Below are 72,089 nucleotides of genomic sequence, written 5' to 3' on the forward strand. Positions count from 1 at the left end.
GGTAACTATTTTGCAGGTGCCATCATCAAAACCAACGAGTGTTTTTATAGATTACATTGTGATCTAACATTGGAAATTTAATGGATTCATGGAAATGAATCTTTCCAATTATTGGGGCTGGAAGCCTAGAATAAGAAAAGCCCCAATCTCTATTATGGACTGTAATGGGATAAAGATCGATTCACCAAATCTACAATTTCTACCAAATATAAAAACACAAATCTAAAATAAGCCATTTTCAAATCCAAATCACATGCCAAATACAACAGTTGAATTACAGAGGCAAATGCAAAAATCTAAAATAATCCATTTTCAACATAGCAAAAAATCTATTCTGCCATACCACAGAAATCCAAATTTATTATTAGGGCTCATTCCACACTAATTCCTAAAATGCAAAGAATGGAGCCTTTTGAATGGTTTTGTGCTATGTTAGAGAACTTCCAATATACAGGCATAAAGAAGGATAAACCCAAAAGGAAAAAGGCTTGTTGTGTTTGCACTTCTGCTCATGATATACAATATTAGAGAAGGGTTGGGAGGAGACAGCTAATTCCTAATATCTCTGATAACATTGAAATGCCCAATTTGACCAAACATTTTCTTAAAATAGATATCAGTCCAAATTTCATGCAGAACAGCTCTATGGAAATGGATGGTTACCTACCCAAAAAAAACAGCTCTATGGAAATGGATACTCAAATCCTCAATCTTTCTTAAGATGGTGCCTTTTATATACTATTTCAAGAATACAGTCAAAATCCCAAACCTAAGTAGAAAATTAAGAAGAACCAATTACTCTTACCTTTCCACAACTCGGGAGTTCAACTAATAAAACTCAACAGAATTACCAAAGATAGATAATAAATCTCAAAACCCAAAAAAAAACCTGTCCTTGTTTCTAGCTTTCCTTATATTAACACTTCCAATAGTCAGAAATCAAGAACCAACCATGCAATGTAAAACCATAAAATTCCAAAATCCCTAAAACCGTAGAGACTATTGGATTGATGAGTGGCCTAAATCAATAGAACCAGCCCATCTATATCAATCCTTTTTTCGCAAATTAATATTTACTGAAAATTCCTAATTTCGTATCTTCTTGAAGACTGTTGGAGATTATGTCTATAGGAATTTTCTGATAATATTAATTTCTACAAATCTAATAATAAGAATAATAACCAAAATTAGTCAAAATAAATTAATCAAGAAAAGGGTAAAAATAGTTTTTGGGATTGAGGTACGCGGGAAATCACGCTCTCCTTAGAGAAGATTCAACAATCCATTGGGTCTCTTCCGTGCAGGGATTGATCCCTCGAACTCGTCACCTGTATTCAAAAAATAATAAAATATATAAGGTGAAAAATGAAACAAATGATGTAGGGTTTTTTTCCAAGGATGAAGATGGTCTTTTTCAAGGAAGAATACTTTTCCAAGGATGAAGATGGGCCCACATTATTTGGATGATTTTTTGGTAGTGTTTGGATTCGGGTATGGGCTCACATTATTTGGATGATCCAAAGCGTTCATTTGATGGGTCCTGACATAGATAGGGTGTGCCCAAAAAATCAGCTCCATCGGATCATTCTAACCCTTCAATCTATGGACGAACCTTCAGCTGAGGGGGCAAACCTTAAACAAATTGAAACTACATGGGTGTATTTGTCACGTTTTAAACTATAGGGCTGGAAGTGGATGTGTCAGAAACTAGAGGGGGTGTAAATGTAATTATCCCTAAAAAATAAGTACGTATGTGGCAACTTATAGTTCATCAAGAAAAATTGCCACCAATACTAAATAAATTGGTCCTTATTTGCAAATTAGGGTGTGTTCGGCAACCATTCTTTGGATGGTCTCTCATTTTTTACTTTTTTCTTCCAATTTCTCCATATCCTCGCAAAATGATGCAGAAGAACGAGTTTTTGTTAGAAAAGTGATGTGCAAATCTGTAATTTAGGATTCGAGAATACATTATAACAAATTAACCTCACAACTTGAAGACAAAGATCAATAATACTATTTTCTGCAATAATAATCTGTAAAGAAAAAAAGAAATCGTTAGATCACTTATCGAGTTGAGGCACGAAGAATCTTCGCTGTCCTTAAGGCAAATCTCGCCCCCACTATGACGAATCAACGGTGCAGATGGGCGTCTCGGCGTATGCCTCCAGGATACAACAACTCTCGCTCCAGAGGTGTGCACTCACGCAGCCCGGATGCCTAAGAACTCGCTTATATTTGCCAAAAGCCTTGAGCAGAAAACCAGAGAGAAAAACAGAGAAGAGAAAGAGCAGAAGAAGAATCCGTGAAGGATATCTTTCTGTTTTCTATAAAACCGATTTATATAGAAAGGTAATCGACACGTTAGGGTGAAACGTCGCACTCTTTTAGTGCGTGAGAGACGTTTTCCAAACGGTCACTAAACCACGATTAAGGAATCTCAAACGGTAAAAAAAGAGTTAAAACAAAAATAAATAAATTCTTGACCGTTAAAAGGAAAAATAAATAAATAAAAAGAAAAGCCTTAAGTCCACGCACGCGGCCAGCCGAGCCGCGGCGGGCCGGGCACCGCGCGTGTGTGGTAAGATCAAAAGCCCACCGGACCCAAGTGGGCGATCCGTGCGCGTAGGATCCCCATGACCTCTTGCTTATTCACAAGGTTAAAAGAGTGAAAGTATATATATGGCCACTCTCATCCTCTCACACTTCCCATCTAGGACTAAAGTTTTCTCATGACTTTAGTCTTTTTGGAGGGAAGCCCAAAAGCATACATATAAAGACTAAAAACACCCCATTGTAAGTTTGAATTACAAAAAGACTTTTTTCACATAAAAAGTCAACAGTTTTCACCCTTGTTTGTCTATCAGAGCAATTTTCATTCTCCTGTTTTTGCATATTTCATCGTCGCGCATCCACGAGAATGATAAAATTGTCCAAAGCCGCCCTTAATTTATTTGCAAATGGGACATTGAGGCAGAAAGCCATTAACCATATATGAGCACCCATTGGTTACTACATGTAAAACCTGTGCTTGTTTGCAAAGTTAATTATTATAAGTAAATCTTATTTACAAATAGAACACTATTGCCAGTTTGGAAGCCAATAATTTTTGTAGATATAAAATTATTTATAACTACTTTGCATATAGAATTTTATGCCCACAAGATTTTGAAAAAAAAGGGCTGCCCCGTGCACAAGTCTCCCGCCATTGCGGGGTCTGAGGAGGGTTAGATGCACGAAAATATTTTGAAGTGCCTAAATATGCCCTATATCATTTCTAAAACTATTATAACTAGGGAAAATTCTCAAAAAAATATGATTTCTATCTGAAATTCTCAAAAAAGGGTTAAGTTGGCTAATTTCTCAAAAGGGGGTGAAACGCATCCCAATGAGTGTTTTTGGACAAAAACGCCCTTGTGTTGGTTTTCCCTCCAAGAAAGTAAGCAACAAATCCCAATGCATTTCATCTAACATTTTGACCTTTTTACCTTCTTCTTCCCCATGCCAAAATCAAACTTCATTGTCTTTGTAAAAAATCCAAACTAAATTCCATTGCAGAGGGGTGAAACTCTCCTCTCCTAAAATGTAGATTTTATTGGATCTTTTATTTTTCTTTGGCTATCAAACCTAAGCTTCTCAAGTAGGTCATTTGTGATACATTTGCATAGGTTTAACATGTTCCTTACAATGCTATGGTGTATTGTCATCATCTTGTTTATTTGTTATGGATTTGTTAGACATTTGTTATTGTCATCATCTTCTTTACAATGCTATGGTGTATTGTTTAGATGGCCAAATACTTGGATGTATGGTGTATTGTCACTCGGATGTTATGGTGGTTCATAGTTTAGATGGCCTAATACTTGTGAGAATGACTGTATTTATAGGGTTTTAAACACTCACAAGCACTCATTATACATAGGAACCACTAATTATACTTAGGAACCACTAATTATACCTAGGAACCACTATTTACCATTATGTAGTGGTTCCAAGGTATAAATAGTGGTTCCAGAGTAAAAATATTGCTTCACACAATCTAATAGTGCTTGATTGGGTGTCAATGTTGCAATAAATTTATGAACAATGGATCAAAAAGTTTTCTAAATACTCGGATGTTATGGTGGTTCATAGTTTAGAAGGCCTAATACTTTTGAGAATGACTGTATTTATAGGGTTTTAAACACTCAAAATCACTCATTATACCTAGGAACCACTAATTATACTTAGGAACCACTAATTATACCTAGGAACCACTATTTACCATTATGTAGTGGTTCCAAGTTATAAATAGTGGTTCCAGAGTAGAAATATTGTTTCACACAATCTAATAGTGCTTCATTGGGTGTCGATGTTGTAATGAATTTATGAACAATAGGTTAAATAGTTTTCTAAACACTCGGATGTTATTGTGGTTCATAGTTTAGATGGCCTAGTACTTGTGAGAATGACTGAATTTATAAGTTTTAAACACTCAGAAGTACTCATTATACCTAGGAACCATTAATTATACTTAGGAACCACTAATTATCATTATGTAGTGGTTCCAAGATATAAATAGTGGTTCCAGTGTAGAAATATTGCTTCACACAATCTAATAGTACTTCATTGAGTGTCAATGTTGCAATGAATTTATGAACAGTGGGTTAAATAGTTTTCTGTACACTCGGATGTTATGGTGGTTCATAGTTTAGATTGCCTAATACCTGTGAGAATGACTGTATTTATAGGGTTTTAAACACTCATAAGCACTCATTATATCGAGGAACCACTAATTAAACTTATGAACCACTAATTATACCTAAGAACCACTATTTACCATTATGTAGTGGTTCCAAACTATAAATAGTGGTTCCATAGTAGAAATATTCCTTCATACAATCTAATAGTACTTCATTGGGTGTCAATGTTGCAATGAATTTATGAATACCTGTATGATGGAATGGTGGAAAGGTCGACCTTTTCACATGTTTTACACCTGTCTGGCGGAATGGTGGAAAGGTCGACCTATAATTGGTCTTCCTACCTGTTTGGTCAAATGGTGAGAAGGTCGACCTATCAAGGCAAATTCCTACATGTTTATACATATGCTATACCTGCAGGTCGACCTATTACGGAAAATTCGCACCTGTTTGCGAAGAACGTAAAAAGGTCGACCTTCAGTTGTGACCCGTACAATATTATTTGCATTGTATTTCATTAGATCACCCTGTGGAAATGATTTTTTAGGCACAACCTATTTGCATTGTGGCTCATCTAATGGACGGTTTGGATCATCTTATGGTGTGACCCGTGCAATACTTTTTTGAAAAATACTGGAGTATATGGGTTTACACCATATAAAAACTCTTTCTCATGAAGAAACAATATAGATCTTCCCTATCACTAAGTCAAAAGCCAAAAGTACTTATGTAATTGAACACAATTTGGAGAAGGGCAGTGAAAAATTCACCTAGTATTTTTCAAATGGACTATACAACCTACAGCATAGGATGATCCAAACCGCCCAATTGATGGGCCACAACATAAATAGGTTCTGCCTCAAAAATTATTTCCATAGATGATCCCAACCATCCAATCTATAGAAGTTTCCATAATCTAAGTCCCTCTTTCGATCGGATGGTTAGAATCATCCTATGGAAATGATTGTTGGGGCACAACCAATTAATGTTGTGGCCCATCACTTGGGCGGTTTGGATCATCCTATGGTATGGGCTGTATAGTCTATTTTAAAAAGAATGGGCTGAAATCATCCTAGAAGGGGGTTGTACAATGGAGTTTTACCAAAGGCAAGACTTTCAACACTTGGCATGGGGAAGAAGAATCTAAAAAAGGTGAATAAGGTTTGTGAAATGCATTGAGATCCGTTTCTCAAAAAGGTAGAGGGAAAAGCAACTCAAGGGCATTCTTGTCTTTAAACATGCCTTGGGATGCGTTTCACCCCTTTTTGAGAATTTAGTCAACTCAACCCTTTTTTGAAATTTTCAGTTAAAAATCACAGTTTTTTTGAGAATTTTCCCTTATAACTATTATTTGAAAATAAGCCTTTTGCAATTTATTGGCAAATGATGTCAGCAGGACCACGTTTTAATAATTGCACAAACCCAGCTTGTCTTTTCTTTTTTAATTGGCTTGAAGAGCTTTTTGGGAACTTTAACAGCTCTTTAAAAAATAAAAGACAAGAAAGGTTAGTGCAAATATGAAAACATGGTTGTGCTGATATAATTTCCCTGTATAAGGGATATGCTAGGCAATTTTGTGGAAAGCCATTTAGCAGCTCACATTTTCAAGAGAGAATAGCCACCTCACATGAATTAAATGAATTACGGGTGCAACTCAATACTTGGGAATTCAGGTTGAGCTTTTACCTTAAAATCAGGTCGGGTCAGGTTGATTCCTATTCTTTTTTTTAGCAAAAGCTCAACCCGACCCGACCCCAGTTGTGTTGACTTTTTATGCAAAAGTCTTTTTGTAATTCAATCTTACAAAGGGGTGCTTTTAGTCTTTTACATTGGCTTTGCTTTTTGCTTTAGGGCTTCTCACTCAAAGTTAGAGCTTCCCTCCAAAAGGACTAAAGCCATGAGAAAACTTTAGTCCTAGATGGGAAGTGTGAGAGGGTGAGAGTGGCCATATATATACTTTCACTCTCTTAGTCTTGTGAATGAGAAAGAGGTCATGAGAATCCTATGCGCACGGATCACCCACTTGGGTCCGGTGGGCTTTTGGTATTACCACACACGCGCGCCGCCCGGCCCGGCCCGGCCCGGCTCGGCCGGCCGCGCGCGTGGGCCCAAAGCCTTTTTATTTTCTTTTATTTCTTTTCTTTTTCTTTAATCATTATTTAATACTTTTTACCGTTTGAGATTCCTTAAATCTTGGTTTTGTGACCGTTTGGGAAACGTTTCTCACGCACTAAAAGAGTGCGACGTTTCATCCCAACGTGTCTCTTATTTTTCTATAAAAACGGTTTTACAGAGTTAGAAAGATACACAGAACAGATTCTTCTTCTGCTATCTTCTCTTTGGTTTTCCTTCTGGTTTTCCCCAACCTTTCTGATCAAGGCTTTTGGCACATATAAGCAAGTTGTTAGGCATCCGGGCTGCGTGAGTGCACACCCCTGGAGCGAGAGTTGTTGTATCCTGGAGGCATACGCCGTGACGCCCATCTGCACCGTTGATTCGTCATAGTGGGGGCGAGATTTGCCTTAAGGACAGCGAAGATTCTTCGTGCCTCAACTCGATAAGTGATCTAACGATTTGTTCTTCCTTTACAGTTTATTATTGCAGAAAATTGTTACTGTTGAAATCTGCTTTTGGAGTTACCAGATTAATTTCGTATAAGGTATTATCTCATCCTAAATTACAGATTTGCACATCAATTTTTATAACAATCTTAAGGCAAATCTTTACGATCTGTGATCTGTAATTTGGGATTCCGATTATTGGAAATTAATCATCATGACTTCCCAAACCGAAAGACCGGAAAAATTTGATGGATCGGATTTCGGTAGATGGCAAGAAAAGATGCGATTCTTTCTGACCTTTCTGAACCTAGATTATATCTTGAATGCTCCTGAACCATCACCTGATGAGGAAGAACCTGCAAGAACCCATCTCTCTGAGAAAAGGAAAAGAGACAATTATCTCTGTAAAGGCCATATACTGAGTTGTCTCAGTAATCAGTTGTTCGATGTATTTTTCAGAATTGAGTCTGCCAAAGAGTTGTGGGAAACTCTAGAGCAGAAATACCTGGTTGAAGCCGCGGGTTCTAAGAAACTTCTTATTGGAAAATATTTCCGATATCAGATGATAGATGGAAAATCTATTATGGATCAAGTAAATGAGATCCAGTTGATTGTTTCTGATATTCTTGCTAGAGGTATTAAAATAGAAGAACAGCTCCAAATTGGTGCAATCATTGAAAAATTACCACCTTCATGGGAGAAATTCCAAGACACCCTTCTGCATGACAGAAATGATTTTTCTCTTCAAGATCTATTTGTATATCTTCGAACTGAACCGTTTCAGAAAACAGAAATCAATGGCCTATGAGTTTAACTCTAAGGCAAATCTCACTGAATCTTCATCTGGAAAGAAAATCTATTATAAACCTGGGTCTGGATCTGGAAAAGGAAATTTCAAGAAAAATAATAAGGACTTCAAGAAAAAGAAAGGTAACTGCTTTGTGTGTGGGAAAGCAGGTCACTATGCTAAAAACTGTCGCAAAAACGACAAGAAGAAAAACCCTCAAGGAAATAATGCGCCTCAGGCAAATATGGTTGAAGATCAATATCTGTCGGCTGTAGTATCTGAAGTGAACCTGGTTAGCAACGTGAAGGACTGGTGGGTGGACACTGGTGCCACCAGACACATCTGTAGTGACAGAAGTGTATTTTCTTCCTACGAGCTTGTAGGGGATGGAGAGCAGCTTTTCATGGGAAACTCGTCATCATCTGCTGTGGCGGGTAAAGGAACAGTCCTATTGAAGCTTACATCTGGAAAAGTTCTGAAGCTCTGTGATGTCCTTCACGTACCAGATATAAGAAATAATCTGGTGTCTGGGTCACTTCTGATCAAGAAAGGTTTTAAACTAGTTTTCGAGGCTGATAAATTTGTCATTACTAAGAATGGTGAATTTGTGGGGAAGGGTTATTCCAGTGAGGGTTTATTCAAACTGAATGTATCTGAGAACATTATGAATAAAGCATCTTCTTCTTCTGCTTATATTATTGATTCTTCTTGTTTATGGCATGGTAGGCTAGGTCATGTTAACTATGCATCTTTAAAGAAAATGATGACCATAGGTCTAATTCCTAAAAGTGATCTAATAGTAGATAAATGCGAAATTTGTGTGCAATCAAAGTACTCTAAGAAGCCTTTTCATAGAGTAGAAGAAAGAAAATCAGAACTTCTTAGTTTAATTCATAGTGATGTATTTGACTTAAACAATGTTTTAACTAGAGGAGGAAAAAGGTATTTTATTACATTTATAGATGATTTCTCTAGATTTTGTACTGTTTATCTTATTAGATATAAAGATGAATCATTTGATAAATTCATTTCATTCAAATCTGAAGTAGAGAATCAGTTAGAAAAGAAGATCAAAATCCTAAGATCTGATAGAGGAGGTGAGTACACCTCTAATGATTTTAGTGCTTTTTGTGAATCTCATGGCATAATTCATCAAGTAACTGCACCTTACTCTCCACAACAAAATGGAGTTGCTGAACGTAAAAACAGAACTTTATTGAACATGGTAAACTCTATGTTAGGGAGTTCAGGTTTACCTCAGAACCTATGGGGAGAGGCTCTTCTCTCTGCTTGTTATATTCTAAACAAAATTCCATTTAAAGATTCTGACAAAACTCCTTACGAGTTATGGAAGAATAGAAAACCGCATTTTAAATACCTTAAAGTGTGGGGGTGCTTAGCTAAAGTTAGGATTCCAGATCCTAAAAGTTCTAAGTTAGGTCCTAAGACTGTTGATTGTGCATTCATTGGATATGCACAAAACAGTAGTGCATATAGGTTCTTAATCTATAGATCAGATCATGTTGATATGCATCCTAACACCATAATTGAATCCAGAGATGCTGAATTCTTTGAAACCATATTCCCTTATAAAACTAGTCTAAGTGAGAACACACTAAAAAGACCCAATGAATCTATAGAAAAAGAGCATCAAGTGTCTGAGGAATCTGTAGAGCCTAAAAGAAGTAAAAGGGCAAGAGTAGAGAAAAACTTTGGTCCAGAGTTCATTGCCTATCTTCTAGAAGGAGATCCAAAGACATATAAAGAGGCAATGTCACTTCCAGATTCTTCATTCTGGAAAGAAGCTGTCAAGAGTGAAATAGACTCTATTTTGAGTAATGGGACATGGATCTTGACAGATCTGCCTCCTGGTTGTAAACCTATTGGTTGCAAGTGGATCTTTAGAAAGAAATTAAAAACTGATGGAACTATAGATAAGTTCAAAGCTAGACTAGTAGCTAAAGGGTTTAAGCAAAAAGAAGGAATGGACTTTTTTGACACTTACTCACCTGTAACCAGGATAACCACTATTAGAATCCTTATTGCCATAGCTGCAATCTATAACCTTGAAATCCATCAAATGGATGTCAAAACAGCCTTTCTGAATGGTGAATTAGATGAAGAGATTTATATGGATCAACCTGAAGGCTTTGTAATCCAAGGCCAAGAGCAAAATGTATGCAAACTTATAAAATCTCTATATGGTTTAAAACAAGCACCAAAGCAATGGCATGAGAAGTTTGATAGTGTGATGCTATCAAATTGATACATAATAAATGAATCAGATAAATGTGTTTATAGCAAATTTAGTGGGGATAGTGGTGTTATTGTTTGTCTGTATGTAGATGATATGTTGATCATCGGAACAGACATAAGTGTAATTAAAGTCACTAAGAAATTTTTATCAAATAATTTTGATATGAAAGATCTGGGAAAGGCAGATGTAATCCTGGGTATCAAAATAAATAGAAACCCAGAAGAAATAATTTTAACTCAGTCTCATTATGTAGAAAAAATATTAAGGAGGTTTAATCAATTTGATTGTAAACCTGTGGCTACCCCATATGATTCTAGTATAAGATTATGTAAGAATAAAGGGAGTGGAGTAGATCCACTTGAATACTCTAGAGTTATAGGGAGTCTAATGTATTTGATGAACTGCACTAGGCCAGACATAGCCTATGCAGTGGGTAGACTCAGTAGCTATACCAGTAATCCTGATAGTGATCACTGGGAAGCACTAATTAGAGTATTGAAATATCTTAAAGGAACCATAAACTATGGTTTGCATTTTTCTAAATATCCTGTTGTACTAGAGGGGTATAGCGATGCCAATTGGGTATCTGGATTTGAGACCAAATCTAGGAGTGGATATGTCTTCACTCTAGGAAGTGCAGCGGTTTCTTGGAAGTCTACCAAGCAAACTTGTATAGCCAGATCCACTATGGAGTCTGAGTTTATTGCTTTAGAGAAAGCAAGTGAGGAAGCCGAATGGCTTAGAAACCTTCTGTCTGATATTCCACTTTGGAATAAGCCAGTACCAGGTATTACAATCCACTGTGATTGTCAAGCTGCTATTGGAAGAGCAGGTAATAATGTATATAATGGAAAATCCCGACACATTCGTCGGAGGCATAACTCCATAAGACAGTTGTTGAAGAATGGAGTGATAACCATAGATTTTGTAAGATCAATTGATAATATATCAGATTGTCTTACAAAAGGACTAAATAAAAATTTAGTCATAAGCACATCGAGGGGGATGGGGCTGAAGCCCACTGTTTAGATCACCTATAACAGGAACCCAACCTATCTGACTGGAGATCCCAAGAAGTAGGTTCAATGGGAAAAACAAGTTATTTGAGTGATCTGTTTTGCACCAAGTTGTATGTGAATTAAGTTCACTAAGCCTATCCCTATGGTGTGGGTGAAACCTGTAACGGTAAGAGGATGAGTTGTAGGACTCTTAATGTTATCTATAGCTGACTAGCTGTCATGCTGATTGTCAGTGGGGTGCGTAGTTACAGGGCACTCCTGATAGATACACCTATATGAGTGTGGAAGTGTGGCCGCTTCCTATGAGAATTGGGCTAAATTCTCTAGAGCTCTCATGAAATCAGGATATAGCACATGGCCGAAAAGTGCAACACCGTATGAACTTGCTTATGCCTTCTATGTTGTGTGTGTGGTATGTTGTTTCAGTTTATTACTAAAAGTGCTTGGTTCAAGACGTATATTCACCAAGTACTTGATAAACTCGATATACCTGCACTAAGTAAAGGTTCAAGTCCAAAAGACACCTCTACTGATGCATAACACATCTTGCCTTGATCAAATCTATTTACATTTATGATTTATTTCTTGTAATTTTGAATTAGTGGGGGATTGTTGACTTTTTATGCAAAAGTCTTTTTGTAATTCAATCTTACAAAGGGGTGCTTTTAGTCTTTTACATTGGCTTTGCTTTTTGCTTTAGGGCTTCTCACTCAAAGTTAGAGCTTCCCTCCAAAAGGACTAAAGCCATGAGAAAACTTTAGTCCTAGATGGGAAGTGTGAGAGGGTGAGAGTGGCCATATATATACTTTCACTCTCTTAGTCTTGTGAATGAGAAAGAGGTCATGAGAATCCTACGCGCACGGATCACCCACTTGGGTCCGGTGGGCTTTTGGTATTACCACACACGCGCGCCGCCCGGCCCGGCGCGGCTCGGCCGGCCGCGCGCGTGGGCCCAAAGCCTTTTTATTTTCTTTTATTTCTTTTCTTTTTCTTTAATCATTATTTAATACTTTTTACCGTTTGAGATTCCTTAAATCTTGGTTTTGTGACCGTTTGGGAAACGTCTCTCACGCACTAAAAGAGTGCGACGTTTCATCCCAACGTGTCTCTTATTTTTCTATAAAAACGGTTTTACAGAGTTAGAAAGATACACAGAACGGATTCTTCTTCTGCTATCTTCTCCCTGGTTTTCCTTCTGGTTTTTCCCAACCTTTCTGATCAAGGCTTTTGGCACATATAAGCAAGTTGTTAGGCATCCGGGCTGCGTGAGTGCACACCCCTGGAGCGAGAGTTGTTGTATCCTGGAGGCATACGCCGTGACGCCCATCTGCACCGTTGATTCGTCATAGTGGGGGCGAGATTTGCCTTAAGGACAGCGAAGATTCTTCGTGCCTCAACTCGATAAGTGATCTAACGATTTGTTCTTCCTTTACAGTTTATTATTGCAGAAAATTGTTACTGTTGAAATCTGCTTTTGGAGTTACCAGATTAATTTCGTATAAGGTATTATCTCATCCTAAATTACAGATTTGCACATCAATTTTTATAACAAGTTGCACCCCTAAAATGAATAAGACAAAATCTACTAAGTGGTGGTTGCTCTCTCCTGATCAAGTGAGTCGTGAAATGGCTTTCTGCAAAATTGCTTAGCATGGCCCATATCTATCTATCTATCTCTAAGATGAGAAATTATATGGTGTACGGCCTTTACAACCCAAGGCCTTGGTAGGGTGGGCGTACCACCCTTCATATTTGTTCCAACGACAGCTTCTCAAAAGTCTTTACACCATATTAAAACTCATATCATATATACTAAGCATGTTTCTTTCCATTGTCATTAGCTTTTTTTACTAAAAAGTTTTTATTGGAAATTATTTTCAAACGAGATACGATTTTGACCCCACCACCACCACCAACCCCGACCCCTCACTCTCTCCCTCTCCATATAAATTAGAGGGTTGCTGGCAAAACGAGAACCCCGTTTGGGTAAAAAAAAAAAAAAAAAAAAAAAAAAAGGGCAAGAAGACAAAGAAGGGGCACTAATCCCCAGAAAAGCCAAAAATCAATTTGAAAATGAGAAACTCGTGCATTAGGGTGGGCCCACAATCTTGCACTAATGTTTAATTTTGATGCGGTGGAGCCCACCATCTCCACCTAAATCATTCATAGGGAAGGCCCACCATTTCACACATTATTATTTTTTGGGGTGGGGACACCATTTCAAATCTCATGTTTTGATGGGCTGGTCCCACCATCTCCAGCAAAACCCATGCATAGGGTGGGGCCCTCTATTTTGCACTACTCATCTTTTGATGGGTGGGGCCCTCTATTTTGTACCTCATCTTTTGATAGGTGGGGCCCATATACTACTTCAAGCCTAATAAAATAAGTACAAGGGAGCATTATTCTCTGGGGAGCTTCTCATGTAAGAATTGCATGAGAAAGTTTTTATTGGGCCCACCTATAGAGCATCTACATGATTAGAACACTTCACCTAGGCACATAGCTATGCCTATCAAAGGACCCAGACAATCCAGCGGATCCTTTGGATCTCGCTCTAAATAGATGAGACATTGTCAGATGATTTGGGCCCGTTGGGGTGTCCCATGTGAGACATAGACACAGCCTTTAATTAATTAGATGGGACCAAACAGTCAAAAAAGTCCAACAGAGTGTCCTAGATCTTAAAATATATTTTATAGCAAAAACATCTCCTTCATATTTTTTTACCTACAGCCTAAACATGAGGGGTATTTTCAGTATATAGCATCTAACATAGCAAAATTAAAAATTTGCAATTCATGAATTTAAATCTCTCTCTCTCTCTCTCCAAATCACCACAGTTCATTGTCCACCTTCTTCATTGAAATCATATAGTAATAGTAAAACACACACTATTCTCTTTATAGGGGACTGAAACACATGCACATACAAAAAAAATCAAACTTTGTGGAAAATTTTAGTTCTGTAAAATAATGGTAGAACACAGGACACTCAAACGGACACTAATTGTTGATGGGACTGTGACATGGACACAAAGGTAAGATCCAACTCCGACTGAATGAGACCCAACCTAGTTAGGATTTGAATGGCCATAGGTGGATCGGATTCAATTTGGTTTAGTTTACAGCTCGACGCATAGCTTTAAAATATTTCCAATTGGACAATCTTAGGCTTCCTTGGATGCCACCAAAACTGGCCCTCATTTGCAAATAATATTATTTTAAGTTGATCTTACTCTAAAATGGAGCATTAAGGTCTTCTTAGGAGCCATTACTATAGCATCTCTAAAATTATCTTAATATTATTTACAAATAATTAAATTCAACTTTATAGGCATTTGCAATATAAGATTACACGTGAATAACTTTAGAGGTACTAAAGAGGAGTTCCTTAAACCACTCAATTAGTGGGACATATGAACAAACTTAGGGCACGTTTCACTACGATGAATTTTTTTTTTCATGATAAATCGGTGTTTCCAAGTGGAGATGAGGGTGAAGTGGCTAAAAATAAGGAAACTAAATACAAGAAACTAGTCTTTGGTGATGAGAAGTTGCAAAAAAATTGATTTTTTTGGTAGAGTTTTTTGTTTCATGGATGTTAGACCCTGTTAGGGGTAAAATCGGTATACACGGTACCGACCCTCAAAAATCATCCTCCACTATTCGGCCAGGTCAAGTCAACCACCACAAGCAACACTTGTTAACGAGTCATACCAAGATCCTCACAACATCTTTCCTTCATTCGGTATCGAACCTCGAGGGAAGCCAGACATAATCACGGGAATCTCGCCATTAGTCGATCAATCCAGGCAACCGTTACACATACGACGCTATAATCAAATTCAAAATGTCCCACCCAAGATCTCCACCCGGAATCATAGGGAATCATATCTCCACGATCTTATCCTCCATCCAACTCACCCCACGTGGGCTTAAATCAAAGGCTTGATTAATATCTTCAAGATCGTGGGTCTCCTCCCCTATAAATAGGGGTCCACGCACTCAAACAAAGGCAATTCGAAATCAATTCGCCTCCTCCTACTCTATTCTGGTCTAGTAACTTCTCTTGGCCCTCCCCACCATTCATCGTCCATTGTCTGTTATTGCCTATTTCTGACTTGAGTGTCGAAGTGGCTGCCCGTAGCCCACAACTCCGGGCCCGCTAACACTTTATCTGTGAGCACAGGATTACAGGTTCTGCCAGGCTAGTACGTGCAGTCAGATTTTGGGCAGCATCAGCCCTTCTCAGTACTTGGAGATGCTAGTTTCTTGATTTTAAGCCACTTCACCCGCCCAATCCCTCTCACACCACTTGGAGGCACCAGTATATCATTTAAAAAAATTCATGGTAGCCAAACATGCTTAAGGTTCTGTTCACTTCTTTTCCCTGGAAAGGAAATGATTTCATTTTCCTTTCCTTTCCAGGTGACATGGCAAAAGGAAAAGGAATCCAGGGAAACTGTCAAGGAAAAGGTTTCGTTTTCCTTGGAAAGCCTCTTTCCGATATATTTAATCGGAAACGAAATCTTGAGTAATAGGGAAAAAGTCAATTTCCAAGTATTTTCAGCTTTTAAAAAAGAAATTCCACATCTGATAATATTTTCCTCCGGAAAAGAAGTGAACACAGAAATTCTGTCTCGTCAGGGAAAAAAAAGGATGTTTTCCAGGAAAAAGAAGTGAACAGAGCCTAAAGGAAAACTGATTCACATTGCCCCCTAAACAACTCTAATCAAATGGTTAGTATATAAGCTGTACTCTTAGGGTACAACTGACATTTCAAGGCCTGGAATTAGAGAAGAGGAGGATTTCCATTCAGGATGAACAACTTGAACTATATAATCTAACTAGACTTGGCATTCCTCAATAGTGGGGTGTAACTATCAAAAGAAGGGTTAGGATTGTGTTGGGTATTTTTAGAGCAGGACCCTGATGAATGGTTAGATTGGTGTTTGAGTGGATCATTGAGTCATTCAATCTCTAATTAGAGTTGGAATTGATTTTCTGATACCGAGTCAATCAAAACTCCTTTGACTCACTCGAAATTGTCATTGGCTCTACTAAGTAACTCATTTTTACCTTGGCCTAGTATCCGAGCCAGAGTTCTGAAATGCAGGTTAAGATCATTGAACAAGTGGATGGGCCCCAGCTGCAAAACGCTATGGCCAGCTGCATTTCCCTGCGTACCATGGGATCGATAATACTACCAGGTAAGCCTGAAATTTTTGCAGAAGGAAATTGAGCAGGATTCAAATAGTTCAATCCAATGCCATGCTAAGGTTACATCGATCTGGTGAATTTACAAAACAGAGATCTCAGCACATGGGTCTTTGATTTTTTGAGCGAATTTCCATGGACATAGATACGAAAGTAAAATTGAATTGAAAAGTCCATATTAAGTGAAAGGAGAAAGAAGACAGTAAAAGGGATGAACATTTTCTCCTCGAAGGGTATTTTCTATAAATAAGCTAGTCCCAAATCTCAACACTTGGAATTCATTTCTCAAAAGCCGTTTTCAAATAACAAGTTCAAAAGAAAAACAATGTTAAATTTCTTCTTTTCCTTTTGAACTTTGAAAATCCATTGTTAGTCTAAAAGAAAAAGCAAGAAAAAAAATGAAGATAGAGAGCGAGAGAGAAGGAGAGGGTTTATAGTGTTGATTTGAACTAGTGTTTAAAAACACGGATGTGACGCAGAACACGGCCCAGAAAAATTCATGTCGGCTCGGCACGGACACCTCCAAGAATCGGATGAAGCGGTCATAACTCAGGAGAGTCAATGGAGTTTTTATTGACTTTGTAGTGTAAAAGCAGGTTGTGATGTGGTGCAACACGGAACGCGGCCGAGAAAAATCCTTATAGACTCGGGTCAACAAGTTTTTAAACACTGATTTGAACAGAGTAGTCAAATCCGGTCCGACTGGGCAGCAGATCCGGGTGAGCAGTCCAACGTTTGGGGAAGTTGACCTTTTCGAAAGATTAAAAGACCAATCAAATCCAGTCGTTAGTTCCTCTTCACATTCAGCAATCTCTACTTTTTCCTAATTTTAACCAGCCCAAACCCAACGGCCAAATGTTCAAACCAGAAAAAATGTATAAAAAAAAGAAGAAGGAAAACATTGGGAATTCCACTGCATTCAATCTCTCAAAAAGGACGACTAGATTCCATTTTTCTAAAGAACTGAGTGGATATTAAAAAAAAGGACTATACAAAGATAACAGAATCCTCTGAACTTACATTTGGGGTTCCTTAAAACCATCTCTTTTTCTCTTTACTAATTCTCAGAAACTGTAATATACACACTTCACCACCCAAATAACACCTCTTTCTCTATCTCTCTCCTACAAAGAAGCATAATACTCTCCATAGAAGTCTACAATTCCGGCCTCCGCGCAGAGCCTTTCATTGAAAGCCTCTCTCATCTCTTCAGGAATAAAAGGAGTTCTACAAAGAGGGCACGTTTTCTGATCATGATCCATCCAACGGTCGAGACAGCTCCGATGAAATATGTGCCTACAATTCGTCAACCGTCGGATCTCTTCTCCCCCTTCAAACTCATAAAGACAGACCGCGCAACTTTCCGGCGTGTCGTCCTCGCCTGAGCTCAGTTCCTCAAACCTGACCACCGGTAAGATCTCTCTAATAAGCATAGCAGATACGGAATGGGATTCCGGCCTGTGGTCTGACCTGTCCGGCCATACAATGTCGGAATCGAGAAAATCTCCAAGACCCAGAGATCTAAAAAGTATGTATATGAGTTTTCTAACAAAACCCAGAAGAGAAAATAAGTGTAAAAGGAGTCTAGGAAGGAATTGCTCGGAATAGAAGACGGGAAAGCCCATAACGATTGGAATTTCGGCTTAAAGGTTTTGCTGTATTTGGGTTGTTATAAAGGGTTGGGGCTATATGAATGCCCCCATGTTTTTGGGAAACTACGGGGAAAAAAGAAGGTAATCATTTTAAACGTTTGAATAGAGGCTTGGATAAACTTGAATAGTCATTGACCATTCTTTTGAAAATTAATGAGAGTTTTATCTAGTTTGGTGGTCCACTTCACTTGCTTAATTCAGGTTGTCCTTGTCTTAACTACCACTACCACCAGATGGGACCAAGCCATCTTGTTTTTTTCCTGGACCGGTTGGTATTGAGGAGGATGGATGTGGGTCCACTGATGCAGGTGTGTCTCGCTATGTCATGAAGATCGACGGTCAAGATTGTCTTTTTTTTTATTGGATACTCTACCGTAATCTTGAGATTGATCGACGATCTGGATCGCCTGATTGCTGATTCGAAGTCCCGGGTAGTCTGATAAAGGGTCAGACAATCTTGACTGTTGATCTTCATGACCTGATAGTCTGATAGTCTCAAAGAGAGGTTCGGACTGTGCTCCATTCAGAGCGGGACCCTTTAATTGACTGATCAAGATTAGCTGCACGCATGTAGGGTAAGTAGGGTAACCTAATTAAATTAGCAAGTAAAGGAGTAAAATTTTGGATTGAGTTTGTCTTTGGAAAGAGGCTCACATAGAACGCCATGTGACGAACCATGAGTCTTTGATTGCCCTTGTAAACTCTATTTTCACATGGCTCTGCCTAAACACTATTTTCACATGGCTCTGCCTAACCCAATTTGTTCTTTCTCACCATTTGGAAGGATTGTGATTGCTACTTCCATCCTATGATTAATAAAATAAATAGGATTTCCATCACCCATCCTGTCAATTATGCAACACCAAGTGATATCTTTCTACTTTGTTGAAGAGGTGGGCCCATGATCTAAAGATTGATTTGGGTGTCTTTCATCACTAAGACACCAGAACCAAACCCATGTGCCACACAAGTTGTTTCGCTAAAAATCAACTTTTTCTACCAGTGGGTAAACTACACATGTGTCCTCTTCTAAATCGTGTATCTAACCTCTCTCATTATAAATATGTTTTTGGGGTTAGATACAAGGGAACAAGGTTGGTGGATGCTCTGACTACATTGTCACTGAGAAAATCCAAAGACCCAACGAACCAAAAGACCCTTTTCTCCCTTCCCCATTGAGCCCACATCAGATTGAAGAAATGGGAAGAGATTTGGTGTGCAATTTAAGAGATTTTACAAGTAACGAAGACTAAAGTAGAGCCTGCAGAAATGATATAATAATTAAAGATGAGTGGGGGAGGAGCTTTGCTTTTTTTCAAAGGATATCTATCCAATCTTCACCCAAATAGAGAGTTGAGATAGGCCCATACACAAAACAAGAAAATGGGTGTCGGTGGGTGGAGCCCTGGCCAAGAGGCCGCGAGGGATGTGGTGGCACCTACTGCCTATGGGCCAAGACATGGAGGCCCACAGGGGAGGCCTCGAGATAGAGTGTGTCCCCCGACATTAAGTCGCGGAGCTTGCAGACCTTTGTTTGTCACTTCCTCTGTCTCGGAGTCGGCAAGGAGAGAATAGGATAAAGAGTAAGGTGGATCAAGGACTTTTGGTGAGAAGGTTTTTCTCAGCCGTACACGTGGAATGTGAAGAGTGATCGTGATCGTTGATCTTTTTTGGTAGGTAAGCTAAGGTTTGACAGGACCCCTACCGGTTTATATTAGATAAAGAGAAAATGATACATTCATGGGTGCAAAACACCATCCTTGACTCAGAACATATTAGATAGAGATCCAAAATCTCGGGATAGACAAAAGCAAAACACTAAACCTAAGAGATCAAATTTCTCAATACTGTTGAGTTACATAATCGGCTAGCTTAATGGGAGCATGTTGGGATCATTTGGAGCTTCTTAGCCACAACGGTGGTAGTTGGTGCTTGTCAAGATATCCTTGGTGAAGAAGTTCAATCGGTGCTTTGAAGATGGATATGAGTTGAAGGGTTAGTGGACTCGGCATTGAGTTGCTAAATCAATCAAACTACAAGATATGGAGAACATGTATGAAGACTTATCTTGTGAGAGAAGATTTATGGGAGGTTGTTTGTGGCAATGCCGTTGTAGCTCCGGAAGATTCACAAGAAAATGCAGATGTATTGAAGGCGTGGAGGATGAAGAATGCTAAGGCCGAATTTCTTTTGAAGCGGTCTACTTCGCATGACTTGTTTGAGCACATCACTGGGTGTAAATCGACAAGTGAGATTTGGACTACTTTTGATGGATTGCTCAAAATGATGTTGAGGTTGCAAAGCTAAAGGATGAGCTTTCTATTCGTTTTGAGATGAAGGACTTGGGAGAGCTAAGTCACTTTCTTAGCTTGGAGGTGAAAACTTTGAAAGATGGAGTGCTAGTTTCTCAAAAAGGCTATGCGGAGAAATTAGTTGGAAGATTTGGGATGAATCAAAGTAAAAGATCTTCTACTCTTCTTGATCACAACATAAAGATAAGGCGGGGAGAAGGCAAGCTTCTTCCGGATGCACGGCCATACCGTGCTCTTGTGGGTAGTCTCATCTACTTGACTATCACAAGACCCGATATTTCTTTTTCCGTTGGGCTTGTTAGTCGCTATATGTAAGCGCCACAGAAACCACACTTGGATGCGGCAAAGAGAATTTTGAAGTATGTGAATTCTACCATTGACTTTGGGTTGCTTTACAAGAAAGAGGTTTATTTTGTGTTGAATGAATTTACCGATACCGACTATGGAGGGGACTTGGATGATCGAAGATCTACTTCCGGTTATGTGTTTTTGTATGGATCGGCGGGTGTTTCTTGGTGTAGCAATAAACAAGATTCGGTTTCTCTTTCAACAACTGAGGTGGAATATAAGGCCGCCGCTCTTGCATCTCAAGAATGTGTTTGGTTGCGGTGGTTGATTGGAGATGTTCATTTACCTATTCACAAGGCGACGACTATTCTTGGTGACAACCAAAGTGCACTCAAACTTGCCACAAATTAGGTTTGTCATGCAAAAACAAAGCATATTGAGATCGAGCATCATTTCATTCGTGAAAAGGTGTTAGATGGTACAATTGGTGTAGCGGAAGTGAGGAGCAAAGAGAACATTGTCAATATCTTTACTAAGTCACTTTCCAAAGGACCATTTGAGCTACTTCGGGATAAGCTTGGAGTAGTTTCCAAAAATCACTTTAAGGGGGAGTGTTAAATTTTAAAGTGTATTTTTTAGGTAGCTTTATTTTATTTTTATTGTGAGTGTTGTAGTGAGGGCAAATATGTACTTTTGTGTCCATGGGCATGTTGGTCTTTTTGCCTAGCTTGCACATGTGTGAACCACACATGTTTGTTCCATCTTTTCCCACTACGGACCTATTTCAAATTCAAATTTTTACTTGGAACTCTAGACCCACTACTTCCCTAAGCATTTAAGGCACCACTTTCTCATACCCACTACCACTTACCTAAGCTATCTTCTCTTTACTTTCCTTGACCGAGCCTAATTCTCATTAACTTCATTTTGGTAGAGATTCTCCACAACCTAGACCTCCATTGAAGCTCTCTTGTGTGCAAGCTTTCCTCTTGAAGTTTTATTCTTTTTATTGTTGTTTATCTTGTAGTGTTGTTCTTTCTATCATATATTGAAGCACATCTCTTTTGGGCATTGTTATTCTTCTACTTGGTTGTTCATCTTGGGCTAGTGTAAACTTTGGTTTCACTATTTGAGAAGAGGATTTTCCGGTGTTGTGAAATCCGTCTTTTTCTATAGATCCTGTGAGCTACCAATTGGATTTGCTATAGATCAATGATTGTCATTACCAAACAATCTTAACCTTCTGATTAAGGGTTTTTTACACTACAAGAGGTTGGACCGGGGAAGAAAAGTGGGAGAATATAGCTTTTGACTGGAGTAATGGTTGCTATTTTGATCAATGGATCCAATCACGAGGTAGAGGTGAGGCCCGTTAATAATGAATGGTCTTTGGCAAAAGTGACTTGTTCAAAGCGATTTTCAATTATGAAATGACTTTCTCCTTGAAAAGTATTTCCAGAAAGTCCCTACACAATACACTCGAATTATTTTTTCCTGACAAAATACCCTTCAATCTCTTCTAAAATTATATTTTCTTTGCCTAAAAAAAACTAGCCTTTGCTTCTTCTCACATAAAAAACAACAGCGGCTTTCATAGGGAAATAAGCCGAAAAAATTGGGATTTTTCAAGGGGGAAGAAATTTATTGTTGATGTAGATCTTTCTCCTTTTCTTCTAATAAAATCTCATCATTTCAAAGAAAAAAGAAAAAAAGATCAAGCTTTTAGAGATACTCAAAGGTCCTTTTGGCAAAGAAAAAAAAATTGTATCTAATGTATTTCAACACAAGTGACATTTAGCTAAATCATGATTCTTGATGACTAATCTAAATATTTTACATATTAGGGCTTCAATTAGTTCTAATGGGCAATTAAATTCCAGATTGATCTAATGGGTAGGATCACACATTTGTGACCATTTCATGTGCGGGCCCAACAAATCACCTAAACTCCACATGGTTTTTGGGCTGGCTATGGTTATTACATGGGTGGACCCAACAAATCAGTGGTTGGAATCCTTGAATGAATTCATAAAACTCGTAAATAATGTATAAGATTGAAAATTTTGAGCATTGGGTTTGCTGAATGAATTATGGTAGGGGAACAAGTTTTATGACCAGCACGAGCAAATCATTTATTGCCACGACAATGGAAAAGGGCTGCAACCACTTCCATCAGTTTTAAATTAAACAGGAAACTCATCAAAGAGGGGATTGTTTTGGTACATGTTGCACACTTTGGTAGTTGGATTCCTATACCATTTTCCTTCCTAAAATTCTTAAAATACAAAATAGAAGCACTTGGATTGGCAGTATAGACAAGAGAGGATCACATGGATTGCTACATCATTTTCTTTGCTAAAATTCTTAAAACACAAAATATAAGCACTTGGATTGCTGTTGGAAATTCTTTTTACAGAAGGGGTTTTGGTTACGGTTTCGACTTTGGGAAAGTTTTGGCTTTGTTGCAGTTCCACGCGAAAGCAAAGATTAAACATCGGAAATGTGAGAGATGTAGATGGGCTTATAAGGACTTGGGCACCCTCCCCTTCAAGTCTAGTTTTTAAGGGTGAGTTCTACCTGGCCCCAACAGGTTTCATGTAGATGGGCTTAGAAGGACTTTGTCCGGTTTCCTTTTAGGTACTATTCCCGGTTTCTCTAGCATTAATCAAAGAATAAATAAAGGGTTGGTATACAAACATTTCATCTTAGTATACAAAGAATTTAATTATCTGTTTCTTCTTGGTAAAATGAGTCTAAAACAAATTTTACCTCCCTCTCTCTCTCTCTCTCTCTCTCTCTCTCTCTCTCTCTCGCTCTCACTCCTCCCTTCGAAACTATAAAATTGTAATTTTTTTATTTATGACATAGGGTATCCCCACCCAATTTTTAGGAAGGGACTATTCCCTACAAATGCGCGCAATCACCCATAAACCATGTGCATCGGGCAAGCTTGGGGGATTCGAACTCTCGTCACTAGAGAGCATGCCCATGACTTTAAGCCAAAGAGCCACACCCGTACGGTTCTAAAATTGTAATCTTCACTTCCAAAGTGGGTTGCTACCCTTTTTGACCGGGAGGTTTGGCAGGTGTACTTTAAAAGCCACCACCCATCATATCTCTTTTGTAACCCAACTAATCTCCCTTCATTTTTTATGTATAACATGTTCCTTCATCTCTCTTTTGTAACCCAACTAATCTCCTTTCATTTTCGATGTAACATGTTTCCTTCACATTCATTTTCTGTTGTATACATCAATCTAAAGCTTCCCATCCCCACCATAATATGCCACTCTATCTCATTGATGTAATTCTCCCACACACACTCAAATCTCAATCTTCTTTGTCTATTCTAGTCTACTAACTTCTTTTCCTCGTAGTCTTGGTAGAATCCAAGATTAGAGTCGTTGGACCCCACCACTTCCTTCTAATTATTAGTGGGCATGATTTCCCAGTCACAACTTCATGAGATGATAACAAGACATTACCCGGCATGGCTATGTACTATGGATCAGCTGCCCATGTGAGTATGTCGCTTCTCTCTCTCTCTCTCTCTAGGTAGCTTAACTACAACAAAGTTGGGTTTTACCGGCGGTCAAAACCGTTAGCAAAAATATTACCATATGTTAATAGAGGTTATATCAGCGGTTTACAGTTGATCATAGCTTCACCGCTTAATAATGTGGCATCGTTAAAGCCTCTATTGATGTCCGCCAGCAAAGGTTTGCCTTTTTACCGACGATTTTAATAGCCAAACTCACCATGTAGAGGCGATCAGCTGTGCTCATAGCCACCTTTTTAATATCTTTATCGCCGGTAAACAAAAAGGGTAGCCCAGTGCACGTGCACAAGGCTTCCGCCATTGCGGGGTCTGTGAAGGGTTAGACGTACGCAGGCTTACCCCTAAAAATAAAAATATAATATTTTTAAAAAACTTAGACCTATTTATTTTAAAAAAAATTAATTTCGAACAAACTCAGTACGTAAGAGCTGTAAACTTGTAAAAACGAAAAAAATCCAAAACAAGCATGAAAACTAAGGAACTGCATTTTTCATTGAATAAACTTTTGACCTACATCTACCTACATGCAGCCAAATCAAATTAAATGCACCAAATGAGTAATCTAGAAATCAGTCATGAAAAAATAAAGTTCCACAAACTAGATTCATGTTAGGACAAGTGCTGACCCTGTAATGAAAGCGAACTGGAAAAAAACATGACCATTTCCTTCATGATCCATACATGTGCATTCATTACAACTGTTAGGCAAGCAAAAGATCCCACATCCGAATGGTGAATGTATGTGGACAGGCTTATAAGGACTAGGGCACCCTCCCTTTAACTGCTTACCTCTTAAGGGTGAGTTCTACCTGGGTCCCTACAACAACAAAGTTCCACTTGGCCCCAACAACTACGAAGCGAATTTCCTGGGTTTTTGAATCCCCAAATGTTTAGTACTTAATTTTCTACACTTGATAACAATACAAGAGAAGCTAATTTGAAATTTATGTTGAAGAGAAGAAAAAAAAAAAAAATTTATCCAAATGTGTAAAAGCATTTCTTGAAGAGGGAAAAAAGAAAGGAAACAAGCTTAAAATATCTACAGTAGCTTTAGGAGGGAGGAGAAGGAATTGGAGAACCAACAGATTTAATTTGGGAGGAACACTGTCCAAACATCAAAGAAATTTTTCTCCAATCTGTATTCTTATTCTCACAAAAGTCACTCAATGAAAGAGAAGCTTCAAGGAAGTGCATGGAAAAAGGAGCTGTGTTGAGACTCCTTGGTATAGAATAGTCTTAGCAATCAACCAAAATATTTCATAAGAATCGTCCACCTCCTGATGCATAGCAGATTAAACATGCCATGTAGCTGGAACTGATACAGGAATAGCATAATGCCGCGGTATGCATGCTAGATATATGTAATTCTCATGTTACACTTCGGTTTATGTAGGATGTGTTTGACTGTACATCAAGATCTCAATTTGGGAACTGAAATGAAAAACAAACCTCATTCTAATCTTAATCGTAAAAATTTGTGTTTGCTTGGTCATATATACAGTAAACAGCAATCTAAAAAGGCACAAGTTGCACCCAAATGGAAGTTTGGATGTACATTCAATAATATCCCCAAGTGTACAATTAGTATTTATATGTCATAGTTTCAAAACTCCCTCTATCAGAATCGTTGACTTTCCCGAGTTGACTCCCTTCTACCTAGGCTCCGTTCTTGTTTGGGTCCTTATTTTGCAATAAATAGTAAATAAAAACTCCTTTGACTCTCCCGACTTATGATGGCATCAACCGAGTACTCAGCTGCATCAACCAACTACCTGATAACGCCACACCGAGTTTACTAGGTTTGCTTTGGCCGCATTTTGAAACACTGATGTGACTTGCACATGGCGTAATTCTTTATGTACGTTCCCACTGGCCAAGTTAACAAGATGAGTTATATTTTTCCACCATGGTCTTGGCCTCTTGGTACTCCCTCAGTTAAGTAAGAGAATAGTGAAAACCACATTCCCTATGCCCAAGTGTCTCCACTAAGGCCTGGTAAGAAAAATTAACAGTTACCAAGACAAAATGAGCTGGATTTCTGGTAATTTTGAACGTACTAGAAATTTCATCATAGAGTGATTCCAATAGTGAAATATTGATAAAAAAACATGGAACTACATACAATAATCAGCACTTACATCACCAGGTAGAATGATTTCGGCGTGTTCAAATCTGACTTGGAGTGGTTTGAGAGGGGACCCTTCACCAACTTGGAGCCTTCTTAGTCAAACTTGGGAAAGAAATGGAGAATGTATATGGATCAAGAAATGGGTGAGTGGGGCTTAATTAAGGAAAAGATTTTCTTCTATTATGGTTTTGAGTGAGGTGAGGTGTTAGAATTTCAAAAGTTTTCAAGAGGCCAAAAGTTAAGGGATTTTTTATTTTACCGGGATTTTTTCCCCCACCATAGTCCGGTCAACCAAACATGGGATTTTTATTTTACCGGGATACTTCCAAGGAGTTTTTTTTCCCACCAATCTCCAAGGAAGTTTTTTGTTCCACAAAAGTCCCAAGAACCAAAATTTTTTTGGCATCCAAACGGAGCTAAGGTGAGCTAATTGAGGTGCAAATTTGGAAAGATCCAAGAGCCTTCCTATCTTTCGCTCAAAGCAAGGTTAAAAGGGACTTTTCACTAGGTAATTTTAGACCTATCAATTTAATGATCAAAGGTTAAGATCACCCCATCAATCAACCGTGCTTACATCAACTGATATGATTGCATGTACTAATTCCAAGAACAGGCAAAAATACTTCCGTATTTTGAACTGGTCCTCATCGGCTTGGCCTATCCTAAGTGCAATTTAGTAATTTTTATAGTTTAATTGTTAACCATTGATCAGAATTTGATAAATGGTTGAGAATGATCACTGCAATATTAGTTGATGTCATCAATTTTTCCCTAATTTTCATCTTTAACAAAAATAAAAAGCATGCAAATCATGACAAATTTGGAAATCCATGTGTCAAGAAGACCATGCTCGCATTAAATCAACTTAATTTTTATGTATATTTCTGTTTCAAACATTCTTATTCTTTTGTTTTTTTAATAAAAAAACTTATTTAACTCGTACTATTTTACTATCAACAAAGATCCAACTTAAGCAAATCAAAGTTGCTTGTAGTCTACTTACAAGAAATAGATAAAGTAAGAGTGACAGGCCTCCTAGGATGTTTGATAGAAGTGTTTCCTATCACTTATTTTGGTCTTCCCCTTGGAAATGGTCTGTCCGAAGAAGAGGGTGTGAGACCCTAGCATGGTTTTAAATTTTGACCGAAATCCTAAATTTCGGACCACAGGCCTCCTAGGATGCTCGATAGAAGAGTTTCCTACCACTTATTTTGGTCTTCCCCTTGGAAATGGTTTGTCCAGAGAAGAGGGTGTGAGACCCTAGCATGGTTTTAAATTTTGACCGAAATCCAAAACAGAAGTTTCGGATTTCGGTGAGGAACGAAACGAAATGGTACAGAAACCGAAATTTACCAAATTTCATCAAAACTTGTAATAAAATAATACTTTTTGATTGAGTTAAAGAATTCCGAACGAAATTACCTTCGGAAATCACCAAAAATTTGGTAATTTCGATTTTCGTCCTAAAAAACTGGGATTTCCTGCGACAATACCAAATTTTGCCCGAAATTTTGGGATTTCGATTGAAATTTCGGTTTCAGATAAGTACGAAATTTTAGCCGAAACCAAAATTTAAAACCATGGACCCTAGTAGAAAGGGTGGATATAAGACTTTCAACTTGGAACAATAACTCTAATTAAAGCAGTGTTGGTTAGTATCCCCATTTACCACCTCTCCCTTTTTAGATACTCGATTAGTGTTATTGAGAGAATTGAGTAGATTCAAAGAAAATTCTTATGAGGAGGCGCTTCTGAGAAGAAAAAGATGCATCTAGTCAATTGGAAGGAAGTCTGGAAACCCACAAAAAATGGTGGGATTGGGATTTGTCGGTTGACAGAGGTCAATAAAGCCCTTCTTGGGAGTGGTTGTGGAGGTTCGACGAAGAGAGATCCCATCTTTGAACAAACGTAATTGAAACAAATTACGGATCACGACTTAGTAATTGGATATCAGATAATAAACTTAGGCCCACTGCTCTTACACTTTGGAGGGATATCTTAAGGCAGAATTTTAAATTTCAAAAAGGAATCAGATTCCGAGCTTATAGGGGTTACAAAGTGATTGAAATAAGCCGCTTGTGATTCAGTTACCAGATCTCTTTAGGGCCTCCTCGAATTGTGACGCTCTCATGAAGGATTGTTATGCGAGAGTAGGAAACATTGATTTCTTAGATAATTGAATTCAAGAGGAATTTCTTTGAGAGGGTAGTGGATAGGAATGCTTCTCTCATTCACTTGCTAGAGTCTTACTACGTTAGAAAGATTGGAAGTGATAAAAGACTTAGGATTCTGAAGCATTCCAACTCCACTTAGAGTATGTGTGTTTGCTTGGATACTTGTCAGTATAGAATTCAGACGATTGATCACATTCGTCATTGTCACTTGCTCATTGTAGGCCACTGTCACTAAACTGGGGATATGGCTGAATAGATTTTGCCACATCAGTATCCTTATGTCTCCCTTGTTGGCTGACATGTAATGGGTTTCAGTCCCTTCGATTCTCTTTGGCAAGGGAGCGAACAATTGCGAGTTTGCAGATCTGTCTCACTCTAAATCGAGCTTAATCTCTTAGGCCTTGTTGTTTTGGCTGTTCGTTTAAGATTTTGACAACCAATTGTAAGTGCCAAACCGATAATTAGACTCAAAATTAGGTTTACATTCGAGTCTAATAATTGGCTTAGCACGAATAGGGCCTTTGAGTTTTGAGAACCGGTTGTGAGTCCAAAACTAATTATTGGATGCAAATTTAATGTCCTGTTTGTTTGAGATTGTGGCAGCCGATTGTGATTATTGGACTCAAAATTAATGCTATTTTGAGTCCAATAATCTCAATCGGCTGCCACAATTCCAAACGAACTGGGCCTATACATTAAGGCCGTGTTCATTTGAGATTGTGACAACCGATTGGGAGCCCCAAGCCTATTATTGGGCTCAAGCCGATTGGGAGCCCCAAGCCTATTTTGAGCCCAATAATAGGCTTGGGGCTCCCAATTGGTTGTCACAATCTCAAACGAACAAGGCCCATGTCAGTCCAATAATCGGTTTAGCACTCACAGTCAGTTGTCATAATCTTACATGAACAGGGCCTAATTTGAGTCCAATAATCAGTCTGGACTCACGATCGGTTCTCGAAATCCAAACAAAGAGGGCCTTGGTGCGGAGAGAAGAAGAGGATTTGCGTTGTTCGAACTTAGTAGCTGAATTCAGCCGTAGGGATCAATTGCTGTATTGGGTGGCAAGATAGCACGGAGGAGACAGGGTTTTCACTTGGGTTTGAGAACAAATGGGGGCTGAACGAGAGAGAGGGATTTGCGTCGCTTGAACTTGCTGAATTCAGCCGAAGGGATCAATTGCTGTATTGGGTGGCAAGATAGCATAGAGAAGGAGACGGGGTTCTCACTTGGGTTTGAGAACAAATGGGACTGCATGAGAGAGAGAGGACTTAATTACCGTATCAGCTCAGCCATTTGACAAAAACAAAAGTAGTTGCCACACTAAGGCCCTGTTTGTTTTAGATTATGACAACCGATTGTAGAGTCCCCTACGAGAGAAAATTAGATGGGGGTCCAATAATCGGATAAGGACTCCAGAATCAGTTGTCATAATCTAAAACAAACAGGACTTAACTTGGCAGCCGGAGAGGATTAGATGAGAGGTGACATGGCATGGGAAAATCCTACCACTATCAGTCATTTTATTTTGGTGGGTGGACAACCAATTAGAGCTCTATCCAACTAGTCCCCAAAGCATAACTGTAGAAAAAAAAAAAATTATGTGGCTGCTCTCACATGCAACAGCCCATCCGCAAAATGGAAGATAGCAAATCCCAAAATACTATTGATCCATGTACATAGAGGGGTGGACATGGTTCGGTTCGGTTCCGAGGTAAACCCAGAACCGAACCACTCCCTGTCGGTTCCCAAAATCTGGAACCAGAACTGAACTGGTGAAAACTGGAACCGAATTGGTTCAGTTCTGGGTTTGCAAGAAGTAAAAAATATGCTTTGTTTTGTGTGAGCATAAGAGGGATTTTGTGTGAGCAAAAAATCACAAATACATCCAAAGCCCCTTGTTTTGTTTTAGAATTACTAAATTCTTGGCCTCAAGAATGATATCAACACCCACAACTTTTTTGGCATTTCACGTATTTTAAAGTCACACAACTTTTTTGCCATCTCACGTATTTTAAAGTCACAACTTTTCTGGCATCTCACGTATTTTACATGGCATACGGGCATATGATAATTTTTCCCGGTTCGGTTCGGTTCTCGGTTCCAGGTCCCCAAACCTAGAACCGAACCGGCCGGTTTCAAAACCGAACCGAAGCAGCCGGTTCGGTTCGATTCTTCGGTTTTAATCGGAACCATGTCCACCCCTATTACATAGTATTGAAGTAGAAGGAGAGGACTATAGATTCTCATTTCTTTACTTCCTTTTTCTTCTTGAATTGAGAGGAAAGCCAAACTACGTAAGAAAAAAGCCTCACTTAGAAAAGATTAATGATATGGTAATCGGGCATGGAACCAACGAATAGCCTCTTCACACGTTAACAACCAAACACAGCCTCAAGAGAAATTTTTGTAGGAAAGGTGGCTCCTACACGGGCTGAGTCGCAGGAAGGCTTTTGCCTTTTTCGAAAATTAATTTTCTCATCATAAAGCGTTTGATCGGAAAAAGATGCAATCTTTAATCTACACTTTACAACTTTCATGGCAGTCAAACGAGACCCTTGGAAAATTTACAGCCCACTAAAAAAGACCACATTTACAGTGAAGAAAGGCTCGTGACTGATAAATGGCATCCAACACTATTATGAGGAGGAAAGATAAGCATGTTAACTATTGGTGTCAAACGGTGGTCACGATCATAGACCATGGCAAGCAGGGCCCGCGGATCGGCTTGCTCAATCCGGGGCATGGAGGGACTCTTTTTACTTTGGGGCTTCTCTCCCGATGACGTGAATCACTGTATTCTCTTATTTTTAGGGCAGTGATAAATCGACCCATATATCTTAAATTGACCCCCAAATAGGGCTGTGCTTAGAGAGAGAGAGAGAGAGATGGGGTCGATTTATCACTGCCCTATTTTTAAAATCTTAATATAGTCATCTTTTACTCAAATAAAAAAATCCCAAGCAGGGCCCACAAAAAACCAAACCATTACTCTCCCAAGTGGTGGATCCCACTTATCATCCGAAACACTCACAATACTAGAAACGGACTCCAGTCTCCACATAGCCAATGTGTGGTTGGAAGTTGGAACTTCTCACTCATCAATTGCATCATAGTGCACCACTAAGACTCTGAAAAGTAGAAAACTACAGTTGGAAAACTCAAATCCTCTCATAAAAGACTACTACTTTGATAGCTAAAAAAAATACCAAAAACCCAGAAATGAGGAAAAACCATCTCTCCTTCTCCCTTTCATTTCTTCTCCCATTTCTCATCCTCCATCAAACCCAAGCCCAACCTTCACTCACAGGCTACACCTGCTCTCCCAATCAATCCATCTACCCCTGCCAAACCTACGCCTTGTACCGAGCCTCAGCCCCAGATTTCCTCGACCTAGCCTCCATAGGTGACCTCTTTGGCCTTAGCCGATTAATGATATCAAAACCCAGCAATCTCTCTTCTCCCTCCACCCCTCTCTTACCAGACCAAAACCTTCTCATCCCAATCACCTGTTCTTGCACATCAAATCACTCCTACGCCAACATAACCTACCAAATCAACTCTGGTGACACCTTTTGGATTGTCTCCACTTCTAAATTCCAAAACCTCACCACATACCAAGCTGTAGAACTAGTAAACCCTTCTCTAGTCCCCACCAACCTTACCATAGGAGTCCAAGTAGTTTTCCCCATCTTTTGCCAGTGCCCCACCCAAACCCAGTTGAGAAATCGTACCAATTTTCTCATCACCTACCTTTCCCAACCCTCTGATACTCTCTCCTCAATAGCTTCCAAATTCGGATCCAGTACTCAATCTCTAATCACTGTGAATGGGCAAACAAATGTCACCCCTTTTTCTACTATTTTGGTTCCTGTTTCTGAAATTCCTCACCTGGTTCAACCCTCAGTTTCTCTGCCCTCTCCGCCTTCGCGTGAGAGAAAGGGGGTTATTATAGGGCTATCAGTTGGTTTGGGGGTTTTGGGTCTTCTTTTGTTGCTTTCTCTGGTTATAATTGGATTGTTTTGGTGGGTTTTGTTCAAAAGGGGAAAAGGGGGAGTGGAGAAGAAGAGATTTGAGCCGTTGCTTAGTGATAATTTTATGGCTGATGTTTCAGATTGCTTGGACAAGTATAAGATTTACCGTATAGAGGAACTGAGAGAAGCAACAGAGGATTTCAATCCGAGGTGTGTTATTCAAGGGTCAGTCTATAAGGGATCTCTGAGAGGTGAGATCTATGCCATTAAGAGAATGAAATGGAACGCCTATGAAGAACTTAAGATCCTACAGAAGGTAACGCAGTACATCTTTTCTTCTGTTGTTTTTAATCTTTTTAGCTTGTAGTCTATGGAAAAAGGATAAATTATTAAATTCATGCCTCTTTTTATTTAAGCTCTTGCTTTGGTTCTGAAATGTTATTGTTGATCGTATTCAATGAAGAGTTCAAATCAAAGAATGGGGTGGAAATGACCTCAAAAATAAAAAATGGGGTGGCAATATTTATTAGGAAACTGATATTTATGCCCACTTGTTTTGGGTACATAGACCCTGGAATTGCCTCTTAAAATTGCAAAGGAGCCTCCTCACAGCCAATCAGAAGAGTTAATATTGAAGGAGGGATGTGCCCATGGAAAAAGAGAAATTGAAATTCGCTTCCTTTTCTTGTTAGTTGCTATTTTATTTATTTATTTTTTAGTTTGAACCCTTGATACAGTGCAACTTTGTGGAAGCAAGTCTTTATATCTGAACATGTTGTTCTAATTTAAGTATTTTAATTTCTGTTAAAATTATTTTTCAACATATTGTCCTTTTCAAAATTGATTTATCCACAAAGAAAACGTTTTATTCAACCATTTAGGGGGGTCATGGTTATGAATTCTTAGAGTTCTACACTTATATTTTGAAAGATTTATATGGCGGTCGGTCTTCAAAGAATAATAGTCCTGTTAAGAATACAATTGAGGACCATTAATTAGTTGGTTTTTGCCATGAATATGCCATGAAACAAAAACTTCTTCATTGGATGATCCCAAGTATTCGTATTACAGTCCATAAAATGTGGAATTCAGAAACTAAAAAACTACAGTATCATCCAATCAATATCAGACGATGATAAGGTTCACTAATAGTTAAGTATCTCTGTGTCGGGTTATACCTGTTATAAGATTACAATTTTTTTATTTTTTGCTTTATTTTCTATTTTTTTATTTTAAATATTTTTGGCCATGTAAGTCTATTCTTGCAGATTGAAACCTGAAAACAACAGGACTAAGGCCACTGACCTCAATTCACTAGAGGGATGCTCCTTACGACATCATACGTGGGCATGGGCATCCAAATATACAAATAATACCACAAATAATAGTATAAGAATTCGTTTGAGGTCAAGGCCAAAACTGTGGTCGACATTTTTGTTTAAATAAATAGCTTCAGATAGTGATGTTACTATATTATTGTGAATTTATGAAATGTGGGAATGATGAGACGGTGTAAAATACTCTAAAATATAGAAAGTTGCAGTGCAATTTGATAATTTATTAAGAAACGTTCGAATTTGGAGTGCAAAATGCTCTTAAGCTTACATTATTGAATATTATGATATTATTACTGTGTGTTGACACTTTAGTTTGTAAAAGGTTTGAAACCAGTCATATGGGATTGTAGAATTTTGAGTGAGAATTCAGGCTATGGAAGCCAATTTATAGGCTTGTAAATTGACGGTGGCCGATTGACGGTGGGGACCACAAATGAATGATTTGGATCACTGAAAATGTGGCCCCCAGATGTACTTTCAATTGACCCTTATTTTTCTTTAGAAACGCAATGGACCAGACACTCTGGAGAATTACTTCTATTGTTATTTATGTTTGCCATATATAAGCTAATGCGAGCAGGTGGGTTAGGTAACAAGAAGTTTTTCCTGATGCTTGTGCTGGTGGGCTGTCTTTTTCTTAATGCTCGCTACACTAATAAGCAATTTTTTAATGGAAACACTATCCAAACTCCCTTGTCTTTTGATTGGTATTCCTCAATTTATTAATGACTAATTTGGTTAGTTGATTTTTTATTTTTTTATTATTATTTTTTTGTGAATTGTAACAGCCTCTAGCGGCTAATTAGAAAAATGTGAGGTGAACAGTGGAGTACCATTATCAAACAAGGGATGTAGGTGGCACTTCCCATTTTTAATGTCTGTTTGCAGTTTGTGTGCCAACTCATGGTTGTAGGAACCACTCTTCCATTGGTGAAGAGTAGAAATGGAAGATTACATCTTGTTGCAAGTTTCAACTACCTTTTTTTATATTCCTAATGACATCAGCACACCTTTGTTTTAAGAATATCACCTCTCATTTTATTTAACACTCTGTTCTTAAAACAAGGGATTGGCAATACTATTTTCCTATTCGAAAATAGATTCTAAAGAGCTTAGTGTGTCTATCTAATTGTTGATTTTAGCTCAAAATTAGGCTAATCTGAGCCCAAGGGAGTGATTTATGTATCCTTAGTATGGCCTACTCATTGTTTTTAACACTGGGTTTTTATTTGAATAACAGGTAAACCATAGCAATCTGGTGAAATTGGAGGGCTTTTGTATAGATCCAGAAGAAGGGAACTGTTATCTAGTCTACGAGTACGTCGAATATGGATCCCTTCATTCATGGCTTCATAGGGATAATAAAGGCAATAAACTAGACTGGAAAACCCGCCTACAGATTGCAGTCGATGTTGCGAACGGCCTCCAGTACGTCCACGAGCACACCAGGCCTAGCGTTGTACATAAAGACGTCAAGAGTAGCAACATTCTCTTAGATGGAAACTTGAGAGCTAAGATTGCTAATTTCGGATTAGCCAAGTCGGGTTGCAATGCAATCACCATGCACATTGTCGGCACTCAAGGTTACCTTGCACCGGAGTATATTGTAGACGGGCTTGTGACTACTAAAATGGACGTCTTTGCCTTTGGGGTCGTATTACTAGAGCTAGTTTCGGGTAGAGAAGCTGTAGATGACGAAGGGAAGGTACTTTGGATGGATGCAGAGACAGTGTTTGAGAGAGCAAAAGAGGATGGAGATGAGGTTTTGGGTGCAATGGTAGATGGGGCGCTTGTTGTTCAGAGCTGCTCAATGGAGAGTGTGATGAATGTGTTGGCTGTTATAAGAGCTTGCTTACAGAGAGAAACTTCTAAGAGGCCTAGTATGGTGGATGTTGTCTACATGCTCTGTAAGGCCGATGAATTGCATTTTGATTTCTCAGAAGATGGAATCATTCCAAGTGGAGTAATGGCGAGATGAACTCAAAACTAGTACTGGTCAGATGTTTGGTGTTCTTCCCTCTGTTCATTTGTTGGGGAAATGATTTATTGTAGAAAAATAAAGAACAAGGAAGATGGAGAAGATGCGCGGGTGGGGTGGGGTGGCGGGCGGCGCAGAAATGATGCATTGGTGTTCATTCCATGTGGATAAATTACAAAATGGAGTTGAAAACTTGAAATCGGCAGCATGTTGAACATTTCAGAGTATTAGATCCTCTTTTCTGCCATGAAGACATTTCAGCACTTTTAATCCTTGATACAAATATTTCTGATAATATGGATTTATAATGATTTTATTTCAGATGATTGGGAATATCTGTTCTTTTATCTGATTAGTTTGAAGTTGTTATGATAAAATGCTTGTTTATGATAGTGTCTATATTATATTGAGAAAATGACAAAAAAAAAGGGCTTTCATTTGATAAAATCGTGTGAAGGGGGGAGTGTTGTAAATGACCAAAGTAGAGTGACTTTGACGAGAATACCCTTCCTTACATACGTTTTTCTCTCTCCCTCTCCCTCTCTCTCTCTCCCTCTCTCTCCCCTATCAAATCAACTGAGAACTATGATGATTACTTTCAGCTGTTGGAAATATAAATTTTAGAAAATCAAAGCACTTTACCCACCCACCTCTCTCTCTCTCTCTCTCTCCCTCTCCGGCGGTCTTCTCTACCTCTCTCGTCGGTCTTCTCTACCTCTCTCGCCGGTCCTCTCTCTCCCCGCCACCGGCACAAAAGAGGTTGGTACCCCTCTCACTGTGACTTTATTTTTTTAAGATGGGTTTTTTTTTTGGAAATGGCCTCACCGTGACTTTCTCCTTCACTTTTTGTCAAAGATCAATGGTTAAAACCCAATAGTTTTGGAAAAAATGGTTTAAATCAATATTTGTGAAAAATTATTTTTTAAAACCCTTAATATATTTTCTCATTTTTCAAAGATCAATGGTTTAAGAGATGGTTTAAAGCAATAGTTTGTCATAAATATATTTTGAAACCCATAATCTGCATGGTTTAAACCACAAATTTGTAGAAAATCAATTGGAAAATTCGTAATTTCTACAAAATCAATGGTTTAAACCTACAGTTTGTAAGAAGTTGAGATATCATTGGTTTAAACACCTAATATTTTACAACTCAGTTGAGAAAATAGCTAATTTTTCAAATAATTTGTCACAGATTATTTGAACAATCAATTGTTTAAACCAATAATGTGTGAGATATCATTGGTTTAAACCACTAATATTTTATAACACAGTTGAGAAAACCTCTAAATTTTCAAATATCAATGGTTTAAATCAATAATTTCTCACAGATTATTGGTTTACAACCCTAAAGTTTGAACAATCAATTGTTTAAACCAATAATGTGTGAGATATCATTGGTTTAAACCACTAATATTTTATAACACAGTTGAGAAAACCTCTAAATTTTCAAATATCAATGGTTTAAATCAATAATTTCTCACAGAATGTTGGTTTACAACCCTAAAGTTTAAACAATCAATTGTTTAAACCAATAATGTGTGAGATATCATTCGTTTAAACCATTAATATTTTATAACTCAGTTGAGAAAACCTCTAAATTTTCAAATATCAATGGTTTAAATCAATAATTTCTCACAGATTATTGGTTTACAACCCTAAAGTTTGAACAATCAATTGTTTAAACCAATAATGTGTGGGATATCATTGGTTTAAACCACTAATATTTTATAACACAGTTGAGAAAACCTCTAAATTTTCAAATATCAATGGTTTACAACCCTAAAGTTTGAACAATCAATTGTTTAAACCAATAATGTGTGAGATATCAGTGGTTTAAACCACTAATATTTTATAACACAGTTGAGAAAACCTCTAAATTTTCAAATATCAATGGTTTAAATCAATAATTTCTCACAGATTGTTGGTTTACAACCCTAAAGTTTGAACAATCAATTGTTTAAACCAATAATGTGTGAGATATCATTGGGTTAAACCACTAATCTTTTATAACTCAGTTGAGAAAACCTCTAAATTTTCAAATATCAATGGTTTAAATCAATAATTTCTCACAGATTATTGGTTTACAACCCTAAAGTTTGAACAATCAATTGTTTAAACCAATAATGTGTGAGATATCATTGGTTTACACGCCTAATAATTTAGAACTCAGTTGAGAAAACCCCTCATTTTTCAAATATGAATGGTTTAAATCAATAATTCCTCACACATTATTTGTTTACACTCCATTCCATTGCTTCCTTTGTAGGGGCATAAACCACCATTCGACTGTTTCACTCCAAAGTACCATTCTATTGCATTGCACCAATACTAACCTCCCTTCCTTGGAAAGGTATGTAGTTCCCTTTCCATTCTCCTCTCTTTCCATTTTTAGCACATTTAAATTGCATTAAACAACTTCTAATCAGTGTTTAATTTTGTCTTTACAGGAGAGGGGAACGAAGGGCTTCTTTTATCTTACACATCGACGGCACTCTAAAGGATGTGCTATCATTTGAATACGTGGGCGGCAAGATGTTGCCTCTTATTGTTGGTCGGAGAGCAAAATATAGAGATTTTGATAATCTAATTCATAGCAAAATTAAGACCAATAGAAGTGACGTTTCTCTATTTATAAAGTGTCGATATGTTTTCGACCCATCTCATATCATCTTATATGATATTCGAGATGACAACGACCTTGATCTAGTAATGATGCTCTTTGATAGTACGGTCATTAACACTGTGAGCCTATATGTAACTAAAGAGTTCAGATTCGGAAGGAACAATTCTCCGGAGCCTACGATTCCTTCCTCATTTGCAGAGGCTTCGAGGCCGAATATTAGTACTGTCCCCGTGGTTCCTGCATCACCGATTGTAACGGCCGTTGGTTGAAAAAAGAAAAGAACGCTTGGCGGTATTCATACCATACATCGGTAAATTATAGTATTGAACGTTGGGTGCGATTAATATTCATTCATTTCATTTGTAAATCAATTACTTTAACTTTAATTGGCTACCGATCTGCAGGTATGAAGTGGACTTGAATCAGGATTTTGAAGATCCCACTTTGAATTAGACCGACGTGATTGAGACCGACTTTGAGAAAAGCCAACCAGGCATAAACGATTGGGACTTCTGTAGGGATTTTGGAGGTGATATTCATGCTATTGATTTGGTTCGACCGAACGATGGCAGTAATGACGACGATGAAGAGGACTTCGGTTATGATGAAGACGACTTCGGTTATGATGAAGATGACTTTCGTTATGATGAAGAGGACTTCGGTGACGATGATGAATTGGGTCATGAGGAGGAGGATGAACCTAGTAATTATGTAGGCAATGCTTTGGGAAATACCAATATAAGGCAGCCAATGGAAGCGGATGAAATGGTTGTAGGGGGTGATGAAGTAAATGTGATCGTGGGACCTGAGGATTTCACGGTCGGGGCAATCTTCCCAAATCTTAAAGTCTTTCAGAAGAAAGTCACAGAGTACGCAATCCGGCATCGGTTTGTGTTTGTCCCACAAGAGACAAATCCCACAACGTACGGCGTTAGATGCAAGGATCGTACATGCCCATGGCGTATCACAGGGACCACTTATACATATTATGTTAAGGTAAAAACATTTATCCCTCAGCACACATGCTCAAGCACAATGAAAGGGAACGATCATCCCATGGGCACAGCAAAGTGGGCTGCTGAGTGCTCTCTAGCCTTATTCGAAAGCCCAGAAGATGTTAGGGCTCCTATGATAAGACGGTACATCAAGGCCCACTGGAGTATAACAATGTCGTATCGAAAAGCCCACATGGCAAAGATGATCATACAGGAAATTATGTGTGGGAATGCCGAAGCGTCATATCGCATCCTGCCTGCATATGCTGATGAGTTGGTAAGAAGGAATCCTGGCACAGTAGTGCAGTTGTGCCGAACTCGAGAGCTGCGGCCAAGAGGGGATGATACATTTGGGCGTTTCTTTTGGTCATTTGGCCCTAGCATTAGTGCGTTCAACCGAACAGTTAGGCCCCTCGCCCTAATTGATGGGACCCATCTGCGGGGGAAGTACAGGGGGACTCTACTAGCCGCAACTGCGATAGATGGCAACAATGGGTTATTCCCGCTGGCACTTGTAGTAGTCGAGGCCGAGACGTATGAAAGCTGGGTATGGTTTTTGCATTTGTTCCGTCAGAATTTCATTTCGGCAGGACAAGATGTCATCACGATTGGGTCTGACCGGATGAAGGGGTTGCCTAGAGCCATAGCGGAAGCTCTCCCAGGGTCGTACCATTTCTATTGCATCCACCACCTCAGTGCCAACTTCCATGGAAAATTTAAGAGTGAAGATCTGCGGAAACTTTTTATGAATGCTGCATATTCCCTAAGGGAGGGTGCTTTTAAGAATGCGATGGAGAGTATTAAAACCATGAGTAAAAGCGCAGAGAAATGGATATCGGAGATTCCTAAACAAAATTGGGCCAGCTCTTATTTTGAAGGTTCTAGATATAACGTGCTGACAACTAACGCGGCTGAGAGCTTCAATGCACTTTTAAAGGGCGCAAGGGAGCTGCCTATTGCAGCACTTGTCGAACAGACAAGATGGAAACTATCTGACTTCTTTCAGTACCGTCAGAAGGCAGGTACGAAGTGGACGACTCGTTTGACCCCAAACGCGGAAGACTGGTTGGCCGAACAATGTATTCTAGCAGGTGCTTATATGGCGCACCAGTGTGGTTGGATCGTATATGAGGTGAAGTCCAAGTACCACGTTGATGAGGTGGACTTAGAAAAGAAAACATGTACGTGTCGTTTGTTTCAAACGATGGGAATGTCGTGCTCCCATGCAATAGCAGCCATGGGACTGGACCAACGAGACCCATACAGTTACTGCGGGGAATGGTATCATGCCGATACGTATCGGAGGACTTACGATGGAGCAATTTATCCCATGTTAGACCGATCGCAATGGCCGGAGTGTACCCATCCTTTGCCGTTGGTATTGCCGCCAAAATCAAGACGACAGCCAGGCCGACCGAAAAAAGTGAGAACGGAGAGAGGGATGCAAAGAGGAGTGCACCATAAGTGCAGTACTTGCGGTCAACTTGGACATAATAAGAGATCGTGCAAGAATCCGCCCATCGTAACTCCTCAGCCAAACATGGTCCCAATCGGGCCTTCCGCAGCAATGGAAAACCGGTATGTAATTTTTGAACTTCTGTTTACTCTTATATTATGATCCTCAATACAATACGTGCCCCACCTTGAAACTATTCTACTAAATTTGATTGCAGGCCCGTCCTATCCTGCCCGCATCCGTTCTTTTAAGTAGGATTCTTTTGTTCTATTTTTCGGATCATTTGAATTGAAGGAACTTGGATTTCGTTGATAGAAACTGTTTCGAGGGTCGTCATCTAATGTTTTATCGAAAACTTCTGGTCTAAGGACCAATGAAGCACTGCGCAATTCAGAAGTTTGGATTCATCTGAAGATTATGAAGTTATATGGGAATGGCCTAGAATTATGTGTAGTCTATTTTTGAGAAATTTTACTGTTTGATACCCTATAATGTACAGCCTTCAATTTGTACCTAGAAAATGGTTGATTAATGAAGTTTGCAACACAGGTTTCATTTTAGATGCTACTTTCATGCCATTTGCAAATGGGGGCAATTATGAAGGCAAGTTTTGTTCTACCTAAAATGGGTATCCTTGATCAAGCACACTCACTGTCAAAAAGTATAAAGCTATATAAATATAAAGCTCCAAAAATATCCAACCATCATATAGCAGCTGTAGAAATATAAAGCTAATACAGCCCAAAACATCCAGAAAGAGACTCAGAATATAGCAAATGAGTCGGACAAAAAAATTGGAGCCATCAGCAAATAATTGCATCCATCTACTGCTCTGGAGGAGGTGGTGGTAGATAAGAAGAGGAACTGCCCGGGTGCTTACTCGACGGACCACCGGTGAGGTACTGATAAAGGGTAGAGAACTGGGCGTCAACGTGAGTCGAGAGCGATTGGAAACGCGTAGACATCTCTGTGTCAACATGGGTAGTGAGCCGCTCAAACTGCGTGGTCATAGATCGCTCAAGGGCCTCCTGCATGGCTGCGAAATCCTGAGACAAATCCGAAGAGGCATAGGGCGCCGCAGGGGCCTCAGTGTCCGGAGCGTCCTCGTCTTCTTCTTCATCAGGGTCTACGGCAACTTCTTCATCAGGGTCAACGGCAACAACTTGATTCGCAAGTGCCATGCGCCAGAAGGTCCGATCATCAAAAGGAGCGGTGGGAGTGTCGGTTGCCTCACTCTCCAGAGTGATACCGAAGTGGCGAAATACAAAGGTAAGGAGCATGCCATACGGCAGTGAGGCGCGGTGTCGAGAAAGAGTCTGGAACATGAAGCGAAAGATGATGTATGGTAGACAAAGCCGGCGACCCTCAAGGATGCAATATATGATGTATGCCTCAAGGGGTCGGATGGCATCGGTCATGCCACCGCGTGGGGTGAAGTTGTTGAACATGAAGTTATGAAGCATTTTGGCCACGGGTATGAGGTGAGAAGTTTGCGCAAGCATGTTGGGCCGATAGTGCTTCGTAATTCGGCCAAACACAGTGTCGTGATCAAGATCTGGGAGGGAATGGATCCCATTGCTTGGCCAAAAGTAATGGTCAAAGCCGTCGGAACTAATTGCGAGAATCTCAGCAAGTTGATGAATATTGAGTTTGATGGGGGTGTTCTTGACACGAGATTCAATTCGGAAGTAAGAGGGAGTGATAGTGAAATTGGTATAGAAAAGACGAACTAACCGAGGGTAGACAAGCTCGTTGAGATGAAGAAATTGGGTCCACCCAACGGCATCAAATCGCGCTTGAAGGTCGAAATGGTGGATAACGTCGGGCTCAATAAATCGGCCGGTGAGGATGCCCCGATTAGCCAGTTTTGGCCATGTCTTCTTGGCTTGGGCGGAGGAGAAGTATGAATCGGAAATAAACTCAGTTTCCCGAAGCGGAGCTTTAGCCTTGGCTCTCTTTCTTGATGGTCCTTCATCGTCTCGGCCGTCGGAGGAATGGCCAAAGTTAGGATTTTTCGTTCTAGGCATGGTTGGAAAATTAGGGTTTGAAGAGAAGGAAAGAAAAGAGAGAAAAAGAGGGATTTGAAGCCCTAAATGGAAGAATATGACGAAAGAAGGGGGGAGAAGGAAGAAAAACGGGTTGCATGTAGGATGGAGAGGAGAGATTGGGGAAAAGAAGAGGAAGGGACACCTAAAAGATGGAAAAATGAGAGAAAGAGGAAAGGGTTTCAAAAAAAATGGTGTGGGTAGGGTTTAGGAGAGAAATGTAGGGTTTCGTAAGGAAGAAGAGGATCGAGGATGGAGAGAGTATGGATGGTGGATTTAGGGGGAAAAATAAAAAACAAAGGAGGTTTTTGAGATGGAGGAGAAAAAGGGAGAAAGAAAAAAATGAGAAAAAATGAGTCGGTCCACTCTTTATGCGCGTCTGGGCCGACTCTCGGAATTCCGCACAATACATTCGGAATTCCGAGACATTTTTTTTTATCATTTCGGTTACTGCGGAATTCCGAGAAAATTCGCAGAATTCCGCAGTACAAAATTCGAATGTCGACGTTTGGGATATGGGTAATGCGGAATTCCGAAAGTAATCGCGGAATTCCGACTTCGGAATTCCGATAATTTTTCGGAATTCCGCAGTAAGGTTCCCACGAAATTTTTTTTTCCTTGTTTAATGTTTCCCCAAATTTCTCACTGATTATTGCCCACAATTTGTCATCTGATTTTTCGCCACGGAATTCTGGGTTCAAAACTGATTATTTGGTCACAAATTTATCACCGACTGAAGTAATCAACTTTCGGCTTACATTGGATCTCAAAATCTAAAACAAATTTATAGAGTAAAAACCATCATCCATGTATTTGATAAGATCCACATATAGAACAACAGAGATGTTTTCGTGTTGGAATGTGTACCACTTACATATCCGTGTAAAGCCTATCTTATTTACAACAGCATTTTCTGGTGGTTGGTAGAAAAAGACAAACCAAATACAATGTTGATATAAAAGATTATTCGGAATTCTTCCGAGCCTTTACCCACATATAAACATTACAGGGATATTTTTTCTTACAAGCCTACATTTCAAATGGAATTCAACCTCGCCAAGCCTGCCTGTTCATGAACTCCTACAAGTTCAGAACCGTGCCACACCGGCCTTCTAAGAAATCCTCAAACAATTTTCGTCTCATCAGCGCTATATCTGCCTGACTGAACTCAGGCGGAACGTCACGTGCGAGGCAGTCCATCTCCTTAAGCACAAACAGCCCGCAATCATTGCTGCAAAACAACAACACATCATCGACCACGCTCTTCCACAATAAATTTAAACTTCCAAACTGATTTTAAGTGAACTTTATTACCTGTTGAGTTGTAAGGGCCTCTTCTCGACTTCCACCACTCTAAACTTGCTTACATCGAAGTCCCACATACTTATGTATAGCCGTTCAAGGTATCGTATCTATAAAACAATCCATACAAGCTAAGGATTTTATATACATTGAAATATAACCAAGGAAAGTGGGACCCGAACTCACCAATGGTACAACATCTCTATAGTAGATTTGCTCTCGCAAGGAGTTGAAGATGTAGAACTTCTCATCCACCATATCGAGGACCAGGAGAATCCAATGGTCAGGGACATACAGCGGGAATAAGACTCTTTTTAGGGTATCCGGCGGGTAGTCGTTTAATCGTTTCACATACTTCATAAGACTATCTCCGCCAGTGTAGTCTTTGCTAGTTAGACAATCCTAAAAACATAATACAAGAGAAGTTAATGGAGTGACGAAAACAAATTCAAACCTTGTGAACAACCACCTATAAAAAATAACTTGTGATTGGGAATGAAAAACTATCTATTCTTACATAGAGGAAGGTAGTAATGGCCACACAGGCTCTTTCTCCAGGTTTTCTTTTATTTTCGTCCCGAACGTTTAGATATTCGGCGTATACATTCATAATCTACGTAAAATAACATATAGAGATTTGAGACAAATATCGATGGTGAAAGAATTCAGCTGTAGCATAAATAACCAAATTATTTACCGGAGAACTTAACCACTCAATGGGGTTGTTAAGGATAACCGAGTCCTCGGCACACAGGAAGTCGCCGTTGACCTGTATAACTCGTTCGCTGCAAAACACCTGATAGTTTAGGATTTACAAAGGCTAGATAACTAAATTGGAAAGGGGCTTCAATCCAATTTACCTTGGGGGAAGCGCAAGAAGCTTTGGGAGCAACCGATGGCATTGCGGGTCTGCCACCAGCAATGCCTTATCATTGACCTTCTTAGTCCCGAAAGCCGTATACGGCGAAGTAGTGTATTTAGAGGGTTTACTTTTCCTCAAACGCAGCCTCACTCCTCTCTCAATACTCCAAATCACTTTTGCCATAGGTTTCAGTGGACTGTCGGGGATGGAAATCACATTCCGTTTTATTTCCTCATCCAACGAATCATGGCTGGGGATGACTACCACCCCTCCGTCATTCCCTCCCTTCATCTCCCCCTTTCCTTCATCCTGCGATTCGGCCACCCCTCCATCATCCCCTCCCATCATCTCCCCCTTTCCTTCATCCTGCGATTCGGCTTCCATTCCACCCGAGGCAATGATCCTCTTAAGCTTGGCTATTTCATTTTCATGTCGTACTGACCTCCTTTCAAGGTCTCTAACCCTCTCCACTAACAAATCAAAATCAGCCTTGCTTATAGACATATGGTCTTCCTTCACTTCCCTATCAACATCTCTTTTTCTCCCTGTCCTCCCCTTAAAAGGTATGCTCCTCTGAGAAGTGGAAATGGAAAATTATTAACATATCACTCAGAGAACGTACTATATAGTAATTGAATATAGACTTAAAATTCAGTACCTTACGTAACATATCACTCAGAGACGCTATCGTTTCTTTCTCTAAAATCCGAATGTCTTGGAGGCATTCCTCAACTGTTGGGGCGGTCGCAGAAGCTTCTTTCTTATAAATGTATTAATAATAGAGAAAATGTATCAATAATAGAGAAAATTTAGATAACTTGAATATAACGACCCTATGCAAGAAAGAGAGTCATTTTCGTTACCTCTCCCATCACAGTATCAGCCTCATCTGCCGTGAAAGATAGCAGGCCCTCTTCTCGAGGAAGAGGTAGTAGGCACCTCACAACTTGAAATCAAATAGTTAATCTCGGTTAGAAGAAGTGAGTACTAGGGGAGTACATAAGCTCTAGGTCTAACCTGGGTCTTCTTTAGCCTCCCATCACGGATCTGTCTGATAAAGGCTGCATGGTCAGTCCGCCGTGTATCGATCCCTGTGATCCACTTTAATAGGCGTGGATGTGCATCTGGAGCTGAAGGTGCCCACAAGGTGGTATGCTCAAAGAGCCACACCTGGAATGAAGACAGACAGTCAGCCTTTAGAGAACAAAAAACCAAACTTACAAAAGAGTAATCATGTATATAATATATGTACTCTTCACCTGTAGCACAATAGCGCATCCGGTGATATATCCTGTCTTTCCGTTTTTCGAATATGAATCCAATGACTCTACCAGGAAGTCGTACACAGGGTATGCCCAAGCAATTCTTCCCACGGTCTCTGCTCCTAAGTAGGGGAAGAGGCAGGATTTTGTCCTATGATCCACAGGGTCAGCTCGGGCAAAAAGCACACAGCAGCACAGAAGCAGCAACACATGTCTCATTGTTGCGTGGACCGATACAATCTCATCCGATCTGGACTCCGCCCTTATAACATCTGCAATCTCACCAAATCTCGCCCAAGCACCAGAAAACCTCCAACCTTCGACCTCCTCTGTCGAATCCCAGTCTACTCGTATTCTATCTCCTACCAAGCTTAGGCTTAATGCCAATGTTAAATCCCTTACCTCAAAGGGGAGTAATATGCCACCTATTTGAAATGCCCTAGACTTGGGTATCCAAGATCGCACGAGGACGGTCAAAATTGCCTTGTGCAATTTCAGACCTTCCAAATTAAACAAGGCCCCAAATGGCCGGCGCTCTAGCATATCGGTATGTGCTTTCCTCAAGTCAAGGGACATGAAGAATTCGTCAAACTTAGAGGGGCAGCATCTCGACGTAGCATAAGACGCCTGCAAAACAAACCATTATTAGATATATACAACATTTTAAAAAATACAAGGCTTAAAAGAATAACGGAGGCATTACCATGGTTTGATGAGATGATCACTAGGGGAAAAGATGGAATCAAATCCACTAAATCAGATTTCCACCTGTTCAAACATAATGTGCTGAAAGAAAGTTAACAATTGATTTAAACCAAGTAATTTCTCAAATATTTCGGGTTTAAAATAATTATTTCTGATCAATTATTGGTTTAAACTATTGATTTTTCAAGAATTAGGGGTTTAAACCAATGCTTTATATCAAATATTGATTTAAACCATTATTGTTCAAAAGTTAGGGGCTGCTTTTCGAAATAGAAGGGGTCTAAACAAATGATTTGTCAACCATTATTGATTTAAACCATTTATTATTTAAGATTTTGGGATTTAAACCAATGATTGGTCAGAAATTAAGGGTTTAAACCAATGCTTTATATCAAATATTGGTTTAAACCATTATTGTTCAAAACTTAGGGGCTGATTTCCGAAATATAAGGGGTCTAAACAAATGATTTGTTAACCATTATTGACTTAAACCATTTATTATTCAAGATTTATGGGTGTAACCCAATGATTGGTCAGAAATTAGGGGTTTAAACCAATGCTTTATATCAAATATTGGTTTAAACCATTATTGTTCAAAACTTAGGGGCTGCTTTCCGAAATAGAAGGGGTCTAAACAAATGATTTCTCAACCATTATTGATTTAAACCATTTATTATTCAAGATTTATGGGTTTAAACCAATGATTGCTCAGAAATTAAGGGTTTAAACCAATGCTTTATATCAAATATTAGTTTAAACCATTATTGTTCAAAAGTTAGGGGCTGCTTTCCGAAATAGAATGGGTCTAAACAAATGATTTGTTAACCATTATTGATTTAAACAATTTATTATTCAAGATTTAGGGGTTTAAACCAATGATTGGTCAGAAATTAGGGGTTTAAACCAATGCTTTATATCAAATATTGGTTTAAACCATTATTGTTCAAAACTTAGGGGCTGATTTCTGAAATAGAAGGGGTCTAAACAAATCATTTGTCAACCATTATTGATTTAAACCATTTATTATTCAAGATTTAGGGGTTTAAACCAATGATTGCTCAGATATTAGGGGTTTAAACCAATGCTTTATATCAAATATTTGTTTAAACCATTATTGTTCAAAACTTAGGGGCTGATTTCATAAATAGAAGGGGTCTAAACAAATGATTTGTCAAACATTATTGATTTAAACCATTTATTATTCAAGATTGTGGGGTTTAAACCAATGATTGGTCAGAAATTAGGGGTTTAAACCAATGCTTTATATCAAATATTGGTTTAAACCATTATTGTTCAAAACTTAGGGGCTTATTTCTAAAATGGAAGGGGTCTAAACCAATGATTTGTCAAAAAATTTTGATTTAAACCATTTATTATTCATGATTTAGGGGTTTAAACCAATAAGGTGGGAGAAATTATTGGTTTAAACCATATATTGTCAAAATATTAACGGTTTTCTCAACTAATTTTAAAAAAAAATTGATGTTTTAACCAATGATTTACAAGAAATATTGGTGTAAACCATCATTTTTCAAAACTTAACAGCTGTTTTTCGAAATACAAGGGATACAACCTGTTTTCCGAAATAGAAGGAATTCAAACGAATGACTTTTCAACATTATTGGTTTAAACCATTTATTATTCAACATTTAAGGGTTTAAACCAATAATGTGTGACAATTATTGGTTTAAACCATATAGTTCTGAAAAATTAGGGGTTCTGTAAACTGAATAGGGGTTTTAACAAAATATTTCTATCAAATTTTGGTTGAAACCTTTATATTTCAAAACTTAGGGGATTTCCAAAATATGGGTTCAAACAATTACGGGTTTAAACCAGACTTTAGGGCTACAAACCATACATTTCTAACAAATTAATGGTTCAAACAAAACTTTACGTCTTTAAACCATAAATTTGTTAACAAAATAGGGTTTTAAACCAAACTTTAGGTCTTTAAACCATAGATTTCTATAAAAAATAGGGTTTTAAACCAAACTTTAGGCCTTTAAACCATAGATTTGTAAAAATTAGGGGTTTTGAGAGAGAGAGAGAGAGTACTGATTTTCCCAAAACCCCTAAACTGATTTTCTCAAAACCCCTAATTTTTTGTTTCTAAACTGATATTCTCAAAACCCTAACTTAATATCTCAAAAACTAACTGAGAGGGAGAGACTACCAACCTGGGAGAGGACGTTCGCTTACAATCAGAGGCTACCGGAGAGAGAGGGCCGGAGAGAGGATGCCGTCGAGAGAGAGGATGTCGTCGAGAAAGAGGGCCGGAGAGAGGGGGTTCCGTCGAGAGAGAGGGTACCGTCGAGAGAGAGAAACGCCGTCGAGAGAGTGCCGGAGAGAGAGAGAGAGAGAGAGAGAGAGAGAGAGAGAGAGAGAGAGGTGAAAATAAAAAAGTCAAGTTTCTGAGGGTAAAATAAACAATTTTTACCTGAGGGTAGATTTGTCTTAAAAATCTCAAACCAGTCAAAGTCACTCTACTTTGGTCATTTACAACACTCCCCCCTTCACACGATTTTATCAAATGAAAGCCCTCTTTTTTGGTCATTTCTCTCTATTATATTTTAGCGAAGCCCCCTTCCTAATTTTTAAGGGAAGTGATAAATCTGCCCCTTTTATTTCTGCTGCCGCCCCTTGCAACTGGTTTAGTAGTCTCTATAACTGAAACAGCGAGATGCTTCCTCTCTCTACACTATTGAGAAATCTATATACACCTTTTATCCCTCTAATTCCAACAGTTCCAAGTGTTTTTGCAGAGTCTTGTTTAGAACAAAGGCAATATCCACTTGGATTTGGTGGTGAATTTTCTGCCTAAGAAACTCTTTTTGGAATCCCCAACTGAAGCCTCACAAGTATATGATGAGCGAAAATAATTTGGGTAGGGTTCTGTTAGAGAATAACAGATATCACATGATCTGATCGTTGGATGTATTAGATAAGAATAGAGGTAGTTAGAGAAGATAAGGGATTTGGTTTAGAATAGGATTATCCATTTCAAATCCTACTCTTCTCTTCTTATCATCTTATCTGTAAGTGCTTATTTAAGCACCTTTAACTCGTTAATAGAAAGCATCCGAGATTACTTAAATTTCAAACATATTTATGGTATCAGAGCAGGACGATCCAACCCGGCCTGACTAAACCTCTAGAAGCCATGCTCTCCAGCGGACGGCCGTTCTAAGCCGTCCGCCGGACACCATCAGACTCCCACCTCTGCAAGTCCCTAGAGGAAAAAAAAAGCCTTTACTCCAAACCCAAACTGAAATCCCATTTCCAACAACCATTACCTTTGTTTTCCCCTTGCTCCCTTCAGAGCTTCCTAACAATGAGCATTTCTGGATTTAGTCAGTTGCTCACAATCTGTTTGTTTGAGAAAAGCATTCAAGCCACTTCATTATCTCCGACTCCTGGAATTCCTATCTGCAAGCACCCACCAATTCATCGAATGTCTTCCATGTTGTAGCCATATGGACCTTCCTCTGATACGTGCTTTCCTCTACCCCTCCCAATGTTGGGATTTTTATGGTTTTCTTCGAGGGAAACCGTGACCTCCTAAATAAGAAAAGACCTAACTTCCCAACTTTCTCTCTTCCGGATATGCACGTATCATCCTCTTCCTCAGGGACAACAATGCCCTTCAAAATTGATAGAGCCCTCAGCTCTCTTCTCCTCGTAGCCTTTCTTGCACCCCCTTTTTTTTTAACCTCTCTTATCAATAAAAACAGTACCAAGACTTGATATCTACATCCCCTTCTTTTGTCCTTTCCAATAAACTTGACTCTCATATTGATAAAAGCACCATGATCTTTACCCAAATATTCATCATTGTGTTTGATATTTGCGCCCCATTTTTACTCAATGGCGTTCGATTACCGGTGTTGTCATTATTCCAAAGCCGTTAAGTGTCACTCATGTCATTACTTTTCTTTCCTCCAAATTTCTTTCAATTTTATTTACCTCTTTGATCCATTTCAGTTGAGGTACCTCTTTGAGGTGCGCGCCTGAAATAGGATTATAGTATAAAATATAAATAACGCCTTTCTTCGAGAAGTTGGTAGGTTGACATGGTATCAGAGCCAAAGGTCTCGAGTTCAAACCTCCCGGATAGCAAAAATCCACATGCGATGGTCGGCCCAAAGTGGGACCACATGTGCCACATGTTTGTCAAGTGAGCCACACGTGCGGGGGAGTGTTAAAGTATAAAAGAGTGTTAAAGATAAATAACGCCTTTCTTGGGGAAGTTGGTAAGTTGACCGGTTCTTGCAATCTAGGTTCACCTGTTAAAGTATAAAGAGTGTTAAAGATAAATAACGCCTTTCTTGGAGAAATTGGTAAGTTGACAGGTTCTTGCAATCTGGGTTCACCAGGTTCACGATTGTAAACAAGAGTACTAGTCTAGGATAAAACCACGATAATCATCAATGGTGATGGCCGCATGGAGTTTTGTTGACTTGGGTGTCTTGAATTAAACCTAGATAAGGCCAGTTTATTGGCCCGACCTGGTTTTAAGTGATTTCGTCTAGATAACACCCACCAAGCAAATTCGTTTCCACCGTTTCTCAAAGAAGAGAGACAACTGAGGCAAGCGCACGCCCAAATCGATTCACTGATTGAATCCAACGGAAAAAAAATTCACGTTAGTGTAGAACCACGCCCAAATCGATTTTTCGAGGGATAAAAACCCAAACCCAAAACGATTAAAAATTAGGGTTGTAGAATAATGCTTCAAGATTGTTAGAGTAATTAGGTCAAGCAAGAGGTTGCTTGAAGCATTACACCACAAGTATCTAATTTGGAATACCAAGTTTATTGCCCCCAACCCCTATATATAGAGATACACTAGGGTTAATGACGTTAATGGACTCTAACCCATGTAGGCCCACTACACCGGTCCATTATCTTATTGGGCTTATATTAGAACATACATGGGTTATATCATATACCCAACATAACAAAACTTGGTAGTGATAGGGGCGGGCATCAATTTGTAACTGAATTTTTCAGCTGAGAAAATATTGCCATTTGTAATCTTGTCCCTGATCTTAAGGCCATTCATCTTTACGCTAATCTCAGATAGGATAAAATTCAGAATTAGCCTCTTGTGCTTCGGAGAATTATAAAAAATTCTCTGATTTCGTTCAAGAAAATTCTCAGAATTAGCCTCTTGTCTTAAAGAGGGTTGAGAGCTCTAGAAGAGGGGTTTTTTCATAACAAGTTCTGCTATATCTACTCTGTGGTGTAGTTTGATTGGTTTCTTTTACTTGTCGGGTTTTTTTAATCTCCGTCTATTTCCTGTAAAATCGTCTTTGAGTGTAGTCAAACATCAGCATTAGACCACTTTACACTTTGATTCAATGAACAAAATTTCGAGATTTAATCTTACCCATCGAAGAAATTTATCTCTTCAGCTCGTCTATTATGCTTAAATAGCATATTGGCCTTGCTCTTCTCTCGTCTACCACTGCCCGTTGTCATTGCCTGCGACAGATCTAGAAGATTTGTCATTGGCATTGCTAGCATCTAGAAGAAAATGGTTCTTTGATGAACCCATTTTCTTCCCCTCTTTATTTCTCATTGTGCTCTTCGTTTTATTCATGCTTGGGTTGTTGTGATCTGCTTTGATTTTGGTTTTATTGGACTACTGGTAGAGAAGAAAAGTGAAAAGAATAAGAAGCGGGTCCTGGTGGAGAATTGGAAAAGAGAAAGTGGATGATCTTGGAAAAAAAAGAGATGAGGAAATTGTCTTTCCCTTGTTTTATGGGAGAATGTGGTGCAAGAAGACAGTCTTGGATGGGAAAATGTGATACGTGTTAATGGTGCATATTACGTAGTTACAAAGTAGTTATTGTAGGATTATGCTTTTTAGATTTGTGGGTGTTAGTTATTTATTATGTGACATGTAAGTGGCTAAATGGGTTATGGGAGTGGGCAAATGGGTTGGTGATGTGGCACACCTTTGTGTAGACCTGGTAAAAGTGACCCGAACCCGCGGGTCCACCCGGCCCGCCCGTAAATTCCGGGTCCGGGTCACCAATCTGTGACCCGTTTGAAATTGACCCGCGGGTCCACCAGGCCCGTCAAAACTGGACCGGGCCGGGTTGACCCGCGGGTGCCCGTAGAGAAGTACAAAAGTTTTATTTTGGCCTTTTTTCCCGTAATTGTCATATTTTTTTAATTTTCTTTGTAGTTTTTGTGGTAATTATCATATTTTAATACATTCTTTTAGTGTGTTTTTTTAGTAATTTTTCTACTTTGCTTCCATTTTTCCGTAATTTTTCATTTAGAACTTAGTACCCACATGATTTTTATATATTGCTATCATTTATTGCTAGCCACCTTTCCACAAATCGTACTTCTGCCAATCTTTACAGCAAAGGATGGGCGACAAGCCGAAAAGCAGCCTCGGTGAAGGTGGCTAGCGAATCCCTATACAAAAAAAAAAAATCTTAAAAAAAATATGTCAAAAATCCGGGTGACCCGCGGGTCAACCCAGCCCATATGGGCCAGGTGCGGGTCTAAGTTCAATGACCCGTAAAATTTCCCGGGTCATTTTGACCCTGCCCGTTTGACCCGGCCCGCCCGTTTGCCAGGTCTACCTCTTTACTTGTATTTAAGTTCTTTATTTCAATGAAATGAGGGCCCGTTTGGATGCCAAGAAGATTTTGATTTGGATTTCTGACATTTGCAGCCCTTTTTGCATTGCAAATTTGATCGGATCAAATTCTTGGATTTCTAATTCAGCAGCTGACAGTGAAAAAAATCAGATTTTTAATTTGTTGTGCAAATAAGAAATTGGAAATCCACAGATCTAGCAGTTTCCTTCACCCTCTTTGCTCCTCAACCTCTCCTCTCCACTAGGAAGTACCCCCTTCCCTCTCTGTCTCCCTCTATATGAGCTGCCGGATCTATTCAGTTTGTACTCAATACTCAATTCCAAATCCAGATACAAAATGGGAGATATCCAAAAGGGCCCTGAGAGAAGAAGAGAAATTTACAGCAAACAAAGGAGAGTCACGGTTCGTCTCCATTTGGACCACTAGGAGGTCCGGTTGCCTCGAATCAACCATCCCCTCATCTTTTTCTATCTTTTTTCTTTTTTTATTTGTGTTACGACACGTAACAAAATAAAAGGAGTGGATTTATCATATCCCATATCTAATGGGGCATATATTTGTTTTAGATTTTGAGAACCCATTGTGAGACCAAAATTGATAATTGGGCACAAAATCAGTTCTCAAAATCTAAAACAAGCGGGCCTAAACATAAATTTGAGTCCAATAATCAATTTCTGACTACAATCTCTTCTCAAAATCCAAAACAAACACCGTCTAAGAATTCTACATTGATAATGATAGTTGATATGTAGGCTAGCATAAGGTCCTCGTCCGAACTCCTTTCCACAGAAAATAAGGAAAATGGTAACCAAAAGAATGATATCAGGCATTATCCACCACGAGTCTTTGCCAAGCGCCCCTCAGTCAGACGCAACCCCTTCCTCACGCAGCCAGTAGTCTTTTGTCACCCAAGTCAACATCGTACACTCCCCACTACCCCTTTAAAGCCAACCCCTTCTTCACGTTGATTCAAGAATTCTTTCCACCTTTCCTCGGATCAACCAGAGTAGCCTTAAGTTAGAATTTCTTCCCAAGACTGACAAGACCACTTGGTTGGCAGCTGAAGAGATAAACACAAAACAAAGAAATGGGAAAACAAAGCAGCTATATGCCTATATAGACTCAAGAAGAGTACTAGTCTCACAACTCACAAAAAAAAAATAAAGAACAGAGAGATGGGAAAACACTACCTCTCCTTCTCTCTTCCATTTATCCTCCCATTTCTCATCCACGCCCAACCTTCACTCACAGGCTACACCTGTTCTCCCAATCAATCCATCTATCCCTGCCAAACCTACGCCTTGTACCGAGCCTCAGCCCCAAATTTCCTGGACCTAGGCTCCATAGGAGACCTCTTTGGCCTTAGCCGATTAATGATATCAAAACCCAATAACCTCTCTTCTCCCTCCACAACTCTCTCACCAGACCAGAACCTCCTCATCCCAATCACATGCTCTTGCACATCCAATCACTCCTACGCCAACGTAACCTACCAAATCAACGCTGGTGACACCTTCTGGTTTGTCTCCACTTCCAAATTCCAAAACCTCACCACATACCAAGCAGTAGAACTAGTAAACCCTTCTCTAGTCCCCACCAACCTTACTATAGGAGTCCAAGTCATTTTTCCCATCTTTTGCCAGTGCCCAACCCAAACCCAGTTGCAAAATCGCATCAATTTTATCATCACATACCTTTCCCAACCCTCTGATACTCTCTCCTCAATAGCTTCAAAATTCGGATCCAATATCCAATCTCTAATCTCTGTAAATAGGCAAACAAATGTTACTCCTTTTTCTACAATTTTGGTTCCTGTTTCTCAAACTCCTCAGCTAGAACAGCCCTCAATTTCTCCCTCACCTCTACCATCTATATCCTCTCCTCCTTCTGTGCAATCACGTGAGAGGAAGGGGGTTATTATTGGGCTCTCAATTGGGTTGGGGGTTTTGGGTATTTTTTCTTTTCTATTGGTGATTGTGATGGTATGGCTTTTGTGGGGTTTTTCGAGGAGGGGGGTAAAGGAGGAGGAGAAGAGATTGGAGCCGTTATTACATGATGAGAATTTTATGGCCGATGTTTCAGATTGCTTGGATAAGTACAAGCTTTATCGGATACAGGAACTGAGAGAAGCAACGCAGAATTTTGATCCGAGTTGTGTTATTCAGGGTTCTGTTTACAAGGGGTCTCTGAAGGGTGAGGTTTGTGCTATAAAGAGAATGAAATGGAATGCTTATGAAGAACTCAAGATCTTGCAGAAGGTAATACTATTGCACCCTTTAATCTTTTTGAGGAAAGGTAGGCAAGCTCTGAGATGCAAATTACACAGCCATGTGTCAGGTGTGTGAGGTGCATATATAACTCCTTGCGACTCCACCTAGCATTCCTTAAACTTCAATTTTGGGAGCTTTTTGAAGTGGAGCTATTGTAGGTCTAATAAGTGGAACAACCACTTGCTGTTTGGAGATGCTGCTATTTTATCTTTTATAATTTAACACTCCCCCTCAAATGTGGCCTCTCTTTTTAGGGTTAGCCTACATGTGGCACATGTGACCCCTCTTTTGGGTTTGGTCATTCCATGTGGATTTGTAATACTAGGGAGGTTTTGAACCTAGACCTTTGCTCTGATACCATGTCAAACGACCAGTTACTCCCCCTAACATGTGGCCCCTCTTTTTAAGCTGTTGGTAGCTACTTTTAGTGTCTGAGTCATGGTTCATAACGAATCAGAAGTGTTAGGTCATACCTATATTGTCCACCGAATGTTTTTGTCTAGCTAGTATTACTATGTCTCTATGCTATTTATTTAATCGAATCAATCCCTTATTTAATCGAAAAACTGACTAACCGACGCGTCGAAGGATTCCTGGACTGACTTGCCCTTCCGCTTGCCCTTGCTTAGGGGTGTAACTTGGGTTGATTTTTTGTAATTGGGGTTGAGCTTTTACCATAAAATCGGGTCTGATTCAGGTTGATTCTAATTCATTTATTAGTGAAATCTCAGCCCGACCCGACCCAAATTGCAACTCTACCTCTGATCAGATCTAGGATGCTTTGACCGATGCTATGATTATGTCTAGGTTCGATCCCAAATTTGGACCTTATCTATATGGATCCAGATTGTGTCTGATGGATCCATCTGTTGTGCCCAAGTACACCACTATCCACAGTTTATTTTAGGATTTTCATTGGATTGTACATGTCGGCACTCCTCTTTTTTTTTAAGGGCGATGATATTTTCATCCCCCCTGCAGTACGCATTCGCCCCCTGTTAACGTGATTTGATGTCAAAAAGCGTTAAAGTTGCCCACTGTTCACGTTATAAGGGGGGCGAATGCGTACTGCTGAGGGGGTGAAAATATCATCTCCCTTCTTTAATTGTAGTTCTTTTATATTTGTTTAAAGTCTTGATATAATAGTTGAAATTTGTGAATCCAAATCTTCCTGCCTGAACATTTTGTTCTACAATAAAACATTGGATTCCCAGTATGATTTTCCTCAGTGAAGATACATTCTAAGTAGCTTGGTATTTGTTTCTCTACTTGTTAATTTTAGCTCAACTTTGCTCAAGGAGTAATTTGTGCGTCTTTAGCACACTCTAATATCTCTAACCTTGTTTTCATTTGAATAAAAGGTAAACCATAGCAATCTGGTGAAATTGGAGGGATTTTGTATAGACCCCGAAGAAGGGAACTGCTATCTAGTCTACGAGTATGTCGAGAACGGATCTCTTCATTCATGGCTTCACTGGGATAGACAAGGCAAGAAACTAGACTGGAAGACCCGCCTACAGATTGCCGTTGATGTTGCGAACGGACTCCAGTACATCCATGAGCACACCCGGCCGAGCGTGGTGCATAAAGACATTAAGAGTAGCAACATTCTATTAGACGGAAACATGAGAGCTAAGATCGCCAATTTCGGGCTAGCCAAATCCGGTACGAATGCAATCACAATGCACATTGTTGGCACTCAAGGTTACCTTTCACCGGAGTACATTGTAGACGGGCTTGTGACTCCTAAAATGGATGTCTTTGCCTTTGGGGTTGTGTTACTAGAGCTAGTTTCTGGCAAAGAAGCAGTGGATGATGAAGGGAAGGTACTTTGGATGGAGGCTGAGAGGGTTTTCGAGGGAGCGAAGGACAAGAGAGATGAAATGTTGGTTGCAATGGTGGATGAGGCTCTTGTTGACCAGAGTTGCTCAATGGACACTGTAATGAATGTTTTGGCTATTGCAAGAGCTTGCTTGAAGAGAGAAGTTTCTAAGAGGCCTAGTATGGTGGATATCTTCTACATGCTATGTAAGGCTGATGAGTTGTACTTTGATTTCTCCGAAGATGGGATCGTTCCGACCGGTGTAATGGCGAGATGAACTAAAAATTAGTGCTGATCAGATGTCTGGAATGTTCTTCCCTCTTTGTTTATTTGTCTTGGGAAAATGGCTTTTGTGGAAAAAATAAAGAACGAGAGAGAGGGAGAAGAGAAGTAGAGATAGAAATGATGAATTGGTGTACATTTTATATGAGTCAATTACAAAGTAGAGGCTATATCTTCGCCTATAATCTCTTTGAGATCCTTTGTACTTCTACAGTTTTACCTAGTTAAATATAATATCTTTCTTTGAGACTATTTAAGATCATATTATTATCCCCTTGGTATGGTATTGGACAGTGAATTTGAAGGCCACACTATAATCTTCTTCTTTTCTTGTTTGTCATAAGGTTTGCCAATCAATGAGCAAGCTTCCGCCTTTGGAGTTCATCTATGATCATCTTAATTTCATCAGTATTTCTTCTTGATCATCGTGGCGATGAACTCAGCTGATTACTGCTAGGTCTAGTTTAATGTATGGAATTGAACCGATAATGAGATCTAACATAAGCCAGATAGAAATTGCAGATGTCTTATTAACTTGTGAGATTGTAGAACCAATCAATATAGTACCAACAATTATGGTCTCTCATTTGATCAAGGAAGTAATAATGATCAACAAAACCTGTCGAACTATCGAGAGGTCTCTGCCATGGTCTCTGCCCACTATTGAACTATAGAACGGAGAAAGAGGAGCTGTTGGGCATGTTAGTAACATTGAAAAGAGAGAAGGTTTTCATTTATGGTTGTTTATAGAAAGATAAAGGAGAAAGCTTTGAAAACGTAGGAGATTAGTCGTGAAGAGAGAAGAATTAAGTAAAGAATATTCTTGACTTGTAAAATGGGTTACGTAACTTAAGCCACAATAAATTGGCTTGTAATCCAAGATGAGACAAGAAACCAATTTAATAGGTTGACCAAAGGTATCAAGCCCTTTTAAAGAGGCCTTCTATTTTGGTCCAAACCCAGCATGGATATTTTCGTTTGTTTAGTCACTTCGCTGAAGGGCATTTTCGGCTCATGCTATGTTTGGAAAACCATTAATTACTTTGTGATATGCACAAATGTCAATCAGTTACTTACAGTGACTATTAATAAAAGGAAATGATACCCCCCCCCCCCCCTTGCGGTTTCTGTGAGAATGGTTCACTGCTTGAGGATAAATTCACCCCCCTAACGTTTTTATTTGCCTTTAAAACTTAACGAATAACGTTGGGGGGGGGAGTTGAGATTCTCCAGGTACCGCGAGGCATGAACAATCGAGCGGATGCTCTGTCAAAAATAGCCTCTGAAGAAACCCATGACTTCGGTACCGTGCGCACAGAGATACTGCTCCACCCTAGCATCGACGAGGTACAAGTCTTGGAAATTCCACTGGGACCAAACTGGATGGATCCCATCATGCGGTATCTGAAAGACGGAATACTGCCCGAGGATAAGCTAGAAGCCCGACGCCTAACCGCAAAGGCCGCCCACTACGTGCTCCACGGACCCAGGCTGTACAAACGGTTGTACATATGGCCATACCTCTGATGCCTTGTACCCTCCGAATCGGAGTACGCACTACGAGAGGTACACGAGGGAATCTGCGGAGACCACGGAGGCGGAAGGACCCTAGCCCAGAAGATCGTAAGGCATGGCTATTTTTGGCCTACAATCCTCAAAAACGCCCAGGAATTTGTCCAAAAATGCAGCCCGTGCCAGAGGTTCGCTACCACCACCCCCCCCGCCCCGGTCAACCGGCCACCCCATACACCGCGGTGGCAGGGCCCTGCCTTTCGCCATGTGAGGCATGGACCTGCTCGGGCCGTTCTCAAAGGCCCCGCGGGGGGGGGGGGGGGGGGGGCACACGATGTTGTACGTCGCCATCGATTACTTCACCAAGTGGGTCGAAGTTAAACCCGTGGAGAGGCCAAATTCAAAAGCAACAGAGAAGTTTTTTTTATCATGACGTGGTCTGCCATTTCGGCATTCCGAGAATACTCGTAACAGATAACGGACCCCAGTTCGTAAATGCTGAATTCGGCAGGTTCTGTGATAATCTGAGCATCGAACACCGTTTCGCCTCCGTAGCACACCCGCAGGCCAGCGGGCAAGTGGAGGTAACTAACAGGATTTTGCTCCAAAGCCTCAAGAAGCGGTTGGGAGAAACCGGAAACTGCTAGGTAGAAGCACTCCCCAGCGTCCTCTGGGCCTACCGGACAACGCCCCAGGCCGCAACCGGGGAGTCCCCTTTTAGTTTGACTTTCGGGGCCGAAGCGGTCATTCCGTTGGAAATCGGCCTCTCGAGCTTCCGCACGGAGAACTACGACGAACACAGAAATTCCGAGCTCCTCCGGAACACTCTCGATCTTGTGCTCGAAAAAAGAGAGCAAGCCCTCTTCCAAACCGCCTCCTACCAACAAAAGGTGGCAAGATACTACAAAGCCCGCGTAAAAAAACGCACGGTAAAGCCCGGAGACCTAGTACTAGGGCGAGCGGAGGTATCCGACCCCCGAAACTCCGGAAAACTCGCACCAAAATGGGAAGGACCCTACAGGGTCGTTCGAGCGTTCCGCCCCGGGGCCTACCAGCTTGAGCACCTTGACGGGGCCCCAGTCCCTCGAAGTTGGAACATGGATAACCTCCGAAAGTTTTACCAGTAAAAAGGAAGGGTAAGGGCTGTGCTTTCTTTTAAAGTTATGACGACTGTTTTGTTTGTTTTCTTTTTGTTATTTCCAGAGCAAAGCCATGTATTCCCCTTGACAAATTAATGAAATAGTGTTCTCACCTGAACTATGCGCATCTCCATTTTCCGGCCTATGATGAATAAAGGATCGGAAGGAGACAGGGAGTGGGACAGAGGTAGCATCTAGGCTGATCCCCCCGAAAATACCCTAAAACGCTCCCATGAAAAAAAAAGACCTATCCTTTTTAAAGGGCAGGCAGGACCCATCAACTCCGAGCTGATCACTCGAGAGGAAGATGGCCCTTCCACGAACAAGACACCCTACAGAGGCGCACTAGAGGTATTCTCGCCGACCAAATTGGAATTTAATAGCAACCCGCCACGAAGAAACCTACCAAAGAGCTCAACGGGCCCACGAAGAGTTGTATATATCAAAAAAAAGAAGAGAGTTCAAATAGCTATTACAGACCAAGCACATTAATAGAACCATAAAAAGAAGCAAAAAATTCCAAGGCGTCCGAGCCTCACCGACCCCCCACATAGGTCTCAATAACAGTAGAGGCATCCGGGGTAGCCACCGGATCCTCGACCGGTCTCGTGGTATCCACTGGTTCCGGCAAAAGGTCCTCCGGAACGGCTTCCTCAGCTTCATGCACCAACTTCTCCAAAGGGAAAGAAGGATCAACATCGCGAACGCGCCGCCGGCATTCAACGAAAGCATCTATCTCGATATCCACGTTGAACGAGGCGCGGCCTTGAAAAACTCCTAGGAACCTCGCCATTCCTCCCGCGCTTTCACCAGCTCCTCAGCGTACGTTTGTCGGGTCACCACCAAGTTATTTTCCGCACAGTTCCTCCCGTCCTCGGACATCTGGAGCTCCCCCTGGAGTTGAGAAACAGTGTCGTCAAGCGCCGCCTTTTCGGCTTGGGCCTTCTCGAGGTCCTCGCTCAACTTGCGGACTCGCTCCTCAAAAGCACCGATCTCGGACTCGTCCTCAACCATGTACTGCAGCATCTTCCTGGCATAACTTTGAACCTACAAGAGCCCCCACAACAAGCGAACCATTAGAGGATCGCCACATGCAGTCTCAAAGATAACAAGAAAAGAGAAGACACAAGTGGAAAAGTCAACCACTCGGTACTTATGCAGGACATAGAATGAAGGTACCGGGCCCCTAGGGCCCTGCGGGGGAAGTTTTCTAACTCAGCCTCATCGCCAGGAAGGGCAGTCATCAACCCAAGCTCCACCCCAACCCGGGGATTCCCAAGGACGCCATCCTCAACGCCGATCTTCCAGTCAGGCTTAAACAGTTCTCCTTGTGCCAGGTAGCACTGCGGGGAAAACTTCATTTTCTCCAGGAGCAGCTTGGTCATAACCAACCCTTCCAGGCGGTTCGACATGTCCTCCGCAAAGGCGGCAAGAGAACGGGCCCCGCGACCGGCTTTCCCCTGTTTGGAGCAAGAAGGGGCAACCCTCTTGGCGAAAGGCTCCAACTCCCGAGGAGGAGACCTAGTCGTATCCTTCACTCCGATCGATCGACCGGAAGAACTAGATGGCGCGGACGTGGGAAGCCTAGTTTGCGACCGATCTTTCCTAGCCGCGGCCATAAAGCCAGAGGGAATCTTCTGACGGTTAGTCGGACCCTTCGCCGCCTTCGCCATAACCCCCTTTCCCCTATCAGCATCACCAGAAGAAGACATACCTGGTGCCAAAAACAGAAGAGCAACAACAACTCAGAACGAAGAAAACGACAGCCAAAAAAGGGGGGGGACAAACCTAGGAAAAAAGGCTCACCACGATGACTGGCAGAACTCTCCCCCACCTCCTCGCCCATGCAGCGGGCCCTCCTCTCCGCAGCACCCAGCAGACCGAACCTCCTCAAACCCCTCTCCCATCTAAACTCAGAAACATCAATAGCCTCCCCGGAGGCAAGCTTCTCCAGGTCAAACTTGCTACAGTCGGACTCGTCAGGGAGGGATTTCCTTCGCCACTCAATGGAGCGCCTCCAAGAACGAGGGAAACCCCAACCAGCATCTGACGGAGGAATAATAAACACATACTCCTCTTTCCACTTCTTAATGGAAGAGGGCAAGTTCACCGCGATCTTCACCTAAGGACGCTGGGTCAGGTACAACCAGCTGTACTCGCCCTTCATCAATGGGCTAAGGGCAACGCAACTCCTGAGCAGAGGGAGCGTAGGCAAAATCTTGTGAAGACCCGCCTTGGCCACGAAAGCCAAGAGAGTACGCCAACTATTGGGCTCCAGTTGGGAGGGGGCCACCAGGTAAAACTCGAGGGCCTCAACTATGATACCCAAAAGCGGAAACTTAATCCCCGCCCTAAAAGCCTCCACGTAGAAAGCTACCTCTTCCTCCGTAATGCCCTCACACACCCCATCCCTAAAAGAAGGAACCCTAATCCCATAATCCTCGGGAATGTGAAACTCCCTTCTAATCCTCTCCGCCGCCCCTTCTTCCAAAGAACTCTTACAGGACGCCACCCGACCGGGGCGGATAACGGCACCGGACCGAATGTCCCTAATCTCCGCTTCGCGAGCAGAAGAAACTCGAGTGGGAGATTCAAAGGGAGCAGCCCCCAACAACGATCCAGAAGCCCCGGAGCTATCTTCCAACTCCCTGGGTAGCTGTTCATCTCGAGAGCCGCCGCCCTCGCCTTTTACCAACCGCCTCCTTTTTCTTGGAGGAGCCCTCTCCAGTACTTCTACTGACTCAATAGATGGACTCTGAGAACCGGTTGCAACAGGCATCGTAAAATAATCAAATGTCAGACGAAATGAAAAGCACAGAACTCACCGAGGCAGATAACGAAGAAGGGCAAAAACCAGAGAGAAGTTGGTGAAGAGCAGCACCCAGAGAAATCGCCACAGAAGAAAGCCCACTTCACCCAAGGAAGACGAAGAAATAAGGCGAGAATAAAATCCCTAAAAGGCCTTAAAAAGAGCTAGGGTTTCGACACGCGTCGATTAATCTCCCTCCCCGTCTAGTCAGATGGGACACGCACACGTGGCGCCGATTGGGGAATTCAAGGAAACCGCCAGAAATCGAAGCGCCATTCCCCCCCCCCCCCCCCCCGGCTGAAAAGACGTTGCTACCCCTACCACTAAAAAACTTCCCCTAGCAAGCCATCCCTACAACGTCCCCACCTAATGAAAGGAAGGGCTCAGATTTCGAACCACCCGTGCGTGCCTAGTTTCAAATCCTCGCCACCAAATCAAAGGAAGGGCTCGTACTTCAAATCGCCCGCGCTTGCCCAGTTTCAACTCCTCCCCACCTAATAAAAAGGAAGGGTCCGGAGATGGGAAACCGAGCAAAGAGATACGACCTCAAAGCCACTAGAGAGAAAATACGCGCCTAGACCCAGAGCCACGGCACAAGAGCTCGACATACGAACCCACTGGGCCGAGGAAACTAAACGCGCTAGGTAAAGGCTCGGAACCCCACACAGGGTCGGGCAAAGCCGTCGCAATTCCTCGAAACAAGAAAAATATATACCAAACACAATAGAAAGGGCCCGGTCCTATAAAAGCCCGGCCTCGCCGCCACCACTCCCCCTCAAATAAAACTAACCATCACACAGATGGGAAAAATAGCATAAGAAACAAGGCACAAACTCATAAAGAAACCATCCATTCACGTTCTTTTGGCCCACATGCCTAAAAAAGGGGGGGGGATACGAAACCAAACATAGGGCACGTAGGCCCCAAAACCCCCGACAAAAAGGGGGGAGAAAGGAAAAAGAAACAGGAAAACGAAGGAAGCCAGAAACTAATCGCTCGAACGACCAGAAGAAGACTCCTCTCCCGAAGGGTCCCCCTCCTCCTCCCAGGAGCTCTCCAGCAAGGGGTCCACCTCGTATTCAAGCAGCTGCTCGTTGAGGGCGTAAACCTTTCTCTGCAATGCCTCGTTTTTCCGCTTCAAGTCCTCAATCTCCTTACCCATCTTCGAGACCCGGTTACGCAGTTCCATCCCCTGCTGATAGGCCCTGGAGAAAAAAGACCACTCCTTGGCAACGCAAGAGCGAGACGACTTGTCCTTGCTAGGCAAAGAGGAAAGGCGAATGGGGGGAAAGCCCGAGTCCCTCTTAGCCCTTTTCCAACGGGCCGTAAGGTCCTCCTCCAAGTCAGAGGACAGGTCGGGGTCACTTGAGGATTCCTGGGAAAGAGGGGCTTTGCCCCTAACCCTCGAAGGGGAACCAGACATGTTACCGAAAAAAGGAAAAAGATGCGGAGAAACGACCTATCTAAAAAAGAAAGCAATGATAAAATGCCAGTATGGTCTTCCTTTTATAAACCCAAGGGAGAAACCCTTGGGTCTCAAAACGAGGCAACCCACTCGACACGTGTCTCCTCCCTATCGGGTGACCGGCCGGAAGCCACATAATGACGCTACCATTCCTCGGGAGATAACCGCCGGACGAAACGGCACGTCTCATCGTACTCCGGAGCCCCCATAAATGCCCTCACCATGGCATCGTTTGACCAGACAATACTCCCTTGGCCCATTCAATGGACCAAAAGAGTAAGGGGGTATTATGATGGGACATAAATACGGCGCGACTCCTAAATCTTGCCACATGTCGTCCATGCACCAATGGAGCTTAATCATCATGAAGAAATGTGCTGATAAACGGCAAGACCATACGGTTACGACACATGTCACCTTCTCGCCGTCCAAGCCTCGTCATCACAAATTATGGAAGGGATTACCCAGCGAAACCACGCGCGCCGTCAAAACAGGAGAACGGCCCAATCTGTGCATGAAGGTTTTCTCTCCGTGATGATGAAAAGGCCCGCACGCCACCCCTTAAAAGGAGGAGAAGGGAAGAAGAAGTGAGAGATCTAATCTCCCTCAAGACAACCGGAAAAGAAAGAAAGAGGGAAGGCAACGACAGAGGAGGCCGGGAGCTTAGTCCCACTCTCCCTGTTAGTCCCCTCCGACCCATCCACCCACATACCAAGAAAAGAACCTGCGCCTTGGCCTTGGTAAACCTGACCAAACCTTCGCCTTTTCTCGCTGTTCTTTATATTGTTGGTCAAGAATCTGACTTGGGTGTCGAAGTGGTTGTCCGGGACCCACCCCGACCCCCTGGCCCCTTTGTTTGTGATTGCAGACCCCGCAGAGGCTCTCTACCCACCGCGCGATCGCAGACCCGGATTCCGACGCCATCAGTGCTCAACTTGTGGTGAAGGGCCTGCCAAGTAATGAAACTGAGTTTAGGAATGTGGCCTTTGAACCATACTGAGGAGTGCCAAGGGAGTGCCAAGGGACTTTTGGGTTTTGGCATCAGAGGTTATGCCGGTCACTTTTAAGAGAGAAAATGCCATCAGTATTGGGTTTCCAAATGGCTTGATTACCGATCTCTTCTTCCGATTTATATCCTATAGGGGTGATACTTGAGGACAACATATTCTCAATGTGCCTCACCTTCACTCGTTCATATTTTTTTGTTTTTATGTTCAACTTTTTATAGATTTTAGTGAACATAATTCTGGAATTCATTTGTTTTTCCTTGATGAAGTGTATAAAATTAACCCATATTTTGACTAATAGGGAACATTTATCTTGTAATTTATTCTTGGATGACTTCCTCTATTCTTCTGGCCATTTTGACGAAGTGTGCACGACTCCAACGGCGTGGTGGTCCCCTGGGGAGTTGGCCGCACAAGAAACACAAAGGTTTATAAAACGGAGTTTTTATATGGTGTAAGCCCTACCTTATTTGTCAAAAAGTACTGTCAAACCGTCCATAAGATGGAACACAACATAAATATGTTGTTCCCCCAAAAATCATTTCTATAGGATGATCGCAGCCCTCCGATCTATAGAGGTTTTCAAAGTATGGAAACCTCTATAGATCGGAGGGCTGCGATCATCCTATGGAAATGATTTTTGGGGAACATCCTGTTTACGTTGTGTTCCATCATCTGGATGGTTTGGATCATCTCATGATGTGGTCCGTACAATACTTTTTGAAAAATACGGGACTATAAGGGCTTACAGCATGTAAAATCTCAAAAAAAAACCATAAAAAAGAGATTTTATACTGTGTGCAAGTAAAGTCCAGTATTGTTCAAAAGTTGCAGTATGGGTTGTACCTCATAAATAGGTTGTACAACCTCATAAATAGTATTTTACACTTCATAAGATATTCCAAACCATTCATGTGTCGGGCCACGACATAAATAGGTTGTACCTCATAAATCATCTCCATATTAAGCCTCTGATCTCTAGAGTGACTGCACCTTATAGAAACCTACGTAGATAGGAGGGTTAGATCATCCTATGGGGATGATTTATGGGGTACAACCTATTTACATTGTAGCCCAACTAATGAACGGTTCGGCTAATCCTATGAAATGAGCCCCACTATACTTTTTGAAAATTACTGGACTTGACACACACCCACAGCCCATAAGATGTCCTGTAAAAAATCTTAAGAAGAAAGTCACTTTTAAGCTAATTCCTAACATGTACTTATTATACTCTATTTCTGCCTAGTTTAGGTGATTGGGATATGCTGATCCCATTGAAAAGAATAATTATGGACAAATGCTGTCGAGAAAACCTCGATTAGATGATAGTAGGCTTGGAAGTAAAACTTATCTTACGCCTATTTTACGTTGAACGAAACAGAGCCTAGACTGTTTGTTTTTGTAGCCTTTATGTTATGCATGATACATACTCCCATGTACCCTGACCCAAAAATTGCCTTCTTAATTCCCTTTTGTCCTTGATAAATAATGAAAATCTTCACTAATCTTACTTGAATTACAATGACCCTATGTTTTAGATTATGACAACCGATTGTGGATTCCTCAACCGATTATTGGAAAGAAAATTGCACTGAATTTGAGTCCAATAATCGGTCGGTTGGGGACTCCACAATCGGTTGTCATAATCTAAAACAAACAGGCCCTAAAAGGATAAACGTAGAAAGATAAGCATCAATCATGGAATTAGATAAAGATAGAAACTTCTTTATCTAACTTAATGACCACATCTAGCTCAGTTGCCTAATCAAGCATAATTTCCTAATCAATCAAATACAATCTAACACTGAGACCTATTCTATTCTAATAGTTCTAATTCTAAGGTCTTCTTAAAGTTTCAAGGGCCCAATTTGTGGCAACAAATCTCCATTGCAGGCAGTTAGATCACCTCAACTCCAATCAAGTTTAGTTGCAAGGTGTCAGAGTGATAAACGCACCCCCTACTTTAACCATAGCGACCCCCTTTAATTTCTTTATGAATACATTCTTTTGGAGGTCCCCCGAACTACCAAACATCCACTAGCCGCATATATTGATTCTCTAAATCTCTTGCTACTTTTCTTAGCCGCATAAATTTGGTAACTCTCGAGATTTATCTGAACTAGAAATACCTACCAGAGGATTTATTTGCTAAAATGATGCGAATCCACCAAAGTCATGATGCCAAAGCGAGTAAATGCCGTGGTAGACTTGTCCACCACGCTAAGATGCCGTGCCGTGGGAGTTTGGAGATTGAGAAGGAAATCCAAGGGCAGTTTGGGAATTCGTTGATGATAAATACGCGGCAGTGATACACGGATTTCGTCACACGCGAACAGGAAAAAAAACAAAAGAGAGGGGAGAAATAGAGAGGGATTTAGCGTGGAGAAGAAGAAGAGGAGGAGGAGGAGGAGGAGGAGGATCGGTAGCAGATTTTCATCTACAGATTGTTTTCATTTTTCTGCGGTGAAGATCAAATCATCATCGTCTCGTTGGATTCGTGGTGTCTGGGATTTTCAGCCAATTTTTTTAATCGGTACAGGTATTCAAACCCTAGCTCTTGATTTCTATGTTTTTTAGGTTGTTTTTCGTCGAGATGAATGCGTATTATGCTATGGAAACCGCCAGGGATTCTGCAGATGGCTTTGATTTTTATGAGATCTGTGGGATTTACTTTGGAAATGGACGGAATCGGTGTTTGGGACAGGTTTTTCTTGATTTGGGAAGAGAAGAAGAAGAGAAACAGACGAAGAATAGAAGAAGGTTAGGGTTCTTGAAAGGAATGGTCTAGATGGAGGCCGAGAAAGAAGAATTTGGTTTGTTAAGGGATGCTTGAGTTAGGGTTTTTAGATCTGTTTGCTTTTTAGGGTTTGTAGGTTCTGGTGGATTCCTACAGGAAGATGAGATCTCAAACGTCAAACGGGCAAGGCCACTTTTTTCGGGGCTGGTTCTATTGATTTATGTTGCTTTGCATAGCAAGCAGTCTTTCAGGGTTTGGTTTCGGCAGTGGATTCACAGAGCTGGATTTCCTTTTCCCTGTAAGGGGTTTTATGCGCGATTGGGGAAGAAAGGCCTTGAATCCTGGATCTAGGGTTTGGGATTTGAAAATCTCGATTCCTATTGTGCTGCCTCTGTGTTTGATTTCTTTGGGTTAGTTCTGTTTCAGGCAGTAACTCTGATTGTGCGTTGCCTCGCCCATGTAAAACACAGCCGGTAAGGCGATCTTTGTGCTTTATCTTGGAATGCCTTCATCTAAACCATGAAGGATATATTAGTGCTTGCAGGGTGTCCATGACAATCGCCGCTAAATCTTCCACATGTCTAGGTCGACTGGATCTTTCGTCGATTGCTCTTCCAAGTGGATCTTTAGGTTGATATTGATGAAAGTTTGTTCTTCTAGAAGCTCCCGTCTCCTTGTCTTGCTTATTCTAGGTGATAGCGTTTTCTTGGCCTTCCATCTTACAGAATTATCGAATACAGATTATTCTGTCATTTTTGGAGTTGCAGATTCAATGATCTACAACTATTGATGTGGGGCTGTAAAAGGTTTTTATCCAGACCTTTTAAGATCAACAGATGGTTTCCTGTAATCTTCTGGGTTCTTGTTATTTTGGATGTGCTTCGGCTTACCCAGAGTTGGTGCCAAGGTGTTGGACATGTGGAACTATCTAGACACTTTGCTGTCTTCTTGGGCATAATCTGAATAACCTTTTATGTTGGTACTCGACCAGAAATTTGGCGAAAAGTATTGAGTGGGGGAACCTTTGGCAAGTTTTTCTTGTGGCTGTTTTGGCCTGCGGATGAATGGATAGAGTTGCGCTATTTGTTGTCCTATTTATGTTACTTAATGTTTTCGTCTGTTCTATTTAGTTGTCTGCAATGAAGCCTCATCCCATATGGACATTTCCTTTTGGTTTTGACTATGTCCAATGCTGCAATGTGAACTGAAGGAGTTGCATGCAAGCCTTTAAGGCAGGTTAACACGATCTGCCCCAAGGTAATGGCCTATAGAGGCATGCATTGGCAGTCTGTTATCAGCTTTAGGGCTCTTAACAAAGATAGTTGTAATCTAACTAATTGGTGTTTTCTATTTAAAGGAACATATAATTTACATAGTGCCCTTGCTAATCCGAGGTTATTTGTTCCACAGGAGATTTCCTCCAATTGACTTGTATCTGTTGGGCTGATCAAAAGGAATACGAGCCACCATTTCTGTGAAGACGATGAGGGGTTCGATTCAATGGTTAGTTCAATGATCCTTCTTTGGTTTTCACGGTTATCATCCTCAAGGAGTTTGATGAAAAGTATTCAGAGAGCTTAGGTTATCTTTTCAGTTTCTCTTGGCTATTTTATGCCATTTTATATGTGTGTTGAAACCTTCAAGGTTATGATTATTGCTTACTTGCAGTGGTGTCTAAATGGAGAATATTTTTGAAATTGCAGATTCCTTTCTGCACTTGTACTGGGGGGTCAGCCTCTCATCTTGAAGCGACTAGAAACCATGAAGTGGCATCATCCTGCAAGATTTGTGGTGGGAAACCATTAGTGGATGGGAGAGGGGCCCTATCTGGGAACATGCTGAGCACAGTGGGACTTGAACTCACTAGAGTCATTGATCCAGACTTGAATTGGAAGAGGGTTTCAAAAAGGCGAGCTAGGAGTTCATTGACTGCTACCTGTAAAAAGAAATCTCTTTTAGGAAGCCTGAAAGAGAGGGGGGATCCGATCGATAAGGATCCAAAGAAGGTGGAGGAAATGCCAGTCTCTGAATCCGAGAAGGTTCTTTCTCACTATAAAGTCATTTTGCATTAAATTCATATCTGGAACTATTCACAACTAATCTCATGAATTTTAAATGATATTCTCTGTTGGCAGCTTGGAGTAACTATCCTTGGACGACGCTTTAGCAAAGCCATAGAGAGTGTACCAATTAAGAAAAGGAAGTTTCTGTTGGTCCGGTCTCCATCACCTCCGCCTCGGACTCCTTCTCCATGCTCAGAGGAATCTGAGCGCTTTCTAAAAAGTCAGTCTGCTTCAGATCGGGAGAAGGTTGCACAGAATTTGGGTCTCAACGATGAGGAGTCTGTACTAAATTATAATGCAGAGCAGGAAATTACAGCAATAAGTGCTGGCATCTCGATGGATTTGGGTCAGATTAACAATGCAAAAATAGTTATTGGTGACACAACTAACTTGGATGAGATAAATGAGAAGCTTGGTGGGAATGCAGATTTCTCTGGCATTTCAATATTGGCAGCTGCCGCTTGCAACAGTAGTAACATTGTAGGCGATGCGAGGAATGCCCTGGGTTCTGTAGGGAAATGTTCTCTTCCAGGTGAAGGGTCTCTTCCAGGTGAAGGGTTTCTTGGAATTCCACAAAACATTCAACAAAGTTCAGTTCCCGAAGAATCGTGCAAGGAACATCTACTAACCAGTGCTGAAGGTTCTGATGGTAGAACTGATTTAAAAATTTGCACTGAAACGCCTGTTAAAGAAAATTATATTTCTGTGGGGGGCAGCAAGGACTACCAGGAAGGTCTGGGAATGGAATTCAGCAATTGCATAAATGAAAAGAAACTGGCAGGCTCTCGCGTCTCAGACAAATCTATGGCTTCTTCGGCAGATCTTCCAAACACAGAGAACAGGATACCGAGAAGGATCGAGTCTGCTTCTTCCCATGACGATAGGTCCCACTGGGACTTAAATACTGTTATGGATGCGTGGGAGAGTCCAAGTTATGGAATGCATGAAGGGGGTATGCATGGGCAAAATCACGGAGATTTAGAACATTGTGAGGGGCAGATGGAACTTCCAGATACTGGATATCCCGTTGAAACCAAATTGCTGCATATGGATGGCCGAGTTGATTCGGGTGATGAATGCAAGGACACGTCTGTATTTGCGAACTCAAAATTGCTGGAGAAACATATTTTGTCTTGTGGTAGCTCAGTTGTGAATATTGTGCTAAGCAGAAATGACAAAG

The 72,089-nt window shown here is 40.6% G+C and overlaps 3 protein-coding genes and 1 pseudogene across 5 annotated transcripts in view; 3 read left to right on the plus strand and 1 right to left on the minus strand.

The window, feature by feature from the left end:
- Nucleotides 1-17,450: 17,450 nt before the first annotated feature.
- Nucleotides 17,451-18,204, minus strand: LOC143887194 (brassinosteroid-responsive RING protein 1 pseudogene; annotated as a pseudogene).
- A 13,546-nt stretch (nucleotides 18,205-31,750) lies between these two features.
- On the plus strand, nucleotides 31,751-36,311 carry LOC143887854 (serine/threonine receptor-like kinase NFP). Its single transcript, XM_077392076.1, has 2 exons — nucleotides 31,751-32,925; nucleotides 35,187-36,311. The coding sequence occupies exons 1-2, from the start codon at nucleotides 31,858-31,860 to the stop codon at nucleotides 35,922-35,924; spliced, it is 1,806 nt and encodes a 601-aa protein (XP_077248191.1). The 5' UTR covers nucleotides 31,751-31,857; the 3' UTR covers nucleotides 35,925-36,311.
- Nucleotides 36,312-54,770: 18,459 nt separating this feature from the next.
- LOC143887855 (serine/threonine receptor-like kinase NFP) lies at nucleotides 54,771-58,436 on the plus strand. The gene is made up of 2 exons (XM_077392078.1): nucleotides 54,771-56,058; nucleotides 57,432-58,436. The coding sequence occupies exons 1-2, from the start codon at nucleotides 54,976-54,978 to the stop codon at nucleotides 58,167-58,169; spliced, it is 1,821 nt and encodes a 606-aa protein (XP_077248193.1). The 5' UTR covers nucleotides 54,771-54,975; the 3' UTR covers nucleotides 58,170-58,436.
- A 9,993-nt stretch (nucleotides 58,437-68,429) lies between these two features.
- Nucleotides 68,430-72,089, plus strand: part of LOC143887856 (uncharacterized) — a 7,190-nt gene continuing 3,530 nt past the window's right edge. The window contains exons 1-4 of one of the 3 annotated variants that reach the window (XM_077392079.1): nucleotides 68,430-70,103; nucleotides 70,257-70,349; nucleotides 70,550-70,885; nucleotides 70,982-72,089. The exon at nucleotides 70,982-72,089 is cut by the window's right edge and continues 1,690 nt beyond it. In XM_077392079.1, coding sequence (XP_077248194.1) covers nucleotides 70,347-70,349; nucleotides 70,550-70,885; nucleotides 70,982-72,089 — 1,447 coding nt within the window. In that variant the 5' untranslated portion in view covers nucleotides 68,430-70,103; nucleotides 70,257-70,346. The remainder of the gene's footprint in view (nucleotides 70,104-70,256; nucleotides 70,350-70,549; nucleotides 70,886-70,981) is intronic. The other 2 variants (XM_077392081.1, XM_077392080.1) reach the window with 2 other exon arrangements.

The sequence above is a fragment of the Tasmannia lanceolata genome, unplaced genomic scaffold (assembly GCF_043159265.1).
Source record: "Tasmannia lanceolata isolate RefF3 unplaced genomic scaffold, GAP_Taslan_0.1 ptg000012l, whole genome shotgun sequence".
NCBI classification, from domain to species: Eukaryota; Viridiplantae; Streptophyta; class Magnoliopsida; order Canellales; family Winteraceae; genus Tasmannia; species Tasmannia lanceolata.

Coding starts and splice junctions, on each gene's coding strand:
- LOC143887854 (XM_077392076.1), top strand. CDS start 31,858: ATGAGGAAAAACCATCTCTCCTTCTCCCTTTCATTTCTTCTCCCATTT. Junction 32,926..35,186: donor AACTTAAGATCCTACAGAAG/GTAACGCAGTAC, acceptor TTTGAATAACAG/GTAAACCATAGCAATCTGGT.
- LOC143887855 (XM_077392078.1), top strand. CDS start 54,976: ATGGGAAAACACTACCTCTCCTTCTCTCTTCCATTTATCCTCCCATTT. Junction 56,059..57,431: donor AACTCAAGATCTTGCAGAAG/GTAATACTATTG, acceptor TTTGAATAAAAG/GTAAACCATAGCAATCTGGT.